This window comes from Drosophila persimilis, unplaced genomic scaffold, assembly GCF_003286085.1.
Source record: "Drosophila persimilis strain 14011-0111.01,24,50 unplaced genomic scaffold, DperRS2 tig00000715-arrow-arrow-pilon, whole genome shotgun sequence".
NCBI lineage: Eukaryota > Metazoa > Arthropoda > Insecta > Diptera > Drosophilidae > Drosophila > Drosophila persimilis.
The window spans coordinates 74,278-144,043 of record NW_020825343.1 but is presented as its reverse complement, the minus strand read 5'-3'; the positions used below and the strand labels follow the sequence as shown (position 1 = coordinate 144,043).

General features: G+C 47.2%; 7 protein-coding genes across 8 annotated transcripts; 3 read left to right on the top strand and 4 right to left on the bottom strand.

The window, feature by feature from the left end:
- Window positions 1–27,314: 27,314 nt before the first annotated feature.
- LOC6601537 (larval cuticle protein LCP-17) lies at window positions 27,315–27,896 on the bottom strand. The gene is made up of 2 exons (XM_002026515.2): window positions 27,837–27,896; window positions 27,315–27,746 (listed from the first exon to the last, which is right to left on the bottom strand). The coding sequence occupies exons 1-2, from the start codon at window positions 27,846–27,848 to the stop codon at window positions 27,315–27,317; spliced, it is 444 nt and encodes a 147-aa protein (XP_002026551.1). The 5' UTR covers window positions 27,849–27,896.
- A 2,986-nt stretch (window positions 27,897–30,882) lies between these two features.
- On the top strand, window positions 30,883–32,593 carry LOC6601536 (mitochondrial inner membrane protein OXA1L). The gene is made up of 3 exons (XM_002026514.2): window positions 30,883–31,026; window positions 31,140–32,208; window positions 32,269–32,593. Exons 1-3 carry the CDS (start codon window positions 30,943–30,945, stop codon window positions 32,445–32,447), a joined length of 1,332 nt encoding a protein of 443 aa, XP_002026550.2. The 5' UTR covers window positions 30,883–30,942; the 3' UTR covers window positions 32,448–32,593.
- On the bottom strand, window positions 32,551–33,307 carry LOC6601488 (MIP18 family protein galla-2). The gene is made up of 2 exons (XM_002026512.2): window positions 33,064–33,307; window positions 32,551–33,005 (listed from the first exon to the last, which is right to left on the bottom strand). The coding sequence occupies exons 1-2, from the start codon at window positions 33,182–33,184 to the stop codon at window positions 32,656–32,658; spliced, it is 471 nt and encodes a 156-aa protein (XP_002026548.1). The 5' UTR covers window positions 33,185–33,307; the 3' UTR covers window positions 32,551–32,655.
- A 1,198-nt stretch (window positions 33,308–34,505) lies between these two features.
- LOC6601487 (histidine-rich glycoprotein) lies at window positions 34,506–36,165 on the top strand. 2 transcript variants are annotated; one of them, XM_026992185.1, is made up of 3 exons: window positions 34,506–34,585; window positions 34,656–34,988; window positions 35,124–36,165. In XM_026992185.1, the coding sequence occupies exons 1-3, from the start codon at window positions 34,574–34,576 to the stop codon at window positions 36,042–36,044; spliced, it is 1,266 nt and encodes a 421-aa protein (XP_026847986.1). In that variant the 5' UTR covers window positions 34,506–34,573; the 3' UTR covers window positions 36,045–36,165. The 2 variants fall into 2 exon arrangements, with proteins under 2 accessions (XP_026847986.1, XP_002026547.2); XM_002026511.2 differs by having other exon boundaries at window positions 34,507–34,585; window positions 34,656–36,165.
- Window positions 36,141–36,807, bottom strand: LOC6601486 (biogenesis of lysosome-related organelles complex 1 subunit 4). Its single transcript, XM_002026510.2, has 2 exons — window positions 36,649–36,807; window positions 36,141–36,588 (listed from the first exon to the last, which is right to left on the bottom strand). The coding sequence occupies exons 1-2, from the start codon at window positions 36,790–36,792 to the stop codon at window positions 36,220–36,222; spliced, it is 513 nt and encodes a 170-aa protein (XP_002026546.1). The 5' UTR covers window positions 36,793–36,807; the 3' UTR covers window positions 36,141–36,219.
- Window positions 36,808–37,315: 508 nt separating this feature from the next.
- On the top strand, window positions 37,316–40,263 carry LOC6601490 (ATP-dependent RNA helicase DDX42). Its single transcript, XM_002026509.2, has 2 exons — window positions 37,316–37,323; window positions 37,498–40,263. Exon 2 carries the CDS (start codon window positions 37,518–37,520, stop codon window positions 39,954–39,956), a length of 2,439 nt encoding a protein of 812 aa, XP_002026545.1. The 5' UTR covers window positions 37,316–37,323; window positions 37,498–37,517; the 3' UTR covers window positions 39,957–40,263.
- Window positions 40,264–42,062: 1,799 nt separating this feature from the next.
- On the bottom strand, window positions 42,063–46,451 carry LOC6601489 (zinc finger MIZ domain-containing protein 2). The gene is made up of 9 exons (XM_026992188.1): window positions 45,771–46,451; window positions 45,527–45,694; window positions 44,569–45,442; window positions 44,365–44,497; window positions 44,084–44,297; window positions 43,251–44,005; window positions 43,052–43,181; window positions 42,623–42,985; window positions 42,063–42,547 (listed from the first exon to the last, which is right to left on the bottom strand). Exons 1-9 carry the CDS (start codon window positions 46,434–46,436, stop codon window positions 42,416–42,418), a joined length of 3,435 nt encoding a protein of 1,144 aa, XP_026847989.1. The 5' UTR covers window positions 46,437–46,451; the 3' UTR covers window positions 42,063–42,415.
- Window positions 46,452–69,766: the final 23,315 nt, after the last annotated feature.

Below are 69,766 nucleotides of genomic sequence, written 5' to 3'. Positions count from 1 at the left end.
CTCCCAGGATCGTGATCGTCCAGACTGTCGATCGGCATCAAAATCTCGGCCTCGAAAATGAGGCCGATTTTTGGCAATTTTAATGATGTAACCATCATGATTTTTTGCGAAAATCGCGATGAAATGGATGTCCTTTTTTCCGATGACAGTCGATTGGCAGGACTCGCCCCATCCCGAAAAGACATGCCGCACGCCGATCGGCCGCTGTATTGCAGAGATATAGCGTGCAGAAGAGACCAGTATCTCAAAGATACGCAAATCCAACTCTTCGGAATGCTATATTTCAGTCAAATAGGGCCAGATCGGGGGAGGACCTACTCTCCCAGGATCGTGATCGTCCAGACTGTCGATCGGCATCAAAATCTCGACCTCGAAAATGAGGCCGATTTTTGGCAATTTTAATGATGTAACCATCATGATTTTTTGCGAAAATCGCGATGAAATGGATGTCCTTTTTTCCGATGACAGTCGATTGGCAGGACTCGCCCCATCCCGAAAAGACATGCCGCACGCCGATCGGCCGCTGTATTGCAGAGATATAGCGTGCAGAAGAGACCAGTATCTCAAAGATACGCAAATCCAACTCTTCGGAATGCTATATTTCAGTCAAATAGGGCCAGATCGGGGGAGGACCTACTCTCCCAGGATCGTGATCGTCCAGACTGTCGATCGGCATCAAAATCTCGACCTCGAAAATGAGGCCGATTTTTGGCAATTTTAATGATGTAACCATCATGATTTTTTGCGAAAATCGTGATGAAATGAATGTCCTTATTTCCGATGACAGTCGATTGGCAGGACTCGCCCCATCCCGAAAAGACATGCCGCACGCCGATCAGGCGCTGTATTGCAGAGATATAGCGTGCAGAAGATACCAGTATTTCAAAGATACGCAAATCCAACTCTTCGCAAGGCTATATTTTAGTCAAATAGTGCCAGATCGGGGGAGGACCTACTCTCCCAGGATTGCAGTCGATTGGCAGGACTCGCCCCATCCCGAAAAGACATGCCGCACGCCGATCGGCCGCTGTATTGCCGAGATATAGCGTGCAGAAGAGACCAGTATCTCAAAGATACGCAAATCCAACTCTTCGCAAAGCTATATTTCAGGCAAATAGGGCCAGATCGGGGGAGGACCTACTCTCCCAGGGTCGCAGTAGATTGGCAGGACTCGCCCCATCCCGAAAAGACATGCCGCACGCCGATCAGCCGCTGTATTGCAGAGATATAGCGTGCAGAAGAGACCAGTATTTCAAAGATACGCAAATCCAACTCTTCGGACTGCTATATTTCAGTCAAATAGGGCCAGATCGGGGGAGGACCTACTCTCCCAGGATTGCAGTCGATTGGCAGGACTCGCCCCATCCCGAAAAGACATGCCGCACGCCGATCAGCCGCTGTATTGCAGAGATATAGCGTGCAGAAGATACCAGTATTTCAAAGATACGCAAATCCAACTCTTCGCAAGGCTATATTTCAGTCAAATAGTGCCAGATCGGGGGAGGACCTACTCTCCCAGGATTGCAGTCGATTGGCAGGACTCGCCCCATCCCGAAAAGACATGCCGCACGCCGATCGGCCGCTGTATTGCCGAGATATAGCGTGCAGAAGAGACCAGTATCTCAAAGATACGCAAATCCAACTCTTCGCAAAGCTATATTTCAGGCAAATAGGGCCAGATCGGGGGAGGACCTACTCTCCCAGGGTCGCAGTAGATTGGCAGGACTCGCCCCATCCCGAAAAGACATGCCGCACGCCGATCAGCCGCTGTATTGCAGAGATATAGCGTGCAGAAGAGACCAGTATTTCAAAGATACGCAAATCCAACTCTTCGCAAGGCTATATTTCAGTCAAATAGTGCCAGATCGGGGGAGGACCTACTCTCCCAGGATTGCAGTCGATTGGCAGGACTCGCCCCATCCCGAAAAGACATGCCGCACGCCGATCGGCCGCTGTATTGCCGAGATATAACGTGCAGAAGAGACCAGTATCTCAAAGATACGCAAATCCAACTCTTCGCAAAGCTATATTTCAGGCAAATAGGGCCAGATCGGGGGAGGACCTACTCTCCCAGGGTCGCAGTAGATTGGCAGGACTCGCCCCATCCCGAAAAGACATGCCGCACGCCGATCAGCCGCTGTATTGCAGAGATATAGCGTGCAGAAGAGACCAGTATCTCAATGATACGTAAATCCAACTCTTCGGAATGCTATATTTCAGTCAAATAGGGCCAGATCGGGGGAGGACCTACTCTCCCAGGATCGTGATCGTCCAGACTGTCGATCGGCATCAAAATCTCGGCCTCGAAAATGAGGCCGATTTTTGGCAATTTTAATGATGTAACCATCATGATTTTTTGCGAAAATCGCGATGAAATGGATGTCCTTATTTCCGATGACAGTCGATTGGCAGGACTCGCCCCATCCCGAAAAGACATGCCGCACGCCGATCAGCCGCTGTATTGCAGAGATATAGCGTGCAGAAGAGACCAGTATCTCAAAGATACGCAAATCCAACTCTTCGCAAGGCTATATTTCAGGCAAATAGGGCCAGATCTGGGGAAGACCTACTCTCCCAGGATCGTGAGGATCCAGACTGTCGATCGGCATCAAAATCTCGACCTCGAAAATGAGGCCGATTTTTGGCAATTTTAATGATGTAACCATCATGATTTTTTGCGAAAATCGTGATGAAATGAATGTCCTTATTTCCGATGACAGTCGATTGGCAGGACTCGCCCCATCCCAAAAAGACATGCCGCACGCCGATCGGCCGCTGTATTGCAGAGATATAGCGTGCAGAAGAGACCAGTATCTCAAAGATACGCAAATCCAACTCTTCGGAATGCTATATTTCAGTCAAATAGGGCCAGATCGGGGGAGGACCTACTCTCCCAGGATTGCAGTCGATTGGCAGGACTCGCCCCATCCCGAAAAGACATGCCGCACGCCGATCAGCCGCTGTATTGCAGAGATATAGCGTGCAGAAGAGACCAGTATCTCAAAGACACGCAAATCCAACTCTTCGGAATGCTATATTTCAGTCAAATAGGGCCAGATCGGGGGAGGACCTACTCTCCCAGGATTGCAGTCGATTGGCAGGACTCGCCCCATCCCGAAAAGACATGCCACACGCCGATCAGCCGCTGTATTGCAGAGATATAGCGTGCAGAAGAGACCAGTATCTCAAAGATACGCAAATCCAACTCTTCGCAAGGCTATATTTCAGGCAAATAGGGCCAGATCTGGGGAAGACCTACTCTCCCAGGATCGTGAGGATCCAGACTGTCGATCGGCATCAAAATCTCGACCTCGAAAATGAGGCCGATTTTTGGCAATTTTAATGATGTAACCATCATGATTTTTTGCGAAAATCGTGATGAAATGAATGTCCTTATTTCCGATGACAGTCGATTGGCAGGACTCGCCCCATCCCGAAAAGACATGCCGTACGCCGATCAGCCGCTGTATTGCAGAGATATAGCGTGCAGAAGAGACCAGTATCTCAAAGATACGCAAATCCAACTCTTCGGAATGCTATATTTCAGTCAAATAGGGCCAGATCGGGGGAGGACCTACTCTCCCAGGATTGCAGTCGATTGGCAGGACTCGCCCCATCCCGAAAAGACATGCCGCACGCCGATCGGCCGCTGTATTGCCGAGATATAGCGTGCAGAAGAGACCAGTATCTCAAAGATACGCAAACCCAACTCTTCGCAAGGCTATATTTCAGTCAAATAGTGCCAGATCGGGGGAGGACCTACTCTCCCAGGATCGTGAGGATCCGGACTGTCGATCGGCATCAAAATCTCGACCTCGAAAATGAGGCCGATTTTTGGCCATTTTAATGATGTAACCATCATGATTTTTTGCGAAAATCGTGATGAAATGAATGTCCTTATTTCCGATGACAGTCGATTGGCAGGACTCGCCCCATCCCAAAAAGACATGCCGCACGCCGATCGGCCGCTGTATTGCAGAGATATAGCGTGCAGAAGAGACCAGTATCTCAAAGATACACAAATCCAACTCTTCGGAATGCTATATTTCAGTCAAATAGTGCCAGATCGGGGGAGGACCTACTCTCCCAGGATCGTGAGGATCCGGACTGTCGATCGGCATCAAAATCTCGACCTCGAAAATGAGGCCGATTTTTGGCAATTTTAATGATGTAACCATCATGATTTTTTGCGAAAATCGTGATGAAATGAATGTCCTTATTTCCGATGACAGTCGATTGGCAGGACTCGCCCCATCCCGAAAAGACATGCCGCACGCCGATCGGCCGCTGTATTGCCGAGATATAGCGTGCAGAAGAGACCAGTATCTCAAAGATACGCAAATCCAACTCTTCGCAAGGCTATATTTCAGTCAAATAGTGCCAGATCGGGGGAGGACCTACTCTCCCAGGATCGTGAGGATCCGGACTGTCGATCGGCATCAAAATCTCGACCTCGAAAATGAGGCCGATTTTTGGCAATTTTAATGATGTAACCATCATGATTTTTTGCGAAAATCGTGATGAAATGAATGTCCTTATTTCCGATGACAGTCGATTGGCAGGACTCGCCCCATCCCGAAAAGACATGCCGCACGCCGATCGGCCGCTGTATTGCAGAGATATAGCGTGCAGAAGATACCAGTATTTCAAAGATACGCAAATCCAACTCTTCGCAAGGCTATATTTCAGTCAAATAGTGCCAGATCGGGGGAGGACCTACTCTCCCAGGATTGCAGTCGATTGGCAGGACTCGCCCCATCCCGAAAAGACATGCCGCACGCCGATCGGCCGCTGTATTGCCGAGATATAGCGTGCAGAAGAGACCAGTATCTCAAAGATTCGCAAATCCAACTCTTCGCAAAGCTATATTTCAGGCAAATAGGGCCAGATCGGGGGAGGACCTACTCTCCCAGGGTCGCAGTAGATTGGCAGGACTCGCCCCATCCCGAAAAGACATGCCGCACGCCGATCAGCCGCTGTATTGCAGAGATATAGCGTGCAGAAGAGACCAGTATTTCAAAGATACGCAAATCCAACTCTTCGGAATGCTATATTTCAGTCAAATAGGGCCAGATCGGGGGAGGACCTACTCTCCCAGGATTGCAGTCGATTGGCAGGACTCGCCCCATCCCGAAAAGACATGCCGCACGCCGATCAGCCGCTGTATTGCAGAGATATAGCGTGCAGAAGATACCAGTATTTCAAAGATACGCAAATCCAACTCTTCGCAAGGCTATATTTCAGTCAAATAGTGCCAGATCGGGGGAGGACCTACTCTCCCAGGATTGAAGTCGATTGGCAGGACTCGCCCCATCCCGAAAAGACATGCCGCACGCCGATCGGCCGCTGTATTGCCGAGATATAGCGTGCAGAAGAGACCAGTATCTCAAAGATACGCAAATCCAACTCTTCGCAAAGCTATATTTCAGGCAAATAGGGCCAGATCGGGGGAGGACCTACTCTCCCAGGGTCGCAGTAGATTGGCAGGACTCGCCCCATCCCGAAAAGACATGCCGCACGCCGATCAGCCGCTGTATTGCAGAGATATAGCGTGCAGAAGATACCAGTATTTCAAAGATACGCAAATCCAACTCTTCGCAAGGCTATATTTCAGTCAAATAGTGCCAGATCGGGGGAGGACCTACTCTCCCAGGATTGCAGTCGATTGGCAGGACTCGCCCCATCCCGAAAAGACATGCCGCACGCCGATCGGCCGCTGTATTGCCGAGATATAGCGTGCAGAAGAGACCAGTATCTCAAAGATACACAAATCCAACTCTTCGGAATGCTATATTTCAGTCAAATAGGGCCAGATCGGGGGAGGACCTACTCTCCCAGGATTGCAGTCGATTGGCAGGACTCGCCCCATCCCGAAAAGACATGCCGCACGCCGATCGGCCGCTGTATTGCAGAGATATAGCGTGCAGAAGAGACCAGTATCTCAAAGATACGCAAATCCAACTCTTCGGAATGCTATATTTCAGTCAAATAGGGCCAGATTGGGGGAGGACCTACTCTCCCAGGATTGCAGTCGATTGGCAGGACTCGCCCCATCCCGAAAAGACATGCCGCACGCCGATCAGCCGCTGTATTGCAGAGATATAGCGTGCAGAAGAGACCAGTATCTCAAAGATACGCAAATCCAACTCTTCGGAATGCTATATTTCAGTCAAATAGGGCCAGATCGGGGGAGGACCTACTCTCCCAGGATTGCAGTCGATTGGCAGGACTCGCCCCATCCCGAAAAGACATGCCACACGCCGATCAGCCGCTGTATTGCAGAGATATAGCGTGCAGAAGAGACCAGTATCTCAAAGATACGCAAATCCAACTCTTCGCAAAGCTATATTTCAGGCAAATAGGGCCAGATCGGGGGAGGACCTACTCTCCCAGGGTCGCAGTAGATTGGCAGGACTCGCCCCATCCCGAAAAGACATGCCGCACGCCGATCAGCCGCTGTATTGCAGAGATATAGCGTGCAGAAGATACCAGTATTTCAAAGATACGCAAATCCAACTCTTCGCAAGGCTATATTTCAGTCAAATAGTGCTAGATCGGGGGAGGACCTACTCTCCCAGGATTGCAGTCGATTGGCAGGACTCGCCCCATCCCGAAAAGACATGCCGCACGCCGATCGGCCGCTGTATTGCCGAGATATAGCGTGCAGAAGAGACCAGTATCTCAAAGATACACAAATCCAACTCTTCGGAATGCTATATTTCAGTCAAATAGGGCCAGATCGGGGGAGGACCTACTCTCCCAGGATTGCAGTCGATTGGCAGGACTCGCCCCATCCCGAAAAGACATGCCGCACGCCGATCGGCCGCTGTATTGCAGAGATATAGCGTGCAGAAGAGACCAGTATCTCAAAGATACGCAAATCCAACTCTTCGGAATGCTATATTTCAGTCAAATAGGGCCAGATTGGGGGAGGACCTACTCTCCCAGGATCGTGATCGTCCAGACTGTCGATCGGCATCAAAATCTCGACCTCGAAAATGAGGCCGATTTTTGGCAATTTTAATGATGTAACCATCATGATTTTTTGCGAAAATCGTGATGAAATGAATGTCCTTATTTCCGATGACAGTCGATTGGCAGGACTCGCCCCATCCCGAAAAGACATGCCGCACGCCGATCAGCCGCTGTATTGCAGAGATATAGCGTGCAGAAGATACCAGTATTTCAAAGATACGCAAATCCAACTCTTCGCAAGGCTATATTTCAGTCAAATAGTGCCAGATCGGGGGAGGACCTACTCTCCCAGGATTGCAGTCGATTGGCAGGACTCGCCCCATCCCGAAAAGACATGCCGCACGCCGATCGGCCGCTGTATTGCCGAGATATAGCGTGCAGAAGAGACCAGTATCTCAAAGATACGCAAATCCAACTCTTCGCAAAGCTATATTTCAGGCAAATAGGGCCAGATCGGGGGAGGACCTACTCTCCCAGGGTCGCAGTAGATTGGCAGGACTCGCCCCATCCCGAAAAGACATGCCGCACGCCGATCAGCCGCTGTATTGCAGAGATATAGCGTGCAGAAGATACCAGTATTTCAAAGATACGCAAATCCAACTCTTCGCAAGGCTATATTTCAGTCAAATAGTGCCAGATCGGGGGAGGACCTACTCTCCCAGGATTGCAGTCGATTGGCAGGACTCGCCCCATCCCGAAAAGACATGCCGCACGCCGATCGGCCGCTGTATTGCCGAGATATAGCGTGCAGAAGAGACCAGTATCTCAAAGATACGCAAATCCAACTCTTCGCAAAGCTATATTTCAGGCAAATAGGGCCAGATCGGGGGAGGACCTACTCTCCCAGGGTCGCAGTAGATTGGCAGGACTCGCCCCATCCCGAAAAGACATGCCGCACGCCGATCAGCCGCTGTATTGCAGAGATATAGCGTGCAGAAGAGACCAGTATTTCAAAGATACGCAAATCCAACTCTTCGGAATGCTATATTTCAGTCAAATAGGGCCAGATCGGGGGAGGACCTACTCTCCCAGGATTGCAGTCGATTGGCAGGACTCGCCCCATCCCGAAAAGACATGCCGCACGCCGATCAGCCGCTGTATTGCAGAGATATAGCGTGCAGAAGAGACCAGTATCTCAATGATACGTAAATCCAACTCTTCGGAATGCTATATTTCAGTCAAATAGGGCCAGATCGGGGGAGGACCTACTCTCCCAGGATCGTGATCGTCCAGACTGTCGATCGGCATCAAAATCTCGGCCTCGAAAATGAGGCCGATTTTTGGCAATTTTAATGATGTAACCATCATGATTTTTTGCGAAAATCGCGATGAAATGGATGTCCTTATTTCCGATGACAGTCGATTGGCAGGACTCGCCCCATCCCGAAAAGACATGCCGCACGCCGATCGGCCGCTGTATTGCCGAGATATAGCGTGCAGAAGAGACCAGTATCTCAAAGATACGCAAATCCAACTCTTCGCAAGGCTATATTTCAGGCAAATAGGGCCAGATCTGGGGAAGACCTACTCTCCCAGGATCGTGAGGATCCAGACTGTCGATCGGCATCAAAATCTCGACCTCGAAAATGAGGCCGATTTTTGGCAATTTTAATGATGTAACCATCATGATTTTTTGCGAAAATCGTGATGAAATGGATGTCCTTATTTCCGATGACAGTCGATTGGCAGGACTCGCCCCATCCCGAAAAGACATGCCGCACGCCGATCAGCCGCTGTATTGCAGAGATATAGCGTGCAGAAGATACCAGTATTTCAAAGATACGCAAATCCAACTCTTCGCAAGGCTATATTTCAGTCAAATAGTGCCAGATCGGGGGAGGACCTACTCTCCCAGGATTGCAGTCGATTGGCAGGACTCGCCCCATCCCGAAAAGACATGCCGCACGCCGATCGGCCGCTGTATTGCAGAGATATAGCGTGCAGAAGAGACCAGTATCTCAAAGATACGCAAATCCAACTCTTCGGAATGCTATATTTCAGTCAAATAGGGCCAGATCGGGGGAGGACCTACTCTCCCAGGGTCGCAGTAGATTGGCAGGACTCGCCCCATCCCGAAAAGACATGCCGCACGCCGATCAGCCGCTGTATTGCAGAGATATAGCGTGCAGAAGAGACCAGTATTTCAAAGATACGCAAATCCAACTCTTCGGACTGCTATATTTCAGTCAAATAGGGCCAGATCGGGGGAGGACCTACTCTCCCAGGATTGCAGTCGATTGGCAGGACTCGCCCCATCCCGAAAAGACATGCCGCACGCCGATCAGCCGCTGTATTGCAGAGATATAGCGTGCAGAAGAGACCAGTATTTCAAAGATACGCAAATCCAACTCTTCGCAAGGCTATATTTCAGTCAAATAGTGCCAGATCGGGGGAGGACCTACTCTCCCAGGATTGCAGTCGATTGGCAGGACTCGCCCCATCCCGAAAAGACATGCCGCACGCCGATCGGCCGCTGTATTGCCGAGATATAACGTGCAGAAGAGACCAGTATCTCAAAGATACGCAAATCCAACTCTTCGCAAAGCTATATTTCAGGCAAATAGGGCCAGATCGGGGGAGGACCTACTCTCCCAGGGTCGCAGTAGATTGGCAGGACTCGCCCCATCCCGAAAAGACATGCCGCACGCCGATCAGCCGCTGTATTGCAGAGATATAGCGTGCAGAAGAGACCAGTATCTCAATGATACGTAAATCCAACTCTTCGGAATGCTATATTTCAGTCAAATAGGGCCAGATCGGGGGAGGACCTACTCTCCCAGGATCGTGATCGTCCAGACTGTCGATCGGCATCAAAATCTCGGCCTCGAAAATGAGGCCGATTTTTGGCAATTTTAATGATGTAACCATCATGATTTTTTGCGAAAATCGCGATGAAATGGATGTCCTTTTTTCCGATGACAGTCGATTGGCAGGACTCGCCCCATCCCGAAAAGACATGCCGCACGCCGATCGGCCGCTGTATTGCAGAGATATAGCGTGCAGAAGAGACCAGTATCTCAAAGATACGCAAATCCAACTCTTCGGAATGCTATATTTCAGTCAAATAGGGCCAGATCGGGGGAGGACCTACTCTCCCAGGATTGCAGTCGATTGGCAGGACTCGCCCCATCCCGAAAAGACATGCCGCACGCCGATCAGCCGCTGTATTGCAGAGATATAGCGTGCAGAAGAGACCAGTATCTCAATAATACGTAAATCCAACTCTTCGGAATGCTATATTTCAGTCAAATAGGGCCAGATCGGGGGAGGACCTACTCTCCCAGGATCGTGATCGTCCAGACTGTCGATCGGCATCAAAATCTCGGCCTCGAAAATGAGGCCGATTTTTGGCAATTTTAATGATGTAACCATCATGATTTTTTGCGAAAATCGCGATGAAATGGATGTCCTTTTTTCCGATGACAGTCGATTGGCAGGACTCGCCCCATCCCGAAAAGACATGCCGCACGCCGATCGGCCGCTGTATTGCAGAGATATAGCGTGCAGAAGAGACCAGTATCTCAAAGATACGCAAATCCAACTCTTCGGAATGCTATATTTCAGTCAAATAGGGCCAGATCGGGGGAGGACCTACTCTCCCAGGATCGTGATCGTCCAGACTGTCGATCGGCATCAAAATCTCGACCTCGAAAATGAGGCCGATTTTTGGCAATTTTAATGATGTAACCATCATGATTTTTTGCGAAAATCGCGATGAAATGGATGTCCTTTTTTCCGATGACAGTCGATTGGCAGGACTCGCCCCATCCCGAAAAGACATGCCGCACGCCGATCGGCCGCTGTATTGCAGAGATATAGCGTGCAGAAGAGACCAGTATCTCAAAGATACGCAAATCCAACTCTTCGGAATGCTATATTTCAGTCAAATAGGGCCAGATCGGGGGAGGACCTACTCTCCCAGGATCGTGATCGTCCAGACTGTCGATCGGCATCAAAATCTCGACCTCGAAAATGAGGCCGATTTTTGGCAATTTTAATGATGTAACCATCATGATTTTTTGCGAAAATCGTGATGAAATGAATGTCCTTATTTCCGATGACAGTCGATTGGCAGGACTCGCCCCATCCCGAAAAGACATGCCGCACGCCGATCGGCCGCTGTATTGCAGAGATATAGCGTGCAGAAGAGACCAGTATCTCAAAGATACGCAAATCCAACTCTTCGGAATGCTATATTTCAGTCAAATAGGGCCAGATCGGGGGAGGACCTACTCTCCCAGGATCGTGATCGTCCAGACTGTCGATCGGCATCAAAATCTCGACCTCGAAAATGAGGCCGATTTTTGGCAATTTTAATGATGTAACCATCATGATTTTTTGCGAAAATCGTGATGAAATGAATGTCCTTATTTCCGATGACAGTCGATTGGCAGGACTCGCCCCATCCCGAAAAGACATGCCGCACGCCGATCGGCCGCTGTATTGCAGAGATATAGCGTGCAGAAGAGACCAGTATCTCAAAGATACGCAAATCCAACTCTTCGGAATGCTATATTTCAGTCAAATAGGGCCAGATCGGGGGAGGACCTACTCTCCCAGGATTGCAGTCGATTGGCAGGACTCGCCCCATCCCGAAAAGACATGCCGCACGCCGATCAGCCGCTGTATTGCAGAGATATAGCGTGCAGAAGAGACCAGTATCTCAATAATACGTAAATCCAACTCTTCGGAATGCTATATTTCAGTCAAATAGGGCCAGATCGGGGGAGGACCTACTCTCCCAGGATCGTGATCGTCCAGACTGTCGATCGGCATCAAAATCTCGGCCTCGAAAATGAGGCCGATTTTTGGCAATTTTAATGATGTAACCATCATGATTTTTTGCGAAAATCGCGATGAAATGGATGTCCTTTTTTCCGATGACAGTCGATTGGCAGGACTCGCCCCATCCCGAAAAGACATGCCGCACGCCGATCGGCCGCTGTATTGCAGAGATATAGCGTGCAGAAGAGACCAGTATCTCAAAGATACGCAAATCCAACTCTTCGGAATGCTATATTTCAGTCAAATAGGGCCAGATCGGGGGAGGACCTACTCTCCCAGGATCGTGATCGTCCAGACTGTCGATCGGCATCAAAATCTCGACCTCGAAAATGAGGCCGATTTTTGGCAATTTTAATGATGTAACCATCATGATTTTTTGCGAAAATCGCGATGAAATGGATGTCCTTTTTTCCGATGACAGTCGATTGGCAGGACTCGCCCCATCCCGAAAAGACATGCCGCACGCCGATCGGCCGCTGTATTGCAGAGATATAGCGTGCAGAAGAGACCAGTATCTCAAAGATACGCAAATCCAACTCTTCGGAATGCTATATTTCAGTCAAATAGGGCCAGATCGGGGGAGGACCTACTCTCCCAGGATCGTGATCGTCCAGACTGTCGATCGGCATCAAAATCTCGACCTCGAAAATGAGGCCGATTTTTGGCAATTTTAATGATGTAACCATCATGATTTTTTGCGAAAATCGTGATGAAATGAATGTCCTTATTTCCGATGACAGTCGATTGGCAGGACTCGCCCCATCCCGAAAAGACATGCCGCACGCCGATCAGGCGCTGTATTGCAGAGATATAGCGTGCAGAAGATACCAGTATTTCAAAGATACGCAAATCCAACTCTTCGCAAGGCTATATTTTAGTCAAATAGTGCCAGATCGGGGGAGGACCTACTCTCCCAGGATTGCAGTCGATTGGCAGGACTCGCCCCATCCCGAAAAGACATGCCGCACGCCGATCGGCCGCTGTATTGCCGAGATATAGCGTGCAGAAGAGACCAGTATCTCAAAGATACGCAAATCCAACTCTTCGCAAAGCTATATTTCAGGCAAATAGGGCCAGATCGGGGGAGGACCTACTCTCCCAGGGTCGCAGTAGATTGGCAGGACTCGCCCCATCCCGAAAAGACATGCCGCACGCCGATCAGCCGCTGTATTGCAGAGATATAGCGTGCAGAAGAGACCAGTATCTCAATGATACGTAAATCCAACTCTTCGGAATGCTATATTTCAGTCAAATAGGGCCAGATCGGGGGAGGACCTACTCTCCCAGGATCGTGATCGTCCAGACTGTCGATCGGCATCAAAATCTCGGCCTCGAAAATGAGGCCGATTTTTGGCAATTTTAATGATGTAACCATCATGATTTTTTGCGAAAATCGCGATGAAATGGATGTCCTTATTTCCGATGACAGTCGATTGGCAGGACTCGCCCCATCCCGAAAAGACATGCCGCACGCCGATCAGCCGCTGTATTGCAGAGATATAGCGTGCAGAAGAGACCAGTATCTCAAAGATACGCAAATCCAACTCTTCGCAAGGCTATATTTCAGGCAAATAGGGCCAGATCTGGGGAAGACCTACTCTCCCAGGATCGTGAGGATCCAGACTGTCGATCGGCATCAAAATCTCGACCTCGAAAATGAGGCCGATTTTTGGCAATTTTAATGATGTAACCATCATGATTTTTTGCGAAAATCGCGATGAAATGGATGTCCTTATTTCCGATGACAGTCGATTGGCAGGACTCGCCCCATCCCGAAAAGACATGCCGCACGCCGATCAGCCGCTGTATTGCAGAGATATAGCGTGCAGAAGAGACCAGTATCTCAAAGATACGCAAATCCAACTCTTCGCAAGGCTATATTTCAGGCAAATAGGGCCAGATCTGGGGAAGACCTACTCTCCCAGGATCGTGAGGATCCAGACTGTCGATCGGCATCAAAATCTCGACCTCGAAAATGAGGCCGATTTTTGGCAATTTTAATGATGTAACCATCATGATTTTTTGCGAAAATCGTGATGAAATGAATGTCCTTATTTCCGATGACAGTCGATTGGCAGGACTCGCCCCATCCCAAAAAGACATGCCGCACGCCGATCGGCCGCTGTATTGCAGAGATATAGCGTGCAGAAGAGACCAGTATCTCAAAGATACGCAAATCCAACTCTTCGGAATGCTATATTTCAGTCAAATAGGGCCAGATCGGGGGAGGACCTACTCTCCCAGGATTGCAGTCGATTGGCAGGACTCGCCCCATCCCGAAAAGACATGCCGCACGCCGATCAGCCGCTGTATTGCAGAGATATAGCGTGCAGAAGAGACCAGTATCTCAAAGACACGCAAATCCAACTCTTCGGAATGCTATATTTCAGTCAAATAGGGCCAGATCGGGGGAGGACCTACTCTCCCAGGATTGCAGTCGATTGGCAGGACTCGCCCCATCCCGAAAAGACATGCCACACGCCGATCAGCCGCTGTATTGCAGAGATATAGCGTGCAGAAGAGACCAGTATCTCAAAGATACGCAAATCCAACTCTTCGCAAGGCTATATTTCAGGCAAATAGGGCCAGATCTGGGGAAGACCTACTCTCCCAGGATCGTGAGGATCCAGACTGTCGATCGGCATCAAAATCTCGACCTCGAAAATGAGGCCGATTTTTGGCAATTTTAATGATGTAACCATCATGATTTTTTGCGAAAATCGTGATGAAATGAATGTCCTTATTTCCGATGACAGTCGATTGGCAGGACTCGCCCCATCCCGAAAAGACATGCCGTACGCCGATCAGCCGCTGTATTGCAGAGATATAGCGTGCAGAAGAGACCAGTATCTCAAAGATACGCAAATCCAACTCTTCGGAATGCTATATTTCAGTCAAATAGGGCCAGATCGGGGGAGGACCTACTCTCCCAGGATTGCAGTCGATTGGCAGGACTCGCCCCATCCCGAAAAGACATGCCGCACGCCGATCGGCCGCTGTATTGCCGAGATATAGCGTGCAGAAGAGACCAGTATCTCAAAGATACGCAAACCCAACTCTTCGCAAGGCTATATTTCAGTCAAATAGTGCCAGATCGGGGGAGGACCTACTCTCCCAGGATCGTGAGGATCCGGACTGTCGATCGGCATCAAAATCTCGACCTCGAAAATGAGGCCGATTTTTGGCCATTTTAATGATGTAACCATCATGATTTTTTGCGAAAATCGTGATGAAATGAATGTCCTTATTTCCGATGACAGTCGATTGGCAGGACTCGCCCCATCCCAAAAAGACATGCCGCACGCCGATCGGCCGCTGTATTGCAGAGATATAGCGTGCAGAAGAGACCAGTATCTCAAAGATACACAAATCCAACTCTTCGGAATGCTATATTTCAGTCAAATAGTGCCAGATCGGGGGAGGACCTACTCTCCCAGGATCGTGAGGATCCGGACTGTCGATCGGCATCAAAATCTCGACCTCGAAAATGAGGCCGATTTTTGGCAATTTTAATGATGTAACCATCATGATTTTTTGCGAAAATCGTGATGAAATGAATGTCCTTATTTCCGATGACAGTCGATTGGCAGGACTCGCCCCATCCCGAAAAGACATGCCGCACGCCGATCGGCCGCTGTATTGCCGAGATATAGCGTGCAGAAGAGACCAGTATCTCAAAGATACGCAAATCCAACTCTTCGCAAGGCTATATTTCAGGCAAATAGGGCCAGATCTGGGGAAGACCTACTCTCCCAGGATCGTGAGGATCCAGACTGTCGATCGGCATCAAAATCTCGACCTCGAAAATGAGGCCGATTTTTGGCAATTTTAATGATGTAACCATCATGATTTTTTGCGAAAATCGTGATGAAATGAATGTCCTTATTTCCGATGACAGTCGATTGGCAGGACTCGCCCCATCCCGAAAAGACATGCCGCACGCCGATCAGCCGCTGTATTGCAGAGATATAGCGTGCAGAAGATACCAGTATTTCAAAGATACGCAAATCCAACTCTTCGCAAGGCTATATTTCAGTCAAATAGTGCCAGATCGGGGGAGGACCTACTCTCCCAGGATTGCAGTCGATTGGCAGGACTCGCCCCATCCCGAAAAGACATGCCGCACGCCGATCGGCCGCTGTATTGCCGAGATATAGCGTGCAGAAGAGACCAGTATCTCAAAGATTCGCAAATCCAACTCTTCGCAAAGCTATATTTCAGGCAAATAGGGCCAGATCGGGGGAGGACCTACTCTCCCAGGGTCGCAGTAGATTGGCAGGACTCGCCCCATCCCGAAAAGACATGCCGCACGCCGATCAGCCGCTGTATTGCAGAGATATAGCGTGCAGAAGAGACCAGTATTTCAAAGATACGCAAATCCAACTCTTCGCAAGGCTATATTTCAGTCAAATAGTGCCAGATCGGGGGAGGACCTACTCTCCCAGGATTGCAGTCGATTGGCAGGACTCGCCCCATCCCGAAAAGACATGCCGCACGCCGATCGGCCGCTGTATTGCCGAGATATAACGTGCAGAAGAGACCAGTATCTCAAAGATACGCAAATCCAACTCTTCGCAAAGCTATATTTCAGGCAAATAGGGCCAGATCGGGGGAGGACCTACTCTCCCAGGGTCGCAGTAGATTGGCAGGACTCGCCCCATCCCGAAAAGACATGCCGCACGCCGATCAGCCGCTGTATTGCAGAGATATAGCGTGCAGAAGAGACCAGTATCTCAATGATACGTAAATCCAACTCTTCGGAATGCTATATTTCAGTCAAATAGGGCCAGATCGGGGGAGGACCTACTCTCCCAGGATCGTGATCGTCCAGACTGTCGATCGGCATCAAAATCTCGGCCTCGAAAATGAGGCCGATTTTTGGCAATTTTAATGATGTAACCATCATGATTTTTTGCGAAAATCGCGATGAAATGGATGTCCTTATTTCCGATGACAGTCGATTGGCAGGACTCGCCCCATCCCGAAAAGACATGCCGCACGCCGATCAGCCGCTGTATTGCAGAGATATAGCGTGCAGAAGAGACCAGTATCTCAAAGATACGCAAATCCAACTCTTCGCAAGGCTATATTTCAGGCAAATAGGGCCAGATCTGGGGAAGACCTACTCTCCCAGGATCGTGAGGATCCAGACTGTCGATCGGCATCAAAATCTCGACCTCGAAAATGAGGCCGATTTTTGGCAATTTTAATGATGTAACCATCATGATTTTTTGCGAAAATCGTGATGAAATGAATGTCCTTATTTCCGATGACAGTCGATTGGCAGGACTCGCCCCATCCCAAAAAGACATGCCGCACGCCGATCGGCCGCTGTATTGCAGAGATATAGCGTGCAGAAGAGACCAGTATCTCAAAGATACGCAAATCCAACTCTTCGGAATGCTATATTTCAGTCAAATAGGGCCAGATCGGGGGAGGACCTACTCTCCCAGGATTGCAGTCGATTGGCAGGACTCGCCCCATCCCGAAAAGACATGCCGCACGCCGATCGGCCGCTGTATTGCAGAGATATAGCGTGCAGAAGAGACCAGTATCTCAAAGATACGCAAATCCAACTCTTCGGAATGCTATATTTCAGTCAAATAGGGCCAGATCGGGGGAGGACCTACTCTCCCAGGGTCGCAGTAGATTGGCAGGACTCGCCCCATCCCGAAAAGACATGCCGCACGCCGATCAGCCGCTGTATTGCAGAGATATAGCGTGCAGAAGAGAGCAGTATTTCAAAGATACGCAAATCCAACTCTTCGGAATGCTATATTTCAGTCAAATAGGGCCAGATCGGGGGAGGACCTACTCTCCCAGGATTGCAGTCGATTGGCAGGACTCGCCCCATCCCGAAAAGACATGCCGCACGCCGATCGGCCGCTGTATTGCCGAGATATAGCGTGCAGAAGAGACCAGTATTTCAAAGATACGCAAATCCAACTCTTCGGAATGCTATATTTCAGTCAAATAGGGCCAGATCGGGGGAGGACCTACTCTCCCAGGATTGCAGTCGATTGGCAGGACTCGCCCCATCCCGAAAAGACATGCCGCACGCCGATCAGCCGCTGTATTGCAGAGATATAGCGTGCAGAAGAGACCAGTATCTCAATAATACGTAAATCCAACTCTTCGGAATGCTATATTTCAGTCAAATAGGGCCAGATCGGGGGAGGACCTACTCTCCCAGGATTGCAGTCGATTGGCAGGACTCGCCCCATCCCGAAAAGACATGCCGCACGCCGATCAGCCGCTGTATTGCAGAGATATAGCGTGCAGAAGAGACCAGTATCTCAATAATACGTAAATCCAACTCTTCGGAATGCTATATTTCAGTCAAATAGGGCCAGATCGGGGGAGGACCTACTCTCCCAGGATCGTGATCGTCCAGACTGTCGATCGGCATCAAAATCTCGGCCTCGAAAATGAGGCCGATTTTTGGCAATTTTAATGATGTAACCATCATGATTTTTTGCGAAAATCGCGATGAAATGGATGTCCTTTTTTCCGATGACAGTCGATTGGCAGGACTCGCCCCATCCCGAAAAGACATGCCGCACGCCGATCGGCCGCTGTATTGCAGAGATATAGCGTGCAGAAGAGACCAGTATCTCAAAGATACGCAAATCCAACTCTTCGGAATGCTATATTTCAGTCAAATAGGGCCAGATCGGGGGAGGACCTACTCTCCCAGGATTGCAGTCGATTGGCAGGACTCGCCCCATCCCGAAAAGACATGCCGCACGCCGATCAGCCGCTGTATTGCAGAGATATAGCGTGCAGAAGAGACCAGTATCTCAATAATACGTAAATCCAACTCTTCGGAATGCTATATTTCAGTCAAATAGGGCCAGATCGGGGGAGGACCTACTCTCCCAGGATCGTGATCGTCCAGACTGTCGATCGGCATCAAAATCTCGGCCTCGAAAATGAGGCCGATTTTTGGCAATTTTAATGATGTAACCATCATGATTTTTTGCGAAAATCGCGATGAAATGGATGTCCTTTTTTCCGATGACAGTCGATTGGCAGGACTCGCCCCATCCCGAAAAGACATGCCGCACGCCGATCGGCCGCTGTATTGCAGAGATATAGCGTGCAGAAGAGACCAGTATTTCAAAGATACGCAAATCCAACTCTTCGGAATGCTATATTTCAGTCAAATAGGGCCAGATCGGGGGAGGACCTACTCTCCCAGGATTGCAGTCGATTGGCAGGACTCGCCCCATCCCGAAAAGACATGCCGCACGCCGATCGGCCGCTGTATTGCCGAGATATAGCGTGCAGAAGAGACCAGTATTTCAAAGATACGCAAATCCAACTCTTCGGAATGCTATATTTCAGTCAAATAGGGCCAGATCGGGGGAGGACCTACTCTCCCAGGATTGCAGTCGATTGGCAGGACTCGCCCCATCCCGAAAAGACATGCCGCACGCCGATCAGCCGCTGTATTGCAGAGATATAGCGTGCAGAAGAGACCAGTATCTCAAAGATACGCAAATCCAACTCTTCGGAATGCTATATTTCAGTCAAATAGGGCCAGATCGGGGGAGGACCTACTCTCCCAGGATTGCAGTCGATTGGCAGGACTCGCCCCATCCCGAAAAGACATGCCGCACGCCGATCAGCCGCTGTATTGCAGAGATATAGCGTGCAGAAGAGACCAGTATCTCAATAATACGTAAATCCAACTCTTCGGAATGCTATATTTCAGTCAAATAGGGCCAGATCGGGGGAGGACCTACTCTCCCAGGATCGTGATCGTCCAGACTGTCGATCGGCATCAAAATCTCGGCCTCGAAAATGAGGCCGATTTTTGGCAATTTTAATGATGTAACCATCATGATTTTTTGCGAAAATCGCGATGAAATGGATGTCCTTTTTTCCGATGACAGTCGATTGGCAGGACTCGCCCCATCCCGAAAAGACATGCCGCACGCCGATCGGCCGCTGTATTGCAGAGATATAGCGTGCAGAAGAGACCAGTATCTCAAAGATACGCAAATCCAACTCTTCGGAATGCTATATTTCAGTCAAATAGGGCCAGATCGGGGGAGGACCTACTCTCCCAGGATTGCAGTCGATTGGCAGGACTCGCCCCATCCCGAAAAGACATGCCGCACGCCGATCAGCCGCTGTATTGCAGAGATATAGCGTGCAGAAGAGACCAGTATCTCAATAATACGTAAATCCAACTCTTCGGAATGCTATATTTCAGTCAAATAGGGCCAGATCGGGGGAGGACCTACTCTCCCAGGATCGTGATCGTCCAGACTGTCGATCGGCATCAAAATCTCGGCCTCGAAAATGAGGCCGATTTTTGGCAATTTTAATGATGTAACCATCATGATTTTTTGCGAAAATCGCGATGAAATGGATGTCCTTTTTTCCGATGACAGTCGATTGGCAGGACTCGCCCCATCCCGAAAAGACATGCCGCACGCCGATCGGCCGCTGTATTGCAGAGATATAGCGTGCAGAAGAGACCAGTATCTCAAAGATACGCAAATCCAACTCTTCGGAATGCTATATTTCAGTCAAATAGGGCCAGATCGGGGGAGGACCTACTCTCCCAGGATCGTGATCGTCCAGACTGTCGATCGGCATCAAAATCTCGACCTCGAAAATGAGGCCGATTTTTGGCAATTTTAATGATGTAACCATCATGATTTTTTGCGAAAATCGCGATGAAATGGATGTCCTTTTTTCCGATGACAGTCGATTGGCAGGACTCGCCCCATCCCGAAAAGACATGCCGCACGCCGATCGGCCGCTGTATTGCAGAGATATAGCGTGCAGAAGAGACCAGTATCTCAAAGATACGCAAATCCAACTCTTCGGAATGCTATATTTCAGTCAAATAGGGCCAGATCGGGGGAGGACCTACTCTCCCAGGATCGTGATCGTCCAGACTGTCGATCGGCATCAAAATCTCGACCTCGAAAATGAGGCCGATTTTTGGCAATTTTAATGATGTAACCATCATGATTTTTTGCGAAAATCGTGATGAAATGAATGTCCTTATTTCCGATGACAGTCGATTGGCAGGACTCGCCCCATCCCGAAAAGACATGCCGCACGCCGATCAGGCGCTGTATTGCAGAGATATAGCGTGCAGAAGATACCAGTATTTCAAAGATACGCAAATCCAACTCTTCGCAAGGCTATATTTTAGTCAAATAGTGCCAGATCGGGGGAGGACCTACTCTCCCAGGATTGCAGTCGATTGGCAGGACTCGCCCCATCCCGAAAAGACATGCCGCACGCCGATCGGCCGCTGTATTGCCGAGATATAGCGTGCAGAAGAGACCAGTATCTCAAAGATACGCAAATCCAACTCTTCGCAAAGCTATATTTCAGGCAAATAGGGCCAGATCGGGGGAGGACCTACTCTCCCAGGGTCGCAGTAGATTGGCAGGACTCGCCCCATCCCGAAAAGACATGCCGCACGCCGATCAGCCGCTGTATTGCAGAGATATAGCGTGCAGAAGAGACCAGTATTTCAAAGATACGCAAATCCAACTCTTCGGAATGCTATATTTCAGTCAAATAGGGCCAGATCGGGGGAGGACCTACTCTCCCAGGATTGCAGTCGATTGGCAGGACTCGCCCCATCCCGAAAAGACATGCCGCACGCCGATCGGCCGCTGTATTGCAGAGATATAGCGTGCAGAAGAGACCAGTATTTCAAAGATACGCAAATCTAACTCTTCGCAAGGCTATATTTCAGGCGAATAGGGCCAGATCGGGGGAGGACCTACTCTCCCAGGGTCGCAGTAGATTGGCAGGACTCGCCCCATCCCGAAAAGACATGCCGCACGCCGATCAGCCGCTGTATTGCAGAGATATAGCGTGCAGAAGAGACCAGTATTTCAAAGATACGCAAATCCAACTCTTCGCAAGGCTATATTTCAGGCAAATAGGGCCAGATCTGGGGAAGACCTACTCTCCCAGGCTCGTGATACGCAAATCCAACTCTTCGCAAGGCTATATTTCAGTCAAATAGGGCCAGATCGGGGGAGGACCTACTCTCCCAGGATCGTGATCGTCCAGACTGTCGATCGGCATCAAAATCTCGACCTCGAAAATGAGGCCGATTTTTGGCAATTTTAATGATGTAACCATCATGATTTTTTGCGAAAATCGCGATGAAATGGATGTCCTTTTTTCCGATGACAGTCGATTGGCAGGACTCGCCCCATCCCGAAAAGACATGCCGCACGCCGATCAGCCGCTGTATTGCAGAGATATAGCGTGCAGAAGAGACCAGTATCTCAAAGATACGCAAATCCAACTCTTCGCAAGGCTATATTTCAGGCAAATAGGGCCAGATCTGGGGAAGACCTACTCTCCCAGGATCGTGAGGATCCAGACTGTCGATCGGCATCAAAATCTCGACCTCGAAAATGAGGCCGATTTTTGGCAATTTTAATGATGTAACCATCATGATTTTTTGCGAAAATCGTGATGAAATGAATGTCCTTATTTCCGATGACAGTCGATTGGCAGGACTCGCCCCATCCCAAAAAGACATGCCGCACGCCGATCGGCCGCTGTATTGCAGAGATATAGCGTGCAGAAGAGACCAGTATCTCAAAGATACGCAAATCCAACTCTTCGGAATGCTATATTTCAGTCAAATAGGGCCAGATCGGGGGAGGACCTACTCTCCCAGGATTGCAGTCGATTGGCAGGACTCGCCCCATCCCGAAAAGACATGCCGCACGCCGATCAGCCGCTGTATTGCAGAGATATAGCGTGCAGAAGAGACCAGTATCTCAAAGACACGCAAATCCAACTCTTCGGAATGCTATATTTCAGTCAAATAGGGCCAGATCGGGGGAGGACCTACTCTCCCAGGATTGCAGTCGATTGGCAGGACTCGCCCCATCCCGAAAAGACATGCCGCACGCCGATCAGCCGCTGTATTGCAGAGATATAGCGTGCAGAAGAGACCAGTATCTCAAAGATACGCAAATCCAACTCTTCGGAATGCTATATTTCAGTCAAATAGGGCCAGATCGGGGGAGGACCTACTCTCCCAGGATTGCAGTAGATTGGCAGGACTCGCCCCATCCCGAAAAGACATGCCGCACGCCGATCAGCCGCTGTATTGCAGAGATATAGCGTGCAGAAGAGAGCAGTATTTCAAAGATACGCAAATCCAACTCTTCGGAATGCTATATTTCAGTCAAATAGGGCCAGATCGGGGGAGGACCTACTCTCCCAGGATTGCAGTCGATTGGCAGGACTCGCCCCATCCCGAAAAGACATGCCGCACGCCGATCGGCCGCTGTATTGCCGAGATATAGCGTGCAGAAGAGACCAGTATTTCAAAGATACGCAAATCTAACTCTTCGCAAGGCTATATTTCAGGCGAATAGGGCCAGATCGGGGGAGGACCTACTCTCCCAGGGTCGCAGTAGATTGGCAGGACTCGCCCCATCCCGAAAAGACATGCCGCACGCCGATCAGCCGCTGTATTGCAGAGATATAGCGTGCAGAAGAGACCAGTATCTCAAAGATACGCAAATCCAACTCTTCGCAAAGCTATATTTCAGGCAAATAGTGCCAGATCGGGGGAGGACCTACTCTCCCAGGATCGTGAGGATCCAGACTGTCGATCGGCATCAAAATCTCGACCTCGAAAATGAGGCCGATTTTTGGCAATTTTAATGATGTAACCATCATGATTTTTTGCGAAAATCGTGATGAAATGGATGTCCTTTTTTCCGATCGCAGTCGATTGGCAGGACTCGCCCCATCCCGAAAAGACATGCCGCACGCCGATGGGCCGCTGTATTGCAGAGATATAGCGTGCAGAAGAGACCAGTATCTCAAAGATACGCAAATCCAACTCTTCGCAAGGCTATATTTCAGGCAAATAGGGCCAGATCGGGGGAGGACCTACTCTCCCAGGGTCGCAGTAGATTGGCAGGACTCGCCCCATCCCGAAAAGACATGCCGCACGCCGATGGGCCGCTGTATTGCAGAGATATAGCGTGCAGAAGAGACCAGTATCTCAAAGATACGCAAATCCATCTCTTCGGAATGCTATATTTCAGTCAAATAGGGCCAGATCGGGGGAGGACCTACTCTCCCAGGATCGTGATCGTCCAGACTGTCGATCGGCATCAAAATCTCGACCTCGAAAATGAGGCCGATTTTTGGCAATTTTAATGATGTAACCATCATTGATTTTGCCAAAAATCGGCCTCATTTTCGTAGTTGAGATTTTGATGCCGTTCGACAGGCTGGATCCTTGCGATCCTGGGAGAGTTGGTCCTTCGCGGATCTGGCCCTATTTGTCTGAAATACAGCCTTCGGAAGATTTGGATTTACGCATCATGCAAATACTGGTTTTTTCTGCACGCTACATATAAATAGGCTGAACAGCGGCCGATCTAAGGGTGGCATGACTTTTCGTGATGGGGAGAGTCCTGCCAACCGATTGGCATCAGAAAACAGGACATCCAGCTTATCACGATTTTCGCAAAAAATCATGATGGTTACATCATTGAATTTTCCAAAAATCTGCCTTTTTAACGGGAAAAAAGCTATTTTAAAATTGAAGTTAACGAAAAAAGAGTTGAAAGTTTTCAGAAAATATTAAAAAGAAAGCGTAGCTAATATTTTGAACCAATTTGTATTAAAGTGATATTTAATATGTTTTTTACGGTATTTCCATTTACTCATCTTCAGATAATCTTCAGATTCGAATTCGTAAGACATGGTCGTACCAATCATTCATAGATTATTATTAGGCACTTCGTAGTCAAAGCAGGATTTTCCAAGTCTTCGTAAGCCGGCCATTCATACGCCGCCGAATCAAACACTGGGCTTCAGCTTCGAGACGCGTAAGTGAATCAGTATATAATTGTGGACATATTTTAAAATATATCTTCCTTCACAGAGGGCTTTGCCACAAATCGAGTCGTATCCAAGCATAACCGAGGCGTCGTCGAGACAGAACGAGTACAATCCCAGCCAGACAGAACCGTATCCCAGCCGGACAGAAACGCACCCCTTTCAAGATCAGAACCCAACAAGCCATCGTCATCCTTCGACCTGCCCATGGACAACAAGGAATTTCCTATGGCAAACAAGGGAGGGGCCACGCGGGCTACTAGACTCTAAAAAGATATCGTTGTTGTTAGGTTTAAGATAGATACAAATGTTTTCCACTAGTTTATTAATTTATACTAAGCTAAGTTTTAGTGAATAAAACTATTGAAAAATCATCCTTGCTGTATTCTGTATTGGGGAAACTATCCCGATTACAAAAAGGCGTGGCACGCCCAGATCGGCTCTCAAATTGCGGAGGAAACTCAATTTTTTTGATTGGGGAAAAGGTCCTTGATCCTTGATAAGGACTTCATTAAATCAAGGACATTTTATTGATCACAAGAAGCCATCGCACGACCAGATCGGGCCACAAATGGCCGTAAAAACTAATTATGTATGGTTGGTGTTGTTGGAGTCCTTACCGAAGGATCAAGGAAATTTTTCAGATCACGGCGGGCCATGACACCTTTCGCTCAGGCCACAAAGAAAGGAGAAACCAAGATATATATGTCTGGAGAAAATATCCTTGATCATTGGTCGTTGATAAGGACTCCATCAGATCAGGAAAATCTTTCCGAACACAGGAAGCTGTTGCACGCCCAGATCGGGCCATAAATAGCGGAGAAAATTAGTATTTTTGATCATTGATATCCGTGGTCCTTGGAAAGGACTTCATAATATCAGGGACATTTCTCCGAGCACAGGCAGCCGTCGCAAGCCCAGATCGGCCCACAAATAACGGAGAAAAAAAACTGGCTTGTAATTTGTTATTATTTTAAATGTAGTTCAAGAAATCACCGATAGGTGCGCCACCGTACATACAAAGTTTTTATTAAAAACAAAACTCGCGTCAAATGGCTGGGATACCAGGCGAACAGAAATCAGCAGCAAGCAACTTTAGAAAATGCAAAAAAGTGGTGCATACTTTTGGGGCTCCAAAATTAAGAAATTGGACCTTCTGCTGATTTCTGTTCGCCTGGTATCCCAGCCATTTGACGCGAGTTACATGACTACATTTAAAAAATTAAAAATTACAAGCCAGTTTTGTTTTCTTCCCTATTTGTCGCCCAATGGGGACGTGCGAAGGCTTCCTGTGTTCGGAAAGATTTTCCTGATCTGATGGAGTCCTTATCAAGGACCAAGGATCAAGGATATATTCTCCAGACATATATATCTTGGTTTCTCCTTTCTTTGTGGCCTGATCGAAAGGTGCCATGGCCCGCCGTGATCTGAACAATTTCCTTGATCCTTCGGTAAGGACTCCAACAACAACCATACATAATTAGTTTTGACGGCTATTTGTGGCCCGATCTGGTCGAGCGATGGCTTCTTGTGATCGACGGCCAGTCCTTATCAAGGATCAAGGACTTTTTCCCCAATCAAAAAAATGAGTTTCCTCCGAAATTTGAGAGCCGATCTGGGCGTGCCAATACAGAATATAGCAAGGATGATTTTTCAATAGTTTTATTCATCAAAACTAAGCTTAGTATAAATGAATAAACTAGTGGAAAACATTTGTATCTATCTTGAACCTAACAACAACGATATCTTTTTAGAGTCTAGAAGCCCGCGTGGCCCCTCCCTTGTTTGCCATAGGGAAATTCCTTGTTGTCGATGGCCAGGTCGAAGGATGACGATGGCTTATTGGGTTCTGATCTTGCAAGGGGTGCGCTTCTGTCCTGCTGGGATACGGTTCTGTCTGGCTGGGATTGGACTCGTTCTGTCTCGAATACGCCTCGGTAATGCTTGTTTGGGACTCCGTTTTGGCGGGGAAAATCGGATGCGACTCGGTTTGTGGCAAAGCGTAGCGAAGATGTGATGTGAAAGAAGATGTATTTTAAAACATGTCCACAATTATGTACTGATTCACTTACGCCACTCGAAGCTGAAGCCCAGTGTTTGATTCGGAGCCAACGATTCCGCCATCGATCACTGGTCCCTGCTGCAGTGGCTATGGCCCGCAACAGGGCAGACAGCATTCGAGCCGGGAGCACATCCCTTGGACCTCCCGAAAGGACGAGGAACTACAGCAGAATCAAGCGTACACTCGCTCATATGAACTGGAAGATCAGAAGGGCGAAGTCCCTGGTAAACGATGATAAACATAAAAGTGGGCGCGGGCATGCTTGAGGTATTCCTGGGCACCAGAGGGGCTACCTGGTAAAATGAAAGGAAGAGTTAAATAAAGTAAATGAATAAATAATAAGTTAATAACTTTACCTGACGGGGTATAAGGAGAGGATCGCGGCATAGCAGTTTATGGCCAGAGAGGGTGTGGGGTGTAGGGTGTTCGGCGGTAGAAGACATGAACCTGGGGACCCTGGGATCTAATCCAGAAAGTGCGTTTGCGACACCGTTTTCGGTGCATGAACCGTTTTTTGAACAACTTTTCAAATTTGTTTTCTCCTCAATAACATTTATTCATTTAAAAAAAAAAAATAATAAAGCTTTTATAAACATTTGCAGATGACGACTGGAGTCGCTGCTTAACCGTAGACGCGCTTGTTCTGGAAACGAGCGGGGCTGCGGTATTGCTGCTGCTGCACCTGCTGGTACTGCTGCTGTGGCTCCTGGTACTGAGGGTGGGTGCGTATGTACTCCAGGGACTTCAGGATGGCAGCTGGGATTGGTGGGGGAGTAGGCAGGAGATCACCCTGGGGCTGGTAGCCGTTCTCATCGGCCACATAGGAGATCTGGACAAGCTGTCCCTCCGGCGAGTAGTAGGAGTATCCTCCGGTGGCCTGGTAGCCTCCAAGTCCGGACTCCTGGGCGGCGATGCCGTTGCTGGTCTCGTACTGGTACGTGTACTGTCCCTCGGGCTGGATGTCAGCGCTGTTCTTCACCACGTAAGCGGAGGCATCGGTGTTGTAGGATGCGGCGGCATAGGCGCAGGCCAGGACGGCGGAGGCGACGAGCATCTGTTTTGGATGTGATTGGATAGGAGCACTCGGTTAGCTGATCTCTGGCTCTCCATGAGCTGGAGTTCTTCCAATATCCTGGATACTTACGTAGCGGAACATCTTGGTAGAAGTGAGGAGGAGTTCGTTTGTCTGGGACTGTGAGACTCTGAATGATGACTCTGTGGCCAATTGCAAATGTTTTTATACCAAACATCAGACTGATTTGAATCCAAATTCTCAATCGACGAAACCCGATCCACCCAAACAACTTTTACGCCGGACTGCAGGAAACACATCTAAATAACAATAAGCCAACCAAAAGTATTGGCCAAACTAGAGCATCGGCGGCGGCTCGATGTCTTCCAATTTCCATCTCATGCTGCGAGAGCAGAGTGTGGTGTGTGTGTGGGCTGGGCTGCAAAGAGCAAAAGTTAAAAGTATCTCCACATGCGGCAATGTCAATGTCGCCGCTTAGCCTAGGTCTGGTCCGGGTCTGGGTTTGGGTCTAGTCTGAAAAACCTACCCGGCACACCCAAAAAGACACACTTAATTAAATGCATTTGAAATAGCATGTAGCGTACGAGTAGTGCCAATACGTATTTAGCATAATTTATGGTTCCACTTTTGGCCTGGCCTGCCCAAAAGCTTAACTTTTACAGTTCGCGTTTTACGATGCTTCTTCGTCCCGTCCCGTCCCGTCCCTCGAGCCCTCAGTTCTTCCGTTGCCAAGTGCCAAACCGAACGGAGCTTTACTAGTAATGCACGTATGTACATACACAGGTGTGCGAGAGGCGCTGAAATGTGTGCGTTTAACAAATTGGCCCATAAAACTGAGTTAATACTTAATTAATAGTCAAAATAAGATATCAAACAGGATTTACCCGTTGCCAGCCAACGCCTTAGCCGCGAAGCCCCATCTACATATGCATCTATCGACACAAAACGTCTCGTGTCTCTTGCGGCACCGGCACCTTTAATGCTATATTTTAAATATCATATTCTAGCGCCTGCCCTGCACAGTGATCTGCACTCAATTGCTATGTAGATATTGAGATGAGGAAATGGGATTGGGCTAATTAAGGAATTAAGTCTCTGGAAGGATAGGTTTCTTTCTTAGTAACTCTCCATATGCAAAGAGTATATGGGGGTATATTAGTTGCCAAATCGCGGAATCTAGATCATATCAGATCATCCAGAAGGAACTAATGAAACTGCAGTGACTACGCTATTCCTTCCACGAGGTTGTGCAAGATCGACTGGTGAGAGAGAGATAATGCAGAGAAAAATGGAACCACCAAATATTGTATTATTCTGATCAAATAGTTCATTGGGCGGAAAGATGATAAACGAAATGCAAAAATGAACATAACAGAGGAGGTGGTTCCTCTTTCTTCACTCTCTCTTGAGATCCCCTCCACTTGAGAGAGATGATATCCAAGCATTAACCAAGAAATCAATTCGTCCCTTTTTCGAACAGCGATACAAAAAAGTATTGTACAGCTTACATACATCATAAGCTCACATATGTACGGGCTAAAATTATTCCTTTGCAAACTACTTTCATTCCACTATGCTGATGATAGTTGGTGTGATGTGCGAACGGCATAAATCAACATAGGGGGTCGGTCTGAGTCTGACCTTGAAGAAGTCTGTCCGCCGCGTCGCTGAGAACACGAAAGTCATAAAATTTAACTTTATGGCTTGTACGGAAAGTGAAATCATCGACCTGATCGATGAGAAATGATAATAGTGCCACTATCCACTGATTTTATTTCCTTTAAGTTTAGTTTTAAGATTTATACTCCATAAGAGCATTGAAAGCTTATACGAAAAAACTCCCTATCAGTTCCATGTAAAATGTCAAAATTGGGTTTCATTAATTGATTACATTTTATGTTGGCTACCTCATAAAAAAAAAAAACTAAAAGTGACGGGTATGGTATCTACGTATCTCCTCACGTATTTTGCATCTGTATTGATTGGCACTTAATATCAACCTTCAACACTGAGGAAATTCGGGAAAAATTTAAATAAATTATAGGAAAATGTATAGGTAGGCGTTTTAGTGGAAGATCAAAAGCATTTCCCCATAAAATCATCGTAGTAAAATTTGTCAATCCTTTAAAGGTGTCAATCTTCTCATCATGCGTTCGACATTTGACTATAGTAGCTACTTAGTGGCGATCATCTTCTTTGTATTTGATTTGGTATACAAAAAGATGCATCTGCCGACCACGCAGCAGAGGCAAAACTCATATTTAACTCAAAGCCAATAAACTAGTTTCTAAGTGATATAATATCTCGCGTGTTTGACTTTGCATTTGTTGTTTCCCCTTTGGTTTAATAAACAAATTAGTTGTGCATGTCAAAGCGCGTCAATGGTTTGGCGATTCACTCCGATTCTGGGGTCGAGACCAATTCGCATTTTGAACACCTATGTATGTATAATCTCTCGGGTTTCAGCATTATTCAAATGAGGGCGTTCCAACGAGTCGAGATTTATAATTTATTTTTCCCAATCTTAATATAATGTGTATCAGTATTCATAATGAGAAATGGACAGTGGAAGTAGACCAGCTCGAATCGGCAATACGCTAGATTTACTGGCTACTTCCAATCGTATGGATGCTTGTGCCAAACGAGTGAGGCCTTAGCCATGGATAAGGGTATCGAATTGAATGAATATTAACCAATTAATTTGAGCGAAACTGAAGCATTTTAGTGACATAATTTTGTATGCCAAATATGTCGCATTGACTTTTAACATTTTCCGTTGGCTCACGACACTGGCTAGCAGGAACCCGTTGGCCTTCCGGGATGTCAGTCATAAAATTTGCAAATATTTTTATGGCCAAGCGAAAGCAAATCGTAAATTGCTGTGCTAATTGATTCAATTTTCAAAACTAGATCAGACCTTTTGGTTTGTCAATTAAAACTCATTTTTCACGTCAACATTAAATTCCTGCTTAACAAAATTCTATTAAAAACTTTGACAGCGTAGAGGAAAAGTAAGCCAAAGATTGAAATTCAAATTTTTACCGCCAAAGAACCAACGGCAGCACAGCCGCCAGGTGGCGCGATGTGACACACACAGCTGACTGCCGCCGTTTTGCCATTAACACTGGAATTTACATCTTCCATCTCTTTTCCGCAGGCCTGCGGAGCAAAACGAAGCAAAACAGAAATTAACAATTTGCTAAATTAAAACTGTACGATGCTGGTAAACAGGATGCAGCTATGGCGGGCAACTAATGCGGCTGCAGCACTTAACGCGGCCACCGCCCGCTTGGCCACACAGGTAAATGCCGCCAGCCGGTGCGCCGGAATGGAGTTCTCTATGACATAACCTGCAAACGCGGTAACTTGTTATGAATTGAAGGGACACCAACTAATCTTGACACATCCCTATAGCACAACTCACCCGCCAACAGGAGAGACATGCACTTGGCCAGCCACAGGATTTGGAGCGCCCAGTTGTCCAGGCACTCAATGTGTCTGGTTCCTCCACAAAAGCTTGTGCCTCCAGCGCTGATGGGATCAAGTGCTCTGCGCTTTGCCAGCACCGGCACCGGGGGCCTGCCGGAATCGGTTTCCACCAAGGAGATAGTCGATCTGCCCGATATTCCTGAGGCGCCGACCCCGCCCGCATTTTCCGTGGAGGACGTGTCTTCAGATGTGTTGAATGCTGCTGGAGAGGCCACATTCGCCTCGATCGGACTGGGAGGCTGGACGCCCGTGGGTGTCGTACAAAACTGCATGGAGTTCCTGCACTGCACCTGGGAGCTGCCCTGGTGGGGTGCCATCGCCGTGGGAACGCTTGTGGTGCGCACAATCATCTTTCCGCTTGTGATTCTTGCCCAACGGAACTCGGCTAAGATGAACAACAACATGCCACAGATGCAGTTGCTGCAACTCAAGATGACGGAGGCCAGGCAGTCGGGTAACGCCATTGAGTCTGCCCGCTACGCCCAGGAGATGATGCTGTTCATGCGGGATAAGGGTGTGAATCCGCTGAAGAACATGATTGTGCCACTGGCCCAGGCACCGCTCTTCATATCCTTTTTCATGGGCCTCCGTCAGATGGCCAATACGCCTGTCGACTCCATGAGGGATGGCGGACTCTGGTGGTTCCAAGATCTGACCCTGGCCGATCCTTTCTATATACTGCCTTTGATCACCAGCGCCACGCTCTACCTGACCATCGAGATCGGAACGGACAGCGCCCGCCTGTCGGCCGCCAACATGAATACGATGAAGTATGTGCTCCGAGCACTGCCTCTTGTCATCTTCCCCTTCACAATGAACTTCCCGGCGGCCATTTTAACGTATTGGGCATGCAGTAACTTCATCTCACTGGGACAGGTGGCCGTGCTGCGTATTCCCTCAGTTCGCGAATACTTCAAGATTGAGAAGATGCTGACGCATGCACCCAGTGCGCTGCCTACGAAGAAGAAGGGATTCGTTGGAGGCATGAAAGAGTGTAAGCTCCAAAAATACATCCTAAAGGACGACCTATTGTAACCTTAAAATCCTCTTTCAGCCTGGGACAACATGAAGATCACTAAGGAGATCGAGGAGCGACAGCGTCTGGATGAAATTCGCTTCGCCAAGGCTGGAAAAGGGCCGCTGGTGAAGACCTTCAAGTACGATCCCACCAAGCCAAAGCCCCTGCCCACTGTGGAGCCGCACATGCGGTTGAAGGAACCGCCCAAAGAATAACCCGATTGACCATGGAGTACAGCGTCGTCATCCGCCAGTCGCCCCGATACGCTGTGTTTTGTTAACGTTTACCTTTTAGCCCATAGTTCATGACCCCAGAAAGTTTTGCTGCTAAAATATAATTTGTATTACCTAAAAAAACATGGGACAGCTACAGTGTAGGGTAGAGGGAGGATGTACTGGTTAGGCGGTAGGGGTAGTTGCTTATTCAGCCCCTGGCCGAGATGCACTGATTGATTACCTCGGCCAGATGCTTGTTCTCCAAAGCAGCGGCCACACGCTCCTTGTCCGCCAGCTGCTTGTTAACCGCCTGCTCCGAGGCATGGGTCCCGGGGGTGATCTCTACGGTGACCTTGAAGCGGGGCGGCAGGGAGCGCAGTAGCTTCACGCGTATGGACAGGCCGATCAGCGTGGCCATGGAACAGTGCGGGATGGTGGGTGTGAAGTTTATGAAAACGGAGTTCTGCTTGTTGTTGATGCGGATGAGTCCCTCCTGCACCACATGCAGCTCCTCCAGGGTGAGCGGGTGCTCCGGATCAGTGATGTTGCGTATGAGGTCTACAACAACAGCATTATTTAGCAATTCCAATCTTTATCGGATTTCCACAGCACTCACCGAAAATCTCGCGCTTGTCGAAGGGATCTGCAACGTTGTCGTCTTCTTCATTGGCTGTCGTCACACGCTCCTTAATCTTGTCATAGACATTGGGGTTTATATTTTCAATTTCTGTTGGCATTTTGCTTTGTTTATGGGCTTCAAAACACTTTAATCAGTATATATTTTATATAATGTTATCGGGATGCAAAACAAAACAATAAACAGGAAGTGTGGAGTATGGACCATGGAATCGTATATCGATGAGAAATCGAACTTAGCCCACTTAACCCCCCGCTTTTTAAACAGTTCATCGACTTGGGGTAAATGGTGGCAAATATTGCTGATTGTAAATTCTTCTTGTAGATCCATGCCATCTTTCCTCTGAATTAAAAAAAAAAAACCACGATATCTTTCACCTGAACTGCGTTAAAATAATTCAATTTTCATTATTTCCGGTGGAAAATTGAAATACCCCCTTGGTTTACAATTGGTTAATTGTTCTCCGTCAAGGATTGGAAACCATATTGCTCAATTTTTTTGTTCCGTCGAATATTAATAGCTATATAGATCTCTCAGCCCTGCACACATAATTTTAGAAATTTTAAAATTTTAAATTTTAAAAAGAGCCAGTCCCACCAAACGATACTATCAACTAGATACCAGCGGTGCGCGCCAAATAGAAATTGTTTGAAAGTTAATGAGCGAAAAGGATTAAAATACAATCCATTGGAATAAATGAAGCACGTAAGTACAAACCTTCGTATGAAAGTTTCTATACTCTTTGTTGTTATATATACTTTTGAATTTGACCAATTAATCTATTAATCAATCACATATGTGTTCCACTGCGTACCGTTTCAGGAAATTAAATGTAAATTGATAGATTTACACTTAAATGTCAACAAAATGTTCAACTTACGTAAAAGGGCAGTAATTATAGACGCTTCGCAAATCCAATCCTATTAATGTTTGCATAGTTATTTATGTGCACTTGAAATTAGCTGGCTACCCCAACTCCCATCTACTTAAGTGCTTCCAACGAACGACTGCAGTGCTCGCTTTTTTTGCAACTCTGTGCTAAACAGCTAAACATATGAACAGATGACTAACGGATCGATCCGTATCTATATCTCGTATCCGTATCTGTATCGGAATCTGGGTCTGGGTAAGACTCTGAATAAGCCTTGAGCCCATTTTGTTGTCTAGGTTTTTGCTTTTTGATGAGATGTTGGACTTGACGGTGATTTCCACGGCTTATAATTAGCCAGACAAATCCATATCAATGTGGAAAAATAATAGATATGATACATATTTACATATGGGAACGGGTTTCGCGCACTTGGCGTGTATCTAGCGGCAATTAGCACCGAATTACAAACTGGTTAACAGCAGCAGTCGCTGGGGATGGGATGCTCGGCGCCTGGGATGGGATTCGCTCATAAAATAGGCTGCCCACGGGGCAAACAGCAACAGTTTGGGAGAAATTTCCCATCGGTCAACACATCACACCTGCACCCAGAAGACGAAAATGAAGTCGATTGTAAGTAAACATCAGCAGATTGCCCTCAAAGACAACTTTCTCTATGATTATATTCCATTTCAATCTATAGATAATTTTCTTGGCCCTGTTTGCCGCTTGCCATGCGGCTCCTACAACTCCGGCTGACGTCAAGGAAGCCACTGAGGCTCTTTCTCGTCCTAGTCCTATCGCTCCGGATGTGATCAGCGATCCCAAACCCGTCGGCAAGGTTGTCCTCCTGAAGACTGAGCCCACCCTGCATCGTCAGAAGCGGGATGAGACTGCTCACCCCAAACCCGACAGCGTGAAGGCCCGCGATTTGCTGCAGCATAATCCCCTTCACCAGCAGGAATCGCTTGGAATCCAGACCCACGAGCCCCTGAAGCATGAGGACAAGAAGTCCAAGCGCGAAGCTGACCACGAGGAAGGACATCATGAGGAGAGTCACCACGAGGAGCCGAAGAAGGAGGACGCCAAGGATGCCCATACTCATGCCTTGCATGCAGCTGCTCCTGCAGTCGAAGCCCACAAGAAGTCCAAGCGCGAAGCTGACCACGAGGAAGGACATCATGAGGAGAGTCACCACGAGGAGCCGAAGAAGGAGGACGCCAAGGATGCCCATACTCATGCCTTGCATGCAGCTGCTCCTGCAGTCGAAGCCCACAAGAAGTCCAAGCGCGAAGCTGATCACGAGGAAGGACATCATGAGGAGGGTCACCACGAGGAGCCGAAGAAGGAGGACGCCAAGGATGCCCATACTCATGCCTTGCATGCAGCTGCTCCTGCAGTCGAAGCCCACAAGAAGTCCAAGCGCGAAGCTGACCACGAGGAAGGACATCATGAGGACGGTCACCACGAGGAGCCCAAGAAGGACGAGGCGAAGGATGATCATGCTCATGCCGACGCCCACAAGCAGTTGAAGCGTGAGGCTCACCACGAAGAAGGTCATCACGAAGAGGGACATCACGAGGAGCCCAAGAAGGATGCCCTCCCTCATGCATTGCCTGCATCCGCTCACACAGCCGAAGCTCTCAAGCAGAAGCGAAACTCACCCCCAAAGCCAGAGGCCTCAAAGTCCGAGCATCACGAATCCCATCATCGCGAGGAGCAGCATTCGGCGAAGCCAGACTCCCACGCCCACCACAAGCAGAGGCGCGAAGCTCCCTCAAAGCCTGCATCCGAAACTGCCCACGAAGGACTGCAGCACGATCCTAAGAAAGCCGAAGAGCTGCACAAAGCCATAGAAGCACTGGCCGCTGGCCACTCCAAGGATGCGCAGCGTCATCAGCGTGACATTCCAGTACCCACTGAGATAAAGTCCAGCTCTGCTCCAGCCAACAACAAGGCAACCACAGAGTTGGCAATTCCCATCCACCATCCCGTTTCCGTGGCCGAGTTGTTCCACAAGGAGAAGCCCGCCGCCGCAGCCGGTTCCAGCTCCGAGGAGAGCAAGGAGAAGAGCAAGGAAGCCCAGGCCTAAGCCAAGGCCACAACCTTGCCCCCCTGCTTATTTAACTGGTGTAGCGATAACTGTCCCATCACGTTTTTCATAAGGAAAATAAAAAAAAAACAGAGATTGAAAAATAAACAAAAAATATTTACACGCTTACATAAACGACTTTTGCTAATTAAACACTAAATATTTAAGTGGGGGCTCACGCCACTTGGGGCTCCTCTGGTGTGGCAGCGGCACCGAAGTATTCGTCGGAGCTGTAGATGGAAACCGGCTGGAAAACCCCGGCGACGAGGTTTGTGCGGGGCAGGGTCTGAGCGGCGGCGGGATCTGGGGCAGTCAGCTTGGCTTTGAGGGGCTTGAACAGCAGTCCCTTCAGGCTGTAGTCCGTCACATTCAGTTCCTGCTCTGCCACATCCACAGAGCGTTCCACTTCGTTGAGATTCGCACTTACCGCGCCCACAAACACCTCCAGATTGTCGATGCGCGTTCGCAACTCCTCGAAGTTGTCGCTGAAGCTGAGAATACTGCACACGTGGTTGGCCATGATCCCATTCGACTCGGCACGCACCTTTTTAACGAGAAAATTAACTGCACTTTAATGGAACTGGAATTAGCTGCAATATCGTACGGATGAAAGAAGTGTCTCGAATTCGTCGAGGCGGGCCAGCATATCATCGATGTTCGTGCACAGTGGGTTGATCTCTCTGTCTAGATCGGCACTCTGCACGATCTTGGCATAGTCCTGAGACACGTTATTTATTTCCGCAGTCATTTTAATAGCTCTTTTTTTTATTATTATTTTAACAACACATTTAACCCACATAGGCCACAACTGAAGCCACCTTTATTTAACCCCTTGCAGCATTAATTAAATCTAAAGGTTAAATGTACAATAAAAAATTGTAAAAAACCTTTTGGCGCGCAGCTCTAGCGTGTATCAAATTTAAAGGTATTTTCAAAGAAATTTTGCTGTTTTGCGTAGAATGGGTATCGTGATCGACACATATGCATATATAGGCATATAATTAAATAGAGTATATAGGATATCCCTATCCTATGGAACAGCAACAATAACGTAGTATCCCGCACACACTTACTTTTAATTCCTCTTCATTCATTTTGTTGGCCCTTTTTGATTTAACGTTATTTTGTAAACAATTCGATAAAACGGAGAACTTAAAACTCGCATTAACCCATTGTCGACCAGTATTTAAACACACACGAAACGAAGAATTTTGGCGCAGTTCGGGTGTATCTTCTCCCTTGTTTTTCTTTCTTTATTTATTTTTGTTGCAAGTAACGAGTAAGTATAGGTTTGACCTACAGGAATAATTTATAAAAGTTATTTATTTAATTTAATTTATAAAAGTTCTCCGCTTCAGATTAAGTTGTTCACGTGCTTAAATAGAGGGTGGTTCAGTGGGTTAAGTTCTATACGACGCTTGCATTGTAAACTTTAATTTATTGATTTGTGAAGATTTTGCGTACTGGAGCATCATGAGCGGCTACCGAGGAATAGGAGGTGGCGGCTTCCCATACAGGAAGCCGGCCAGCTCGGGCAACAACATGAACGCCGTGCCACCGCCACCGGTGCTGAATAGTCGTGGCTATGTGCCAAGGGGTGGTGCTGTTGGAGCCGGTCGCGGTATTCCACCGAACCCATCAGTCAGTGGGACTTCCAAACAGGGCTACACCACGCTGGACTCCATCAGTCAGTACACCAATTCCACAAACTTTGTGGGAAAACGCAAACAGCACACAGACGACGATTACTTCGATGACGATGATGAGCAGCAGCACAAGGATCTGGAGCAGGCGTACATACCAGCACCAGGATCGCCCGGGGCGGCCCCGGACAAGAAGCAGGAGGAATCTGACTCGGATGAGGATCCGCTGGAGCAGTTCATGGCTGGCATCAATCAGCAAGTGGAGAAGGAGAAGGTGCGTGCTGCTACACAGCAGCCAAAAACCACCACCGCTCCGCAGCTGGAAAAGGGTGTTCGTGGCGACATCGATGACGAGGACGATGAGGAGAGCTACTACCGCTATATGGAGGAGAATCCCAACGCTGGGCTCCGCGACGATGGCTCAGACCAGGAGATCGAGTACGACGAGGATGGTAATCCGATTGCACCGCCCAAGAAGAAGGACATAGATCCCTTGCCCACCATCTACCACTCGGAGATCGAGTACGAGCCGTTCGAGAAGAACTTCTACACGGCGCACGAAGAGATAGCCTCCCTGGACGAGGAGGGGGTCCGCGAGTTGCGCCACACTCTCGGGGTGAAGGTCACCGGGCCTTCACCGCCCAATCCAGTGACATCTTTCGGTCACTTTGGCTTCGACGAGCAGTTAATCAAGGCGGTGCGAAAAGCGGAATACACACAGCCCACGCCCATCCAGGCTCAGGCGGTGCCCACCGCACTGGCAGGCAGAGACATCATCGGCATTGCCAAGACGGGCTCGGGCAAGACGGCTGCATTTATCTGGCCACTGCTCATGCACCTCATGGATCAGCGGGAGTTGAAGCCAGGCGACGGACCCATCGGACTGATCCTCGCCCCCACCCGGGAGCTCTCGCTGCAGATATACAACGAGGCCAAGAAGTTCGGCAAGGTATACAACATCAATGTGGTCTGCTGCTATGGCGGCGGGTCCAAGTGGGAGCAGAGCAAGGCCCTGGAGCAGGGTGCTGAGATTGTGGTGGCCACGCCGGGCAGAATGATAGATATGGTCAAGATGAAGGCCACCAATCTGAGGCGTGTGACCTTCCTGGTGCTGGACGAGGCCGACCGCATGTTCCATATGGGCTTCGAGCCGCAGGTGCGCTCCATTTGCAACCACGTGCGTCCCGACCGTCAGACGCTGCTCTTTTCGGCCACCTTCAAGAAACGCATCGAACGCCTGGCCAGAGACGTGCTCTCGGATCCAGTGCGCATCGTTCAGGGCGATCTTAACGAGGCTAATCAGGACATCACACAGTCGGTGTACGTCTTCCCCAATCCACTGCAAAAGTGGAATTGGCTCTTGTGCCACCTGGTCAAGTTCCTCTCGGAGGGCAGTGTCCTGATCTTTGTCACCAAAAAGGCCGATGCCGAGACAGTGGCCAACAATCTACTCGTCAAGGAGCACAACTGCCTGCTGTTGCACGGCGACATGGACCAGGCGGACCGCAACAAGGTCATCACGCAGTTTAAGCGCAAAGAATGCGACATACTGGTGGCCACCGATGTGGCTGCCCGCGGTCTGGACATCCCGCACATCCGCAATGTCGTTAACTACGACATTGCCAGGGACATTGACACGCACACACATCGGATTGGCCGCACGGGTCGCGCCGGGGAGAAGGGCAATGCCTTCACTCTGGTCACCGACAAGGACAAGGAGTTTGCGGGCCATCTGGTACGCAATCTGGAGGGGGCCGATCAAGAGGTCCCCGAGGATCTCATGGAGCTGGCCCTGAAGAGCTCCTGGTTCCGCAGCTCCCGCTTTAAGCAGGGCAAGGGCAAAAAGGTCACCAAAACGTACACGGGGCTGGGCTATCGCGAGCCCTCGCATGGTGGCGGTGGTGGAGGCAGAGAACGGAGAGGATCCGGAGACAGAAGCGGGTCTGGAGATCGATCACCTTCACGCGGTAGCTCGAGGCCTGGCAGTAGCTCCGATAATCCCTTCTCCAAGGAGCCAAGGCCTGCCTCCAGTGCCGGCCCCGCCACAGATCGCTATGCCGCGATGCGAGAGGCCTTCCGCAATCAGTACAGCTCTCAGTTTCGGGCCTCCAGCGATCGCACTTGGGAAGAGACGGTGCCCCAGTCGGGGGTGTTTGCTGCCCCGGCACCGCCACCACCCCAAGGATCATCATCGTCCTCCAGCACCAGCGGCGGAAGCGGTAACAACAAGGATGACTCAAAACGCGCCAAGAAGAGTCGCTGGAACTGAGAGATCCAGTCTTGAAAGAGAATTGAAAGTCTTGAGGAACTCTGTTTATTTCTTTATATTAGTTAATGTGTATTTGCTTTTGTTCCATCATTTAAAATTACAACTTATGGACTACATTTAAACATATATATATATATATATATTCAGATATATACCTTGTTCATTATAATTTACGTTAGTTAAATACTCGTATGTACAACGCTCCCCGCGAATTCACTCCTCCACTCATTCAAGCATCGCATCGCAGACGCATCATCCAAGATCGGATCTTCAGGAGATCCACAAAATAAAAAAAAAAAACCTTTCATTAATTGTAATCTTTTTATATGTGTATTTTATTTTGAATAAAATCACATTTGCGCATCTCTCGTCGTACTCTTTCCACAATTCTTTATTATTTAATTCATATTCTGCCTGAAGTGCGAGAGTTGGAATTGTCCCCCAGTCGGGAGGGGGACTCCCCCAGTTATAGATCTTGAAGCTAATTGTTCTTTTTACGAAATATTGTTTTACAATGAAACCACTACGAATTTTGTTTTTTTTTTGTGTTTTTTCTTTTCTGTTTACGATATACGTGTATACTATATAATAATTTTAATATGATTTCTTTTTTCTTTGATATAACATTGAGAGAAGAGATTTGAGATTCATTTAACTACCACATTGAGGCGATTTTTTGCGTTTAATTTTCGATTTTTGTATTGTAATTTAAGCGCTGGAACGGGGAGGGAAAAAGCTTAAAAATTTCACTATATTTTTGAATATCATATCATATTGTGTTTCTCCGCTACGTATGTATATCGCTTATCGCTCTCGTCGGTGTGTGGGTATCATACATACATATAGTCGTATATATATAAAAATTGGTCCATTGGTAACCACATCGTACGAAACATATAGAAAAACTGAAACAAAAAAAACTCAAGTAATACCAAAATTATGACGGAATTTATGTTCTGTTCTCGAAATAAAACCCAACAAAAGAATACTATAAATCTCTTATCATTTTTAGTTTTTCGAAATACTCTTGTTTTTCATTTATTATTATCATTATCATATATGTATATATATATATATATGTTTTAATTAGCTTTGTGTGTGTATGTCTGTGTGTGTGTGTAGGGGAGGGGGTTTGGGCAGGGGGTATTCTTGTCGCATATATGTACATATATGCTAACATACATCATATTCCATTTATTTACAATATATTTTAGAGCTAGCATTAAATTTGATTTACACTTTTAATAGTTGTTGTTTCCCTCTACACTCCACTCCACTCCACTTCACTCCACGCCACTCCACCTCCTTCTCTTTTCTCCCCCATTTATGCGCTTTCTGTTTTAGTTTTCTCTGTTCCTTATTCATAAACTTTTTTGTTTTATCTTCTGTTTTCGCTATAATTAATATAATTCTTAATAATTTTTTCTGTTTTTGTGTTAAATTTCGATTATCTTTTAAGTCAATTAATCTTTTATATTGTGTAGATTTAGGCATTCTAAAAAAAAAAACTAAAATTATGCAACAATTAAAATGTAAATTTTTTTTGTTTTGTTTTTCATTTTATAAATGTAATAAAATTGTTGGGATTTTTTTTTTGTTGTATGTATTTTGTATTTCTCATTTTTTAATGCTTTTTGCTTTTGTTTGCTCATGCTTCTAATCTTCTGTGAACTGTTGCTGATCTGATTTTCCATTCTCCTGGTAATACTTTGTACAATATGTTAAAAAAAAAAAAAAAAAAAAAAAACAGAAACAGAAACAAGAAACATTCCACAAAAAAATTAAAATAGTTTAAAAATAGTAATGCAAACGCAAAAAGTGTGACATTTCTGAAGGGTTCGATCTCGATATCTAAATCATATATCTGCTGCTGCTGCTGCTTCTGTCGGAAAAAATTACACATTAAATTCGTAAATTTCATTGAAGGAATTTTCATGCTCTCAACTAAATGGTTTTTCTGTGCTTTTCTCTTTCTCGTTTTTTTTTATATGGTATAATGACTGTTTTGTTAGTTTTTTTATGCTTTTTGTGGTACATTTTTTACGGTTTTTCTTTCGTTTTTTTTCTTGTTGTTGTTTGTTGTTTGCTTTTTAAATTAAATGCCAATTAATTTAATTAATTAATTTTTAAATCACATTTCATTGTTTTTCAAACACGGGGGCAAATACACAAAATTGTTGCTTTCTGCTGCCGCTGCTTGCTGTTTCTCAATTGTTGCTCTTGCTTTTGTTTTTGCTTTTGCTTTTGCTGTTGTTTTTTGTGTGAGGAAACGAAAAATGTTGAAAGTACGCGACTTTTGCTCTGTAGTGCAGATTTTGTTTTGTTTTTCTTTTTTTTTTTTTTCATTAAAATTAATAATACTATATACAATTTATGGTATTTCTGCCATTTCTCCTTCATTCTCCTGCATTCTCTCTCTCTCTCTCTCTCTCGTTCGTGGTATAGGATCCTTCCACCTTTTAGTCGAACAATGTGGCCAGCAGATCATCGCTAGCATTATTGTTGCTGCTGCCACTGGAAGGAGGCGTATTGAGGTCTGGTTGGGGATCCAGGTACGAGAGGATTTCCATGGGATCCACATCTTGCAGAAGCTGCAAAAAGGTAATCAAACAGTTAGCTACAGTTCCTCTGGTTCCAGGAATTCTCCTTCCTGCGCTTCGACTTACATTCAAATCATGCGCCGTATCATTGATGCCTGCCGCTGCAGCATCGAAACTCTGCAGCTCGGCACTCAGATCTGTCTCCGTGAACTTCAGCTGCGTCTGGCTGTTCATCAGGCTGTTCAGCAGCTGCTCCTGCTGCTGCTGCTGCTGGTTCTCTGCACTTCCAATGCCTCCGCCCATGCGACTGGGCGTCCCTGGTGTCTGTGGAGAGTTGTGCCCCGTGCTGCTGCTATTGTTGTTGTTGCTGCTGCTGGCATTTGGTGTCCCTCCACTGATGGGCTCGTTGTGGGAGGAGCTAACACTTGGAGGGCCACCGGGAGTCATGGGATGGCTGACTGCCCCTGGCGTGTGCGGTGTATGGGGCATCTATGTAAGGAGGAGAAACCAGCAGTAAGCACCTGTCTGCAAGAATCTTTCCGTTTGAAAGCTTACCTGATCGCTCAGAGACTTTTCCATGGCGTTTAGTTGATCCAAAGAGTTGACACCACCATCGCCGTTGGACAGACCGCCACTGCCATCGCTGTGGTTGCCACTAAAGTTGTCATAGCTGCCGCGATTGCCACTGGAAAGAGAGGAGGGGCAATAACCATAAGCAACTGTTCCAGAGGTGCTGATTGAAGGGTCTACTTACTGCTGATTGCCCATCATATTGCCACTAGCAATAGAGTTCATGTCATGCATATTGTACGGACTCATCGCCTGCGAATTGTCCCACGTGGGGAGCTGTGTGGAGCCTGGCGACATCACCTTGGCCATGTCGTCGCACAGTTCCTGCTTCACGACGGGCATCAGTTCCTGCTTGATGGCAGGCATCACACTGGGACCATTGCTGCTGATGGGATTGCCAGTAGGAACATTCGAGGGGGTGGATGCTCCTCCACTGGCAGCGGACCCACCAACAGCTGGGGCATTGGGCATCCCGCCGTTGTGCTGCAGGGCCCGCCAGTTGGCAGACGAGTCAATGATCACCTCATCCACATCCGAGTTGCTAAGCGTGTTGAGTATGGCCCAGATGTACTGATCGATCTCCAGGGTGTCGGTGATGGCCGACTTGCTGCACTCCGGACAGCGCCAGGAGCCCCGCTCGCTGTTGATCATCAGATAGGCCTCCAGATCGAAGCATTGCACGTGCTTGCACTCGTGGCCCCTGGCGGGCAGACGTATTCGAGACTTGGTAATGGGGCACTTCAATGAGATCTTGGTGCACTGCTGCGATGGCGATACTTCCGCACCATTGCCCACCGCTTGGCCATCGGGAGGCAGGCCCAGATTCCGCTTGATCTTCTGCACGCTATGCTCGAGCGGCAATAGATTGCGTTTGTGCAACGTCTGGAGCACTTGACGCACCGATGGTCGATGGACTAGTTGCAGCACAAACAAATGCGACTGTGGAGAGGCATTAAGGGGGATTCCATGATTAGCGAGCGTTTCTTTCGCGGACTCCGCGGACTGCTCAGTACTTACACAACAACAGGAACTGGCCGTCAGCTGTAGGGTGTTGCGTCCTGGCTGGCACACAGCCTTCAAGTAAAGCGGACGCAAAGCAGTGCTGTTCTTCTCGGATCGCTCGATATTCAGAGGCGTGGCATTGGCGGAGACGGTGACGGTGTGCGGCCAATTGGTGTTCATCTGGCGATCATCCTGGTGGAAGCACTTCAACTGCAGCTCCAAGTCGGTGCTGAAGGTCCAAAGGTCAAAGATTAATACGATCTCAACGGATAGACGCGACCTCTACAACGACTTACCGGCACATCAGCGTATTGTAAACATTCTGCTTCAGATGGAACACATGATTGCTCACAGACAGATTGTGCAGCAGGCGGAACGGTGCCAAAATGATGCCATCGCGTACCGGGAATGTCAGTCTCATTTCTTCGCCTGAAAAGTGGAGGGAAAGCGAGGACTTAGCGACTGTTCTCAGGGGTGTGAGGTCTCACAGCAAAACCTACTGTTATCCATTGGTGGCTTTATATCCGGGTTGGGGCTCACGTATGGGACACTGCATGCGGGTGTCAGCGGCGGCGTTGGATTACCAGGAACTGGACTGTGCTGATAGTTTTGCTGGAAACCTTGATTCTGGTATGGATTGCCTGTTGTGGCCACGCCGCCACCCGGTCCCGCCGGGCACATGCTGCCGCCGCCTGCCTGTGGCATTCCTACGCCATTGCCGCCACCGGCACCCGGATAGAATGCTCCTCCCGGGCCGCCAGCGCCTCCGTATCCCACGCCGGGCACACCACCGCCCGCTTGTGGCATGAAACGCTGCTGCTGGCTCATGCAGCCGGGACCGGGTCCCATGCCAGCGCCTGCCATGCCACCAGGTCCCATGGGGCCCATGACGGGTCCCCCGTTCGGGCCCATGCCATTGGCAGCCGACATGCGGCCGTAGCCCCCACTGCCGCCCACCATTGGTCCACCCCGACCGTAGCCATTCCCAGCTCCGCCCGCCTGCATCGGCAGTGGCACGCCCCCAGCTCCGGGATGCATCTGCTGGCCGCCGTACATCTGCGGCGGCTGCTGCTGCTGCACAAGATTGGGATACACTCCGCCCACTCCGCCAACGCCTGCTCCTGCGCCGGCCCGCTTCTGGGCCATGTGCATCTGCGGATGTGGATACGGTGTCATGCGACGCTGCTGTTGTGGGGGCGGCGCCTGCTGCGGATAGCCGCCGTTGGCCATGCCCTGCATCTTGGCCATGGGATTCATGCCGCCGCCCATCTGCTGGGCCGCCTGCTGTTGCATGGGGCTCATCCCTAGGCCTCCATTGCCTCCAGGGCATTGACCAACCATTGACATGGTTTGCATTTGATTCATGGGCGTCATCTGCAAGAGGGGAGACCAAGCGTGGGGTTAGGAGGGCGAAAATCAAAGGGAGCATTCGCTGCTTTTGCCGGTTCCGGTACTTACTTGATGATGCCTCTGTGGTCCGATGCCACCTCCTCCATTGCCGTAGCCCATGCCCATTCCCTGGCTGCCGTTGTAGCTGCCTGCCTGTCCACTGGCTCCTCCGCCATTCATGTACTGGGCATTGGACATCATGCCACCGTTGGCGCCCGGATGCATGCCGCCACTCATCTGGAAGGGGGGAAAAGAAGAAATACCTCGTAGAGAAAAAGTCTTGCAAATATTGGACTGCTGCCGGGATCCTCACCTGACTGTAACCGCCCATGGCATCCATGCCGGACATGTGCTGTTGCTGCTGCTGCTGCTGCTGTTGCTGCTGTTGCTGTTGATGTTGCTGCTGTTGCTGCTGATTCGCTGCCACCATGGCAGCAGGATATCCCTGCTGTCCGCTCTGGACGCTCGTGGTGCTCAGGCCTCCCAGAGAGGCTGTGGCGCCTCCGCCTCCGCCGCCACTGGTGCCTCCGCTCGTGAGCGAAGTGAACTCCGAATTGGGGCCAAAAGTGTTGTTCAGGCTGCGCAGGCTGTCGCCTCCGATGAGCTCATTGCCGAGCATAAAATTGCCACCAGCCACACCTCCGCCGACGCCTAATCCTCCGGATCTCTGCTGCTGCTGCTGCTGGTGATGCTGTTGCTGTTGTTGTTGCTGCTGCTGCTGTTGCTGCTGGTAGGCCAGAAAACTTTCGCGTTGTTGCTGCTGATACTGATGCTGCTGCTGCTGCTGTTGGCTGTAGTACTGCTGCTGTTGCGGATGCTGCTGCTGCTGTTGCGGATGCTGTTGCTGGTGTTGCAGATGATGCTGCTGCTGCTGCTGCTGTTGATCAAGACTGTTGTTGTTATTTGTGCTACTGCCACCCGGCGGTGAGATTTGGCCCCCTGTGGCTGGCGCCCTTGAGGAGCCCGCCTGCTGGTTCATTTCATCATTTTTCCTGCAATAATCCAAGCAAAGGTAATACCACGAATTAGTTGGCATTCTGGCACGACTTTTGTTCGTTTTGGATAACTTTGTGGGCGTGACTGCCGCCGCGGCTGCCGCATCTCGTCCGTACAGCACATGGCAGCCCTTTCCCCAAACATTATTAGCCAGAATGAAAAATAGAACCGCGCAAGCGCGAAAGACTCCCAAAACTTAGAACTACGAAAATTTTGATAACCGAAATGTTGGCGAGAGTTTTTCAAGAGAACACGAGAGTATGACAAACTGTGAAAAGCCACCAAAGAGAAGTGCGAGAGAAGTTTTTTTGGGGGGGGGCTGGGGAAAACATGCGAGTATCTGATCGATTTCAGGGAATTCTTCCACATCTATGTGTGGGGCCTCTCTTATCGCTAAAACTTGACTCATGCGGCGACCTCCATCGATGATGTCAGCCATGGGGCCATGGAGCTTATGTTCATGTGATTTCACTCCCAAAGTATCCACCCAATCCCCCCATCCCCCCATCCACCATCCCCATCATGCGCACCCATAGCCATATCTCCATCATCGTCATTGTCAACGTCATTCATGATTGTTGCTGTTGTTGCTGTTGCTGTGGCAATTCCAATTGCATTTTCATTTTGCTTCTCCACCATCTTCTCTTTGCTCAAACTTTTGCATTGCACTTGCTCATGCCGTCTCTGTTGCTCCGTTCTCCATTCTCCATCTCTCTTTCTTGATTTGCTGTGACATTTAAGCCCCAAATGTCAAATGGGCTCAGGGCTTACATTTGTTTTCCACCGCGCCCTGCCCTGCCATCCCCATGGCCCACTCAATCGAACCATCTCTCCACAGCCGACGGCCGACTGCCGACTGCCGACTGCGAGGTAGAGGCAATGTCAACCCTATTCCTAACCTCACATTCATTGGAATTGTTGTCGCGCATTCGTTTTGATGGCGCGACTTTTAAGGTAAAAATAATTAAGCATATTTGCCAGGCATCCATTAAACAACAAAAGTCATATGAAAAGCATATGAGGCGACAATAAAAACAATGAGAAGCAATAGAGAAACAGAAAGCGCAGTGCAAACGGGGTGGGGAGGGGGAGGGGGACTGTACAGTACAGTCGAGGCTGTGGGGCTACCCTGCACTGGCTGGCAGCGACTGTGAGGCCAATACTAAACGAAGGAAAGTCTGGCACGAGGAATACCCTTCCGAGACCCTGTGGAAGTACAGGAGGGCACAACTGTACCTACACGACAATGGCAGTGCGAAGACAAAGCCCAAGCCGAACAGAGCATACCCTACGCACTGTAGACCGGGGAGTGATGTACTCCCCAAGATCGGTACATGTGCACCCTACGTGGCGTGGGTAAAGGGTAGGATGATTCCACTCGCACACCGACAAAAAAAAAAGAGAGTAACACGCTCCCAATAATTGCGCATCGCAGCCACAAAAGCAGCTCAGAGCAGCAGCAGCAACAACAAAACAAAAGCAAATAAAGTTGCGGGAACAAAAACTCACAAAACGTAACACAATACCAACAACAACAAGAAGAACAAGATCAAGAGAAACAACAACAACAACAAAAAGGCGAAATGCAAATAAATAGCACATTGCTAAGCGATTGGCTGATAATCGCATGACGAAAAAGCCAGAGCCAAAGCCAAAGCCCGGCAAAGTCTACAAAGATCGAGAGGTTGAGGGCAGGGTATCACCAACACTAGGGTAAGGCAGTCAGTCCAAGGGAGAAGCGACTCGAAGTGTACAAAATGCAGAAAACTGTGGCTGCCCCACCTCTGGTTCAATATACCTTGCTTGGAATGAGTTAGGCGGTGGCGAGGGGAGAACCTGAACCTGTGATTGCCGCGAGACTGCGACGATAAATTAGCATTGAGACTGCCTGCCTGCCTGCCTGCCTTCCACTGCTAGTGGGGAGAGCGAGGAGAGGCAACCACTGGAGTGGAGCGGTAAATAAAGCAGTGCAAAGCAGGTCATTAGGTCGTCGGACAGCCGCCGCCTGGGAGCATGGGACTAGGATAGCCCGTAGCATACCTCAAGGCTGCGTGCGGCACAGATTTCCGATCTCCATCGCCCTTTATCAAATATGACGAGTGTGAAAAATGACCTTCGGCATTGCTTAGATAAAAAGAGCAACGCAACCCACATAGATTGTGGCACGATAGGGTGATGGGAGCGGTTGGGAGGGGGGTAGCAAAGTTGTTTTCCGATCATATAATCATCGTCTCATTATGTGACTTGCACCGACAGTTGGAGAAGTGTTCCACAGGGAGCGAGGCAGGGCGGGAGGGAGGTAAAGACGATAGACACATCTCTGATGTGACGGCAAGGCGCGCGTTTGCTTTGTTCGAATTCTCAGTCTGTTTCTGCCTTTTGTACTTTGATTAGATATAAATTTCTTCATTGATTAGATAAAAATAAAGCAAAACGGTGGAGAGGGAGAGAGACACAGAGAGGGACACAGAGAGGGAGAGCGCAAAGTAAAGCAGTTCAGAGGTGGGTGCCGTTCCATTTCGATGGAGAGACGCGACACGTGCTGTGGGAGATACTGCTCTGCCTTCATATCGGAATCAGTGCACGATCTCTGGCTACCTCTACCCCTCTCTCTCTCTCTGTTCCCACCATCGCATGGCGCTCTCTCTCTCTCTAGTGGGGCTTGTGTAATTGTAAATTTGTGCGCACTTTGATTTGCTGTGGTAATAAAAATTATTTCTCATTTGGCACACGAAATGATTTCCGTATGTCCCACAGCCGCCCAGTGGCCAGAGGCGTAGTCAAAGGTAGTCAAACAGGGGGCGGGGCGGGGGGGGGCCTAATCCACCGATTTTTAATTGACTTTATTTTCACGATTTATGGCTTTATTTCGATATGAATTATACGAGTTTTTGTCAGCAATGCGACAGCAAGGAAAGGGCCAAAGTCCTTTATGGGATTTGATGTCTGGCAAAGTCTATTATATATATTTTTGTGACTAAAAAAAAAAAACAATCTATCTTTTCTGTTTTTTGATTTGGCTCCTTGTTTCCTCTGTTTCTGTTTCTGTTGCTGTTGCTGTTTTTGTTTTTATTGCTATAATTGTTTGCGTGTTTGTTCTTGTTGCGGCAGTGCTGGTCGGTCTCTCTCGCTTTTGCGCTTTTGCGCTTTTATTTTTACAAACGATAGACGACCCAACGACAAACGACAAACGACAGTTGGCGTCATGTAACAAAAGCAACAACAACAACGAAATACACACAAGTAATACCTATGTACAAGCGATACACATACATACATACATACATAGGAACATCATATAGATTATGTAAAAGTGCCGAGTCGAGCCGGGCCGAGCCGAGAGACCCTGAAATATTGTGGAGACACGTGCGTGGAGAACCAAATGACAGAACGAACATTGTTTTTAGACAAAAATCAATTTCGTGCAAAGAGTGAAATCATTTTTTTTCCTGTAAAAGGTGGAGCGGCATAGTATCATCCCCATTCCTCCCGCCATTGCATTGGGGAGAAAAGGCAATAACACATCAAAAATGTTTGATTTGCTCTCACTTTGTTTTTCTGTATTTTTCCGTATTTCTGTGTTGCCCTTTCCATATGTCCCGACACTCATCATTCCCTCACACTCTCCACCGCCCCACCTCTCCACCTCTCCTCCGCTCTGTCTCTGTCTCTGTCTCGCTTTTTCCCTTTCCCTCCCTTTTTCTGGTATTTTCATTGTTCCGCTGCACTCTCCCTCTCTCCCCCCCGCATGACATGCGTTTGACAGTTGTTTTTCAAGGGTGTTTGAACGCCCTGATGCCCTGCCTGATCCCCTGAACCACCGAATAACTGATGCTAAAAACCCACCCGCTGCTGTCCCTCAAATACTAACGTTGCATTGCACTTCCAAAAATACGAAATTCCCAACAAAAAAACAATCATTTTTTTGTTCAATGGTTTTTGTTTTTCTTATGGCAGTTGTCGTCTGTCTGCGGATTCATTTTTTTTGTTTTTTTTCCATATTTCCACTGTCACGAAGCGTTGTCTGGGCTGTGGTGGGGTGGGTCGGTGTGGGGTTTGTTTAGGAGTGCTAGAAAGGGATAGTCCCCGAAATGATGGGTTCTCTGCTATCATAGAATTTTGGTGGCGCCTGCTGGTATGCAACACTTTCTGTCGGATAAATTTTCCCCCCTTTTGTTTCACATTTTCCAATGGAGAATTTCCCGCAGAATTTTCCCTCGATTTGCCACTCTTGCTCTGCCCTTAAATATCGCTTTTCATAATTTATTTGCCCCGTGCCACTCGACTTTTACGAATGAAAAATAAAAATGAAAATAAATCAACATAATAGACTCTCGATGGCAGAAAATAAAGCCAGCAACCACCAGAAACAGGAGCAGCAGCAGCAACCCTCTGGCGACCCCATTCCACTCCTGCCACTGTGGCATGAGCCGCATGCAACAAAATATATAAAAATCGAACCGAGACACACACAAAAAAATCCAAAGAAATGGCACAATTTTTGATTAAAAATCCGTATGCAAATAATACAGATGGTCAGCGTTTCGCATTCAGGGGCATGGGGCACGGGGCACGGAGCCTGCACCACAGGGCTGTTGCTGAAAATATGTGCAAAAACATATTCCCCCTTAAACAACGATTCGATCCAAGACCCCCGCCCCCCCCCACAAAATGTTTGCATTTTGCGGATTTGGAAAATGATTTTTGTAAATGTTTTGCCGCTTGCGGTGGTGCATCCCCAACCAGCCACCGTTGCAAAGGGGGAAGGGGGAAGGGGGGAAGGGAGAGTGGTAATATTTGAAATATTGTTGTGTTTCCTCCTCTCTGTCTCTTGTTTCGTGTATGAATGCTTTCGGCACCTGTAACTGGATTTTATTTATTGGCCAGGCCTGAATCGTAAACTGTGCGTCCGAGCCCCTATCGGCCCCGCTTTCCCCAGATTGCGTATACGCAATGTGTTTTCGTGTTGGCCATAAAACATTTGCCATAGTTTTAAGCCATATATCGTAGCCGTATCTATCGATTGTGTGTGTGTTTGGCTGATAATTTGCATACTAAAATGTCCAATTGGCAATGGGCTTCAATGCACTGCACCGGGCACTGGACTACAGTAGTCACAGGTCGAAGAGGAACAGCTTTGAGCCCTTTGAATGATCTTTAGGGGAATTTTGTGGCCATTGAGCACTCTTTGAGGTCTACAAAAATCTCCTGAATGATCTTCCAGTAAACATATCTCGTCGTCCTCTCAAGAGAGGCCGGCCTGCTTTCTGTTCCATTCTCCAGTTGCATTTTGTCGCTGAACTTCTCCGTTAGCCAGTCCATTGTTTATGTCTACCTGATTTTGCACCGATGTAAGCGTTTTGTAACCGAAAGCATTTCCGCTGTCTGATGAGGGCTTTCGGTGGGCATTCGTTGGGTTGATGGGCGTTGGGCGAGTCTATGGGTCTGCGGCGATAAGCAAAACTAACAGCAACAACTCCCCCACACTGGGGGAGGGCAGCGGAGCGGAAGGGAGGGGTAGGGAGGTCTCCTCCTTGTTACAACACACGCGCTAATCAGAACGCTAATGGACGGAGGAGGGCCCCAATGCGCCGTTCCCCCCTCACCCCTCCTGCCTGCCAGCACTCTCCTATCAATCAGCGATGGAGAGTGTGTGTGGTGTAAGGTGTGCAAAAACTTCCCTCTAACACTTTTGTGTGGTGTGTTTTTTTTTTTGTGGACAGACGGACGGACGATCTATCTGGCGTTTTGGTTGGGGCTTCGATTTGGTTCAGGTTTTTGCGGTTTGCTTTGGGGGCTATCTTATCTGTGGCGTGCGTTTTTGCTTGAAACTAAATTTATGCCAGCGGTTGGGGGTTGGGGGTTGTTGGTTGGGGGAGGGGGCATGAGGCATGAGGCATGGCTTGGTACTCCACCATACGTGCGGATCTATTCCCATTGTCATCGTCGTCATTGCGCTTTTTGGCATTTATCTAATCGCCAATTAAGCAACAAAGCAACAACAGAAAAAAACCCAACGAAATTCATAAACAATTCGGACGACAGACATAAAACATTAAAAATAAATCGAAGGCTGCGACTGTCAACGCTTGCAAATAAAAAGAAATATAAACACACACACTGGAAATAAATGTATGAAGAAAATAAAAAGAAGCTGCAATCATTTTTGCACAAACAACCAGCAAGAGTGGAGGGGGGGGAATGAAGAGGGAGGAGGTAGGAGGGAGGAGGTAGGAGGTAGGAGGGAGAAATATACATAAATCACAATTTAAAATAAAACAAAACGAAAATTGCAGCAACAGAGGGACGAGAAGAGAAGAGACTGAGACTGAGACGACAACAAACAACAGAAACAACGACGATCCGACGATCCGACGAAGCAAAGCCCCAAAACCCAACGCATAAATCGCCAGCAGAGGCAGCGACAGCGACTGAGACGTCGTACTTGAAAACCAGTTTTTCGAATGAAAATATGTCTACTGAAGGTACAGCGCTAAAAGCAACAGCAAACAACAGACAACAGACAAGAGACAACAGCAGCAACAACAGTTTGAGGCAACATCAACTGCTGCAACAAAAAGAGACCCAAAAGAGTGGACTGCCAATGGAAATAGTTTAAGAAATTGTATCATCAAAGCCGAAAAGGTCTCGTGTCTCCCATAATAGATATGTATGTACATGGGAATAAAGATAGCGGGACAAATGGGACAGGAAGTGACGGAGAGGCGTCTCTGATAAGCAGGCGAACGGAATTGAAGCATAGAAACTGCGCACAGTGGCTAGCAGTGGATCCTTGGATGCAAGGAGACTGGAAAAGGCCAGCCCAGAGGACTTTGAACACATTTTGATGGTTCATTCATCGAAAAAGATTGCAAATATAGCCAGAGAGGGCCTTGATTGTTAAACATTTCGATGGTATAGCTAGTTTATGGCTCCCTTCCTTTGCTAATCAGCACGGCCTGCCTTCCTCCTGACTTGACTTCCATTCACAAAAAACCCCAGCCACCAATGCCAGCCACCATTTTGTTCAGCGCTGTATTCTACACACAACGAACGGTAAACAGCGATAAGCAATTATCGATAACTGAACTATTTTCTGCATACCAAAGCGCAAATTAATGTCGGCCAACAAATACAGCCAGCCAGAAGAAGCAGTGGCAGAGAGAGAGAGAGTGGCAGAAGAACAAAGGTATTCCAGAGAACCTATGAAAAACGTAGGGAGCAGATATGTATGCGATTGTGTTGGCTTTTGTTTTTCCTATAGATATAGCCGTACGATCTGTGGCTATAATTAGCTTGTCAGCCCCAAAACTCTGCCCACTCCCAGTCCCCAAAGTCTGATAAGAGCTGTGGGTTACCTTTGATTTTTCGGGTTTTTGGGTCTCTGATTCTGGGTTTCGCTCCCTATCGATTGTGGCTCTGTGGTTCGGTGCTATCTATTAGGTTGTTGTGGCGACGGATAAAGCATACGTACATTTTACTATGGAATATACTCGTACTCGTACTCGTACTTGTTTATATCTATGCGAATGTGTGGTGTGTGGTTGCGTTGCGTTTCGGTCTAGTTTTTGATATCAGAGAGGTACGGTCGTTTCAGGGGCTTTTAATTGGGTCGTTAAATGTTTTCGAGTCGATTTTTTTTTTTATACCCGATACTCAAAATGAGTATTGGGGTATATTAGATTTGTGGTAAAAGTGGATGTGTGTAACGTCCAGAAGGAATCGTTTCCGACCCCATAAAGTATATATATTCTTGATCAGCATCAATAGCCGAGTCGATTGAGCCATGTCTGTCTGTCCGTCTGTCCGTCTGTCCGTCTGTCCGTCCGTCCGTCTGTCCGTCTGTCCGTCTGTCCGTCTGTCCGTCCCCTTCAGCGCCTAATGCTCAAAGACTATAAGAGCTAGAGCAACGATGTTTTGGATCCAGACTTCTGTGATATGTCACTGCTCCAAAAATATTTCAAAACTTTGCCCCGCCCACTTCCGCTCCCACAAAGGGCGAAAATCTGTGGCATCCACAATTTTGACGATACGAGAAAACTAAAAACGCAGAATCGTAGAAGATGACTATATCTTCTAGAGTGCAAAATCTGAACCAGATCGTATAATTATTACAGCCAGAATCACGAAAACAATTTCACTCTTTCTCGCTCTGTCTCACTCTAACACACAGGTTTCATGGTCGGTTTTGCCAATTGCAAAATATGAGTTCAAGGATCTCAGAACCTATAAAAGCCAGAGCAACCAAATTTGGTATCCACACTCCTGTGATATCGGACCTTGACCGTTTCCTGTCCAAATTTCGCCACACCCCCTTCCGCCCCCGCAAAGGACGAAAATCTGAGGCAACCACAAATCTCAGAGACTATTAAGGCTAGAGTAACCAAATTTGGTACACACACTCCTTTAAGATGTCACTATAAAACGTATATCTCAGAATTTCGCCCCACCCCCATCCGCCCCCACAAAGGACGAAAATCTGTTGCATCCACAATATTGCAGATTTGAGAAAACTAAAAACGCAGAATCATAGATAATAACCATATCTATCAGGTTGCTGAATCTGGATCAGATCAGATCATTTTCATAGCCAAAAGGAGCAAATCAATTTGCACTGGCTACGCAGCGCCCGACGTCACGCTCAGACTGATTTTCTGTCTCTCTCGCACGCACTCTTTGTCGTGTCGTTAAATATTAGCGGCGTCTGCCGGAGGAGAGCCATACTGACTTAGTATCGGGTATAACCGTAGAGTTGCGGTGTCCGCAGCAACTCACAACGTTCCCCCTCGTTTCGTTTGGGATTCGCTTTGTTTTGATTCTTCTTTGGGGTTCCGTTTCGTTTCCAGTATGTTCTTTGCGGTTCGGGGTCTTTTATCTATCATGTGACTGGCATTTGCAAGGAAAACATTTTCAAAGATCTTTCTTTAAAGAAGATCTCTTCAGATCGCTTCACGCGTCCAAAAGTCAACTACTTAACCCATTAATGCCCAATTAAATTCCAATTTCATGATAAGATATGCACCAAGAGAGAGAGGGAGAGAGAGAGAGAGAGACAGAAAGCTTTCACTCGCTTTCCCGCTTTCTCTCGCTCTGTCTTTGTCCCTCTCTTCGTGTGACCTTCAATCTTTGTTTTTGCTTGAATGAGGGGTTAAAATGTTGTTTGATTTAGGGGTTGCATTGGCTTCGCCTTTGGCTGTTTACGGGCTTACATATGTAACTATTGTTGTGCCCTCGAGTGTGGATTTCGTTACGGGGGTTGCTGCTGCTCCGATAGTAGCATTTCCAGCCCCCGTTTCATCATGATGGGTTTATTAAGCGAGTAATATTCATTTCATTCATTCAGTCATTCCTTCCTTCCTTCCTTCCATCCATCCATCCATCCATACATCCTTCCATCCTTCACTTCTTCCATCCAATGCGACGCTCCTCCACTCTTCGCCACTGTTTCGTTTCTTCTGTTTGCTTCTCCACTCTCTCTCTCTCTCTCTTTTCTGATATTTCTCCCTCCAATCCTCTCGCATGCTCCCTCCCTCTCTATCTCTCTAGAGGGTTGACGATTTGCAAATGGTTTTCCGCGTTTAGGTTTTGTTTTTCAGTCATTTGCTTCGTTTGTATCACATTTTTATTTCCCGTGTGAAAATGGCAAACAGATGAGGCACACACCACACCACACACAGAAACAGGAAGTAGCTGCCTGCCACACACAGGGGCAGGGGCAGGCAGGCAGGCGGGCAGGCGGGCCAGCAGGAGAGGTAGCAATCACATTTTTCAAGTCCTTTTCGGTGGTTGCTTGATGGGTTGTGATTTGGTTGCTTCGGTGGTTGATTGATGAATGATTGTTGTTGTCTCGCGCTCTCAATACTCGTAGCTTCCCATCCAAGGGATCTGCGGATCGTATCGCGTAGAAGCGTTCTTGGCGGGTTGATGGGGCGGTGGTGGTGGTGGTGGTGGTGGTTCGTTTGATGACATTTAGAGGGTGTTTAAGATAAGCCTCGGGGCGTTAATTAACCGTTAGATTGATCTGCTGGCTGGCTGGATATTCCCTGATTCGATGATCATTCAATGATGAAATTTGTTTGGAATATGTTTCGAAAGTTTCCTAGATGATTTTAAGGGTTTCCCCCGATAAGCGCGAGGCATTCAGTCGATTATAAATTGATTTTTTAAGTTTGAAATTTGAGTTCATTGACGTTTAAAATTGTTTTGAAATGATTGGGATAGCTTCTAGAAGGGATTCCCATAGATCCCAGATGATCATAGGCTCTGCCGTAGATATTTATTGGTTTATGTTAATATTTCGAATCAATTTCTCGACGATTCCAGGCATTATCGATCATGTTGGGTAGTATTTTTTGCCTAGATCCAAGATCTATTGAAATGTATTTGCTGTTCTTGTATATGGCTGTAGTATTTCTCGAACAGTCCAGTCCAGACAAATTTGTCCGTTCAACGGAAGTGGAAAATATTTTCGTGAATGGCTTTCCTTCTGGGAAGATCTATTTCTAAAGGTTTTCCGTCGAGAGTTTTCCTGGGAACGGCCTGCAATGCCAGCTGTGTATTCGTCTACCTGTCTGTGAAGTATCTTCTGGCTCTGCCTTTGCCTCTGAATTCATCTTTTAGCGGTGTGTATCTTTTGCCTGTACTATATGTATCTCACATTTTGCAAAATGGGTTAAGGTTTACCTATGGTCGGCATTTTTCTTTCTTTTTCTTTGTCTTCTTCTTGTTCTCTTACACTCCCGTTAACCGTACGATTTTCCAACCTTTTTTCTGTCTTTCATCTTTCAGCCTCTTTCAGCTTTTGCCCTCTCCCTCTCCCTCTCCCTCTCCCTCTCCTACTGCCTTTTCTTTTGCTACCTTTTTCTTCTTGCGATGCGATGATGAATTACAAGCGAACCGAAAAAATGTCTGCAAAGAGTTTTCTCATTGTTACAAACAGAGCGTAGAAGAGCGGCCCGGGGTGCGGGGTTTGTTGGGGCAGGGGGAAAAAATATGCGTGGCATGTGAGAAAAACGGCAAGAACAGGGAGACACCGAGAGGGAGGTTGAGGTTGTTGTAATGCTTCGTTTCGTATGGAGTGACCTTTTTCTGTTGTTGCGTCTTTGGGTTTTCTTTTTTTTTTTTTGGTATTTTTTTCGCTGCTCTTCGAACCTTTTCTTTTACAAAAGACAGAGGCGCAGAAAGAGTACGGGAACGAGGAGGGGACTAAGAAGAAGTAGGAGTAGAAAGAGCAGAGCAACACACAATAAATTGGGCGAAAACGCTGTCGAACTCTGGAAATTGAGTGACATACGAGACGTAGGGGAGAGGGTAGAGGGTAGAGGGTAGAGGGGAGGTGTGTGTGGTTGTTGTCGTAGTTTTCTTAAATTTGTTGTAGTTTTTGTGTGGCTGGTGTCACCGCTGAAGCGGCAGGGGCAGAGGCAGGCAGGAAGAGCATTTCGGGGGTACTGCCAGCAACAGCAACAGCGGCAGGGGCAGGGGCAGGGGCACGCAAACGAAGCGGATCGTTGGGAAAATTTTCCTTCTTTTAGTATCGATTCGTCTCGAAGTTTTCTCCCACTTCTTTGCCTCTTCCTCTTCCTCTGTGCTGTGCTTTGCCCTGAAAATAGTTCAATGGAAAACTCCACGCACACAAAAAGCCAGCAATAAAGCAACAGCAGTGGCAGTGGCAGTGGGTCGCAAGCACCAGACGACTTTTCTGAATGGTTTTCTGTGGCTCTTGGGATGGCGATGGATGGATGTCTGTCTGTCTGCCTGTCTCCAAGAGTATCGTATCTGTGTGTTTCTGTCTGCCTCTGCCTCTGCCTCTCTCTCTCTCTCTCTGTCTATCAGTGTGTGCGTGTGTGTGTGTGTGCTTGCGTCAATTATGGGTCAGCTGTGCGTGAGAGCGAGGCAGAAAGGCAGAGAGAGAGCGGCGTGTGCGACTAGAGCGGCGAGGCGGCAGGGAGGAAACAGGGAGGGCCAGATGAACAGCTGATGTGGGAATTTCAGGGCCAAAAGTCGGTCAAAGTTACTCTTTAAGATGCACAGCAACAACCTTTTAAAGATACGAGCTTTGCGGACACTTTGAGGGAAATATAAGGTAGACTTGGGGGAAATTTTAGCTAAATATTCGATGGATTTTATTACAATTTGGGGATAATTTCAATTTGTTTCTAATTTGTCCTATATATTCATGGAATTATAAAGAATATTTCAAAGAGCTCTTGAGCAAAACTTTAACAAAAACAAAATATAAAATTTTTAAATTATTGAGAGAATGGTATCCCCCCCACAAATATCACATTTTTCAGAGGATATGTGAAATGGGCCCACCCCTTTGATGGTTTTCCCCAAATATTATATTCAAATATGGCCACACACAATTCTTAGAACTAATTGAATGCTACACAAATATTATTCACAATAAAAAAATGGTTCATAATACATATGTATGGGTATAGTACGGGGGAGTATTTTCCAAACAACAAACAAAGCATAAGGTACAAACAGTACACAAACAACAAAAAAAAAAAAACGGGGGAGAAAACTTGTACGTAAAAATATCTAAAAACAAAAGCACATTCCATTTAATTATATTGGTATTTCGTTTTACTATTTTTCTGGGTATTTTTGAACGCACAATAAAAAAAAATGTAAAATCAAAGAAATTGTTTTTTTTTTCTTTTTTTTTTTGGGTACTTAAAAGTAAATTTGTATTGTTAAATTGTTGAATGTTTATTTTTAGAATTAGCTGGAGATTATTTTTAGCAGCGAATGAATGGATTGTTGCTGGGATTTCTGTATTTTGTTCGGTATTTCTGTTTTTATTTTGATTTTTATTTGTTTCTGTTTTTGTTTAAGTGGCATTTATTTTTAGATATTTTACCTAAGTTTTCTTTTTCTTTTGGGTTTTATGATGGTTGTTCGTTCGGTTGTTTCTGGGTTCTGGATGGTGCGTGCGGTTCGATTGTTGTTCGGTTGTTGTATGGGTTGGTTTGTTGGTTTGGTTTGGTTGTTCGATGTTCGATTCTTGCCGGAGACGACAGGTGCTATCTCTTGTTGCTTCTGTTATCAGTGGATGTTCTCTCTCTCTCTCTCTCTCTGTCTCTCTTTTCGCTTTTGCCTTTTGCTTCGTTCGTTGTTTGTTTGCTTGCACTTTTTCACACTCTCTGTTTTGCTCCCTCTCTTCGCAAGTATCTTCCCTGTCTCTCTCACTCTTATTAATCTTCTTCTCTCTCTCTCTCGCTATCTCTCTCGTTTTTTGTTTTTTTTTTTTTGGGAGTAGGTTAAAACTTACTTTTTGGAATTGCGCTTCGTTGTTTGTTTGGAATACATGGGAATTTTGTCAAGAATCAATTGCATGGCATCAACAAATACATGGGACAGACGACAAACGTCACTTGTCTCTCTTGTCTATTACTCGTGCGCGATGTTTGTTTGTTAGTTGTTGTTTTTCTGTTTCGCTTTTTCGCCAACAGTGTTCACAGCAACATTTTGTGGTTCAATTTTTGTAGACACTACTAGTCTTTTGAATGTTTTAAGCTGCGGCTTAAACACTACACTTGTGTACGTTTTTGGCTGTGGTGGTTCAAACTCGACTCTTTCCTTTCCTTTCTTTTCTTTTATTTTATTTTGTATTTTTTTTTGTGGTTCAAGCACTACTACTGTTCGTACGTTTTTAGCTGCGGTTCAAACACTACTTTTTCTTTTTCTTTTTTTATGTTCGGTTCACTCTTTTCTTTTCTTTACTTTTCACTTTTTGTTTAGCGGGTCTTGTTTGTTTTATTTTGGGTTAAATATCTGTAGCTTTTTTGTTTGTTACGCTTTCACAATTTGTTTGTTGTTGTTTTTTTTTTGGTTGCCTAGCAAATAATTTTTTGTAGGTTTCAATATTTGTTGTTAATTGTGTTTGTTTCAAATTTTGTCGAGATGATAATACTGTTGTTGTTGTTGTTGTTGCTGTTGTTGCTGCTGTTTTAGTAGTAATCCAAATGGTTGTTTCTGCTGTTGTTTGTTGTGGTGTTGTTGATTGCAACAGGAACTCGATTTTAGCACTTAATCCAAAAGATGTGCTCGTTGATTGTTTGATTAAATTTGAAATTTTTTGTAGTTAGTTTATGTTCACTTTTGTTTGTTCAAGTCAAAAAAATTAAAAAAATATTTCTTTAGTGTTTTCACTAAATTTTCTTGTTTTAAATAATACTCAAACACACAATTGTATTTTTCGATTTTCTTTTCGCATTTGTTCAAAAAAATTCTCGGTCTTGGACTTGTGTTTTTCTGTGATGATGGCCTTTTGGGTCGGACGCGTGCTTCTGCCGGAACGACGACAACACTCGACGGCAGCCAGAAAGGAACTTGAACAACGCAGCGCTCTGACCGTGGCGACAGCCAAGTTAATACAAAAATTTCCGTTGTTTCGTCAGTGCAGCGACTGAACAGAGCATTTTGCTGCCTCGGGTGGGTTCGGGTTCGTTTCGTTTTCCGTCGGCTCTCGATTGAGTGAGTGAGCGTGGGGAAGCAAGAGAGTGCATGCGAGCTGCTCGCAGAGAGTGCTCTCAGCAGAGCTGCTTATTTGCATTGCATTGCCCAAAGAAACCCCGTATGAATGCCAGTTTAAGACACTTGTATGAGTGGGAATTCCTCCTGTAGCCCCGAGTCTGTAACATGTTCGATGTACAGTCGGCTGCTCTCGTCTCTCCCGCTCCCGCTCCCTCTCCCGCTCCCTAGCCATCTCTCTTGCACTCGCTTGATTTATTTCAGGTCGGACATTTGCTTGCTTTCGGTATTTCGTATTCATTTTGGTCTGTGTTAAGGGGCGACGACGCGCGAGCACTTAAGTAAAATAATAATTATGTATACGTATGTCAATTTGTTTGACTTTTGCTTTGCCTCTGCAGCTCTGCTACTATTTCTGCTGCCACAAAGAGTAGTAGTAGAAGGTAGTAGATTTCTACTACCTTTTTGTAGCGGCGTTTGTTTTGAAAGCGCTCGTGTGTGCGAGGCGAGTGCGTGCGTGTGTGTGTGTGTGTGTTTGGAGAGCGTTAAGTAGATTTTTCAGCACATTTGTCTTAATTGTTGTGATTTGTGGTTGATTTACGAATGATTTACGGGCGGGCATGCAAAATGCAAATTTCGCTTTCGGGCGGAAATTAATTGTTTTTTAAACGTTTTCGGGGCTTTGCATAAATCGTTGAATGAATATTTAAAATATTAAATATTTATTTATGGATAAAATAGGTTATAAATAAATATATTATCTCCAAACACTCAAACAGCCATGTACATATGAAGCTATCTCCATCTCTTTCTATCCCTCCCACACATAAGCACACACGCATCTACTCTCCTCTTCACACTCATTCACGTTTGAGTGGCCGCAAAATGGAAATACTTTAATTAGCCGAATAAAAAACATTTAACAATTTAATCTGAGCATATCAATTGCCCTCTCCCTCTCTCTCACACACACACGCACACGAAGGCATACATTTCACGCTCGCACGCTCTCTTGGTTAGCTGCTCTCTTTCTCTGCTGCTGCCAAAATCCACTCCCAATTTATCACTCAATTAGCACAGAAAAATGTAGCAGTGTATTTACTACGCTTCTGCAGCCACTCTCTTGCTCACTCTCTCTCTCTCACTGTCTGTCTCTCTTCGGTTCGATGTTCGTGTGTGCAGCTGCAGCGCACAGCGTGAGAAACTCTCGTCGGCTTTTTGGTATCGGGTGTTCATCTCAATGAAATTGTAGCATATTTGTTGCCATATCGAGATTAAATTTTCAAAACACAAACGAGCACAGCACGTTGTCTGAGAGAAAGAGAGAGAGACACTCGGAGAGAGAGAGGGAGAGCGCAAGAGTTCGTTTGTATGCGTGGCTTGTAAGCTTTTGTTGCTTTTGCTTGGTGGGTGGTGGTGGTTGAGTTCGGTTGCGTTGCGTTTGGTTTGGTTTGGTTTGGGTTCGTTGGTTGGGGTCGCAGCGTCGCGATTTATTGATGATGTTGACGCCAACGTCGCAGTCGACGGCGGCGCTGCCGAATGCTCGGGTCGGGGCAGAGGGTGGTGGCAGGGCAGTGTTAATGTGTTTGTTGCTCTGCCATCAAATTATGTTTTATTTTATTTAAACATGTTCTGCCTCGATTTTTGGCAGTCCTTGTCATAATTTTGCGTGCGAGAGAGTGGGACGGAGTAGCAGTGTGTAAGAGGGAGTAAGGGCGAGAGAGCAGGCAGCGCTTCGTCCTGGCAGAGGAAGTCTTTTTTTTTCAGGTTCGAGTGCGACAGCAACAACGACAGTTGTGCGATGTTGATGATGATGATGATGGCTGAGCGACTGTGGCGCGGCAGCGGCAGCGGCAGCTTCATTGGGTTATGCTTATGGCTTTGCATTTGTATTTGTGTGTTTTGGGTTTGGGTTTGTGCTGCCACACACACATACAAACACACATATGTATGTACATATGCTATGGCTGTGTGTAAAAAGGAAGTGTACTGCGTTGTAGGCCGTCGACGTCGTAGTCGTCATCGCACGCTGACGCTGTCGCTGTTTCTGCCGCTGCCGGTGTCGGTTTATGCACGTGTGAGGGTGGGTGGGGCGGGGGAGGTACAATGGGTTGGCTGGTTGCTCTGTCTGTCTCGTTGTCCGTTTGTCCGTCTCCCTGTCTGTTTGTCGGTTGCCTCTGCTCTTTTCTCCTCTCCTCCTCCTCCTCCTCCTCCTCCATCGTCGCTCAACGAGTATCTGTATCCGTATCTGTATCTGTGTAAATGCGTTGGTTGTTGGCTTGTTTCGTACTCCTGCCCCCACAATTCGCCTCCCTCCTCACTGAGAGGAGGCCTCAGAAGCCTATCCCTTGGCCCTGCGCTCCTGTGCGGGGTGTTGTGTGTGCGTGTGTGTGTGTGTGTCGTGGCTGTTTATGTGCGTGTTCATTCCTGAATGTTCCTGTTCCCCGGGCCTGCTCCTGTTACTGTGACTGGAAGTCGTAGTATGCTTATATAGGGTGTCCATTGACATTAGCTTATGGCATAAGCTTATTCCTAAGTCGGGAACACCTTCATACAGGGTGTCAAAGGTGGAAGAAGATCCTGTTTGGCAGAAGATTTCGCATACAAGGTGTCCGGAAGGTTGTCGAAGAAGAATTGATCAAGAGATCTTTACACAGGGTGCCAAAGGGGGAGATCATTTACCCGTTAATGGAATATTTGTACTTATTTAGGCTCCTGATAGAGAACACGATATGTACCCTGTAATATGTAATACCTTCCAGCCAAAACATGGTCTCAAAGTATCTACTATTTGTTACTTTCCATCTACTTTGTGGTTCCCATACATCTGCCCTTAATATCTTCTACATTACATCTCCATTATTTGACCCTTTGCAGATATGTCACCCTGTACGTCAGCTAAAAGCGGCTGTAAAAACAATTTAATGCATAAAACGACAAAAATCTGGTTTTCACAAAACCAAAACCCGAGAGCCACCAAAACCAACAAAAGCAGCAACAACAAGAAGCGTCGAAAGTGCGGAGCGAGTGGGCAGAGGGAGTTAGGAAGTTGCTGCTGAAAGAAGAACACTCACAGCAGCAGCACCAGCAGCAGCACCAGCAGCAGCAGCGCGACAGCGGCAGCAAATGTTGAGATTACACTAAAAGTAACTGCCAGCAGCACCAACAGCAACAACAACTGCAGCAAACAGAAGGGGCAGCGGCAGCGGCAGAAGCAGCGACTGCGACAGCGACATCAGCCAAGTGCAGCGCATTTGAGAGAGTGCAGCAGCACTAAAATCAATTATGTACCCAGAGCAAAGCAGAGGCAGCGCAGCGCAGCGCAGCAGCAGCGTGAAAATAGTAGTGGAAAAAAAGAAGAGAAATAGCAAAGCAGCAGACGACAGCACAGCAGCAGTAGGCAATGGATAAGAGGAAGAGTGGGCGGCAGAGAGGTAGGTAGAAGGAGAGCAAGTGTCTGTTCGTCGGTCGGTCGTTCTGTCGTCGTGCCGGTCAGTCGGCAAATATGTTGCGCATTTGTAAGCGAGCGAGTAAACGAGACAGAGATAGCCAACGAGAGAGCGCGACTGCTGGCTGTTGTAACTGTTGTTTTGCCGATGTTGTTGTCGGGGGAGGTGGCTGCTGCGGCCGAAGGCATGGAATCCCAATCAAAAGGTAAGGCCTTTCCGGTTACTATTCGACAGCCCAAGCTGCTTCCGTACCTTCCGTACTAAATATACCCTGCCTGAATGCTAGTAAAATGCGTGCAAAGGCAAAGGCAAAAGCCAAAAGCAGAAAAAATAAAAGAAAACACACACAGAGTGTGCAAAGGCAAAAGCAGAAGCAGTAAACGATGAACTTTGCTTGTCTTGCTTTTGTTGTTGCTCGGCTCTGCCTGCGGCGCGGCTGCGGCTGGTTTGAGTTTAAGGCAGAGACACCTTTCCACGTGCACGGCAGAGTCTGCTCGGCTCACTTCCCCCCCCTCTCACCCATCACTGCACGCCTTGCAAAATAATCAGCGAAATACGTAGGAGAAAAAGAGCGTGCAAAATTATGCTGAGTGCTTGGCTGGCTGCCACACAAAGTGAAAGAAAGGCAACGACAACGTCTTCACCGCCGCCCCCTTGGGCCACCAGCACCCTACCCCACTCCGCCGCCGCCGCCCCCCTTAATCAGTCGCTCTCTTTCGCTCACTCTGTCTGTGGCGCTCGGTGCTGCTTGTAGTGTGCGAGCAGCATAAGCAGCAAAGGAACGAAGGAATGGGAAGCGAATTTTACGATACCCTGGCATTCGACAGCACTGACCGTTTTCGATCAAATATAACTCGTACAAAGAAGCATCAAATACTTCATTGCTGATTACGAATTGTAAGAAATAAAGATATTGTTCGCCCGTTGTTGTTGCTTGGTTCGTCGCGAAATGATCATGCCTCCTCCATCGAGGGTACCAAAAAAAGAGCAGAGAACGAAGAAAAATCAACGAGGGACTTGGAGCAGCAGCAGCAGTGGCAGTGGCAGAGAGGAGTATTATTGGAAGGGGGCGCGGGGCTGTAGGGGGCGCTTGCCGGCAGATACTTTGAGATTTTTTCTCTCCTCCCGCCTCCCCCCCTGCAGCCACCCTCTGCACCATCACTCTCCAGAGTTGTTGTTTTCATGCATTTTATCAGTCGACGCTGACGATTTTCTTGGCGTTTTTATTTTTATTATTTTCCACTGCCTCTCTTTCCCCCTCCTCCGACCCCTTCCCCGTCCCCACCCCCTCTTCCTCTCTCACTCTCATTCTGGGTCTTTCTTCGTTTCTTTTTGGTTTTTTTTCTTTTTTTTCTGGTATTTTGTTTTGTTTTTATTTGGGTTCGTTTGGTACTTTTTTGTTGTTGTATTTTTGTGTGTGGTTGGGTTCGGGTTCGGGTTCGCGTTCAGGCTCTCGGTTCGGGGCAAATGTATCTGTATCTGTGGCTATAGTATCTGTATCTCTATATGCGGCTGGCCTGGCCTGGCTGGCTGGCTGGCTGGCTGGCTGGCTGGCAGGCTATGTTGTTGCTGTATCTCTTTTGTATCTTTTAGCGCTGTTTTGAGTTAAGCAATTGATGGATATGGTTTATTTATAACGCTTGGCGACCGACACCGAAACCGAGGCACAGCCGACCGAAGTTGAGCCAAGGAAACGCGTCGCCGAATATCATCATCGTCGTAATCATCATCATCGTCATCATCATCAGCATTGGAATGCCGACGACGAGTGCGGCGGCCGTGTATCTGTAAGATACTCACTCGCTCGTTGAATATCTGGCGGCGGCGTTCGATAAATGCGAGCGTAATAATATTTTATTGAAATTTGTTTTCTTTTTTCTTTTTCTTCTCTTTTTGTGCGAGGAGGGGGTGTCTGCATCTGTATCTTTAGCCCAGTACCTGCAGCTGTATCTGTATCTCTGTATGTCCGTGTGTGTGTGTGTGTGTGTGTGTGTGTGTGTGTGTGTGCGCCTATCTGCAGCTGTATCTGCATCTGCATCTGTGTGTGCCACAACTGGAGTCGAGTGCAACGCATTTTGATTGTTCGCCTGCTCTTTTGATGAAAACATAAATATCCCAACAAAGAGAAAGACAGACAGACAGCGAGAGAGAGACAGCGAGAGAGGGAGAGCCTCTAGAGATCCCAGAAGTGGAGGAAGCATTCATTGGAATTTCCCCCTCAAGGCAGGCCATCTCATCTCTCTTTTCCACAACTCGATTCCCCGGTTCTTGTCTTTCGGAATGAATGAAAATGCTGCCACCGCTGGTACTGGTACTGGTGCTGGTGCTGCCACTGCCACTGACACTGCCACAACTTCTCTCTGGGGCGGAATTCTGTTCGGTCGGTTTTCCATGCTCATGTTGTGGTGTTTATAGGGTTTTCCTTCGTGTTTCGTGTTCCTGTAAATTGATATGGCCATGGCGGATTACCACGAGTGCCAGGGCGGTACGCAACGACTTCTCTCTATTAATAAGCCTAATTAAAGCCCATGAAGTAACAGTAACGTTAATCTGCAGGAGTTCGAGTTTAAAATTGGGATTTTAAGCTAATTTTCAGAGTGTCATAACAAGATGATATGTGGGATGTAAATCTGTAAAATGAGATCTGCCGATTTCATCGATATGCCCTAGATAGTTCCCTATAGTTGAAAACGGACTCTAATTTCTAGAGTTATAAAGGCTTCAAGTCTTGGTGTTGTCTGGGGAAGTGCTTCCCTTCGTCAGTTCACTTCCCCAGTTTCCCAATCTTCCCAAAAAGGCACAAGGACTGGGGTCTTCTATAAGTATTTTTCAGTATCAACAAAAATGATTGGAAACTATCCTAAAAATAAAATACAAATTCAAGAGAGGCAAAGAGAGTAATCACTTCCTCCTCCTCCTCCTCGTCCTCCTCCTGCCCTCTTCCTGTGCCTCTTCCCTTTTCCATTTCCCTCTTTTATATGCCACTTCCCCTCTACCTACTCCATTCACTCTTCCACCCTCCGCATAACTTAATAATTATTCATGCAGTTGCCCCCCAAACTACAACAATTACAACAAGAGTGGATGCCACATGCCCACGCTTCAACAACAACAACAATACCAACAAAATCAACAACAACAACAGCACATCTTTTGGAACAACGATCCACAGCAAACAAAAACACCAACAACATCGAAAAAGTGCGTTGTACATAAACGAAATCGAAACGAAACGAATAATAAATGAATACCGCACCAACAACGAAGGGAACTGTGCTTCAGGAAGCACGAATCTGTAGATACTCTTGAATATTCAATGTCTTAATCATGCAAATATATGATATATTTATGGGATTTTTATAAACAAAGATAGAGAACATCTTTGGAAGCAAAAAAGTGTGAAAAAATGTATATTTTTTTAACCATTACGGATTTGATCGTTTAATAGGAACATAATATTTCGATCCTCTTAAATCTTTGCAGAAACAGAAAAGTTCTTTAAAAGATAATTTATCCAATCGTCAGGAATGTATGTTTCTACAAGTGTCCTTTGAATAAAGTTACTCCCACAACGAAGCGACTTTTCATATAAAATCTATAGATATCTGATCTGTCCGATCTGTCCGATACCGAGTCAAAAAGATGGATCTAACCCGTTTTCTCACTCATATGTACATCCTTCCAACTGAGAGACTTCTTTGCACAGAAACAGAGCGAAACGTTGTCGTCGAGGCACACGTGCTGATCAAGGCGTAATACCCTTCGAAAGAGTACGACCAGAGCGCAGAATGAACAAGAGGCAGAGAAGGAACGACGACAATACTTTATATAGTTGAATGACTGAAAAACTGAAGAAACCCGTAAACCACAGCAGCAGCAACAACGAAAAATTAACACAAAAAATACTTATACGCAATACCAAAAAACACACACAAAAAAAAAACACAACACAAACACACACACAACAAAATTACCTTAAAAACACCAAACAAGCGATGAAAAAAAAGAAACCAAAGAAGAAAAAATACGAGAGAGAGACAGAGACAGAGAGAGAGAGAGAGAGAGAGAGAGAGAGAGAGGGAAAAAACAAAGCTGAAAATAAAAATACATTAAACGAAATAAGATGAATACCAAACAAATAAAAAATTTATGCGCTGCACTTGGATGTGGGGCGGGTAGAGGGGGGAGGGGAGAGGGGCAGAGCGGGGAGGTTGGAAGAGAGAGAAATTATGCCACAATCAAGTACAACACAACAGCAAACAGGAGGCAGCAACAGCAACAGCAACAGCATCAGTGGCAGTGGCAGCAACAACAAATAGAGAGGAAAATTCCTCAGAGAAAAATGCGTGGCAGCAAAAGTTGGAAATTTAAAGTAGAGATGGCAGCGTGAGAGAGTATATTGGATAAATATAGGCTAAGAGATGGATCATAAACAGATCATAAATGATCATTCACTCAATTATACTTTGATCACAGCCTTAGGGGCCCCGAATATGTGTATAGAGGTCTGATCACTGTTTAGAATATTCATTTAAGATCAAGCACTGCCGCCAAACCGACCGAGGGGCATTTCTGCAGGATGCGCGACACCATACTATACCTATAGTACTAAAGCCTCTATCGACTCTCATTCCGCCTTGCTGTCCTTATTTTGACTATCGTCTAATGATCCATCAAGTCAATACACAGATCAAAACACTATTCAACTTAGTCTCAAGAGCAGTCACCTATCACATCAGATCAATCAAAAGAAGGATCTATTCCCTCACGGAATCATCGCCAGTTCAGAGAAGAGCTGAAACGATCAGATCTATAGAGAGAATCCACTTCCAAAACACACAAACAGAAGGCAGATGATGACGAGAGATGCCTCTGGCCTCTGGTCCATCGTTCCACTCAATGACGATGATGATGATGATGATGCTGATAATGATGTTCCTCATTCAATCATGATCATTATCATCGGTCAATGATAATTCCATTTTTCCCCCATTTGTTTTTGTTGCCTTTTGCATGCGACGCTCGGCATCGGCATTGGCATCGGCATCGGCATCGGAATCGGAATCTGAATCTCGGAATCTCTGACTGACTCTTCAACTGTTTGCTCTATGAGCTATGTATCGTTGGCCTGTGTATGCAGCCTGTATCTGTAGCTTTGTATCTGTGTGTGTGTGTGTGTGCGTGTGTATGTGAGTCAAAAACAAGATGCTGCCTGAGTAGAAGATGCTCGAATGCAATGCCGCTGTCTGCTTACATTCCATAGATACACAAAAATAAAAATGCGGCTACAATAAATAATAAAACGAAAGAGATGCTAGAGAGAGAGAGAGAGAGAGGGCGAGAGAGAGGGACGACCCGACCAGAAGATACATTTGTATCTAAG

Bases quoted from the DNA above. Each gene is read 5' to 3' on its own strand.
- LOC6601488 (XM_002026512.2), bottom strand. From the start codon at position 33,184: ATGCCAACAGAAATTGAAAATATAAACCCCAATGTCTATGACAAGATT. The intron at 33,006-33,063 runs GTGAGTGCTGTG...CTGTTGTTGTAG, and splicing joins CGACAAGCGCGAGATTTTCG to ACCTCATACGCAACATCACT.
- LOC6601489 (XM_026992188.1), bottom strand. From the start codon at position 46,436: ATGAACCAGCAGGCGGGCTCCTCAAGGGCGCCAGCCACAGGGGGCCAA. The intron at 42,986-43,051 runs GTAAGCTTTCAA...CTCCTTACATAG, and splicing joins AAAAGTCTCTGAGCGATCAG to ATGCCCCATACACCGCACAC. The intron at 42,548-42,622 runs GTAAGTCGAAGC...ACCTTTTTGCAG, and splicing joins ATACGGCGCATGATTTGAAT to CTTCTGCAAGATGTGGATCC.
- LOC6601536 (XM_002026514.2), top strand. From the start codon at position 30,943: ATGCTGGTAAACAGGATGCAGCTATGGCGGGCAACTAATGCGGCTGCA. The intron at 31,027-31,139 runs GTAAATGCCGCC...ACATCCCTATAG, and splicing joins CCGCCCGCTTGGCCACACAG to CACAACTCACCCGCCAACAG. The intron at 32,209-32,268 runs GTAAGCTCCAAA...ATCCTCTTTCAG, and splicing joins CGTTGGAGGCATGAAAGAGT to CCTGGGACAACATGAAGATC.
- LOC6601490 (XM_002026509.2), top strand. From the start codon at position 37,518: ATGAGCGGCTACCGAGGAATAGGAGGTGGCGGCTTCCCATACAGGAAG.
- LOC6601486 (XM_002026510.2), bottom strand. From the start codon at position 36,792: ATGACTGCGGAAATAAATAACGTGTCTCAGGACTATGCCAAGATCGTG. The intron at 36,589-36,648 runs GTACGATATTGC...CTCGTTAAAAAG, and splicing joins TCGAGACACTTCTTTCATCC to GTGCGTGCCGAGTCGAATGG.